The 72,089-nt window shown below is 34.2% G+C and overlaps 1 protein-coding gene across 1 annotated transcript; it reads right to left on the bottom strand.

Annotated features, from left to right (window-relative positions):
* Positions 1 to 27,031: 27,031 nt before the first annotated feature.
* On the bottom strand, positions 27,032 to 45,432 carry LOC133334895 (N-acylneuraminate cytidylyltransferase A). Its single transcript, XM_061543212.1, has 3 exons — positions 45,429 to 45,432; positions 42,960 to 43,164; positions 27,032 to 27,203 (listed from the first exon to the last, which is right to left on the bottom strand). The coding sequence occupies exons 1-3, from the start codon at positions 45,430 to 45,432 to the stop codon at positions 27,032 to 27,034; spliced, it is 381 nt and encodes a 126-aa protein (XP_061399196.1).
* Between the last annotated feature and the right edge of the window lie 26,657 nt (positions 45,433 to 72,089).

Below are 72,089 nucleotides of genomic sequence, written 5' to 3' on the forward strand. Positions count from 1 at the left end.
CATTTTATAGAAAATTTTAAATTTTGGACCAAGTAAAGGATCTCAAGGGGCATAACCAATTTGATCCAATACGATCAATATGCCTATGTTTCCTTTTCAACTTCGGGGATATGGGCCTAACAAATCAATATATATTCGCTGAAATTGGGCGCTCAGAAGTTATTTGTTTACCCATATCAGGTCTCATAATTTGGTTTGTAGTTTTTGATGTCTTACAAACTTCACAAATTCGTATATATTCTTTGACATCTTTCACCAAAACAGGCCAGAAAAAATTTCTCCTGATTAGGTCAAGAGTTTTTTTTGTATTCCACCATGGCAGGCTGTTGAGAAGTTGTGGTGTCTTGCTATTAATCCTGTCGAAGGTTTACGGGGATCCAGATTTTCCAAGATTTGTCTTGCTCTGGATCTCCGGTGTAGTGTTCGGTTCTTATATAGACGAAATTGCCAACCATTTTAATTTCCGGGTATTTTGCTTTATTAGAGCGAATTTTTTCCTTAAGATTCCAATCTTGGTCATTGAAATGAACTGAGTTCAGGTCAATTTCTGGTTCAGTTGTAGTAATTTCTGAAATTTCCTCGCAATAAATCCGTGACAGAGCATCGGGCACTACATTTTCGTTTACCTTTCGATGACTAAAGCTGAATTTAACACCTGTAGTTTAAACACCCAGCGGGTCAGTCTTACGTTGAGGTCATGTTGCCTCATCAACTATAATAAACTTGAATGGTCGGTTATGTCCTCAAATTCTTGGAGCTCAACGTAGCATCTGAACTTTTTATAGCTTCTGAAAGGGAATGTTTCGCAGTCGTCAAACATTCTCTTTCAGTGACGCTGTAATTCCTTTGGGCTAAGTTAAGTTTTTTGGACATATAAACAATGGGCTTTTCATCCCCATTTTCATCTAATTGAACGAGAACAGCACCAATGCCAAAATCACTATCGTCACAATGAATAAAGAAGTTTTTGGAAAAGTCGGGATTAATGAGGACAGGAGCAGATGTCAGATGTCGTTTTATCACAGAATGCTATGTCAGCTTCGTCAGTCCAAGTAAACTTTTTTTGATTGACAGAAGTTTGGTTATAGGAAACACTTTCGTATCAATGAATCTACGATACCAGCCACATAGTCCTAAGAAACCTAGAACTTGTTTTAAGTTCCTAGGGATTGGTCATGATAAAATAGATTCAATTTTCTCCGATCTGTTTTTAGGCCTCCGTATTCTATAACAAAACCTAAATATTTTACCTCTGACACAAAATTGGCTTTTCGAAACGTTAATTGTGAGGTTTGGTCTTCTAAATTGGAAAATCTTCTGCACACAATGTCTCAGGTCAGGGTTATCAATTCGTCCATGAGGCGACACATTGTCTGAGGAGCATTACATTGACCGAATGGCATGACCACGAACTGGTAAAGGGCCTATTAGGGACTGTAAATGCTGTCAGATGCTTGGACTGATCGGATAAACCGATCTGCCAAAAGGCGTCCTTCAAGACAAGCTTTGATATTACGTTTGCCTTAGGCAATGGAGCAATAATTTCCTCAATACTGGAAGAGGGATAAGCGTCTTTTTTAGTAACTGCATTCAGCTTCCTCGCATCTAGACACAGACGGACTTTATTTGGTTTTACAACTAATCACATTGGAGAACTCCATGGCAATCTTGACGGTTCAATGACTCCTATAGATAGCATTCTATCTATCTCGTTATACATAAGTTTCTCCACAGCTGGAGAAACTGGATAAAATCTTTGTTTGACCGGTTTGGCATCGCCAACGTCGATCTTATGTTTTATAAGACCGGTTTTACCTAAACCGTGTTTTTCAAAGTTAGGAAATAAAGCGTCAAAGAATATTGTTGGAAATTGTCATTACTTGCGCACAAATCGGACTTTTGAACAGGCGATAAATCAGAATTTAAAGCAAATATCGGACAATTGGTTACATTCAGACGGACATGATATCACTACGGACTCAAATAGCAAGATTGAATTCCTTCCAGAAACGCTGACTTAAAGTTGTGACGATTAATATTCTAAGCCTTTTAACCTGATTTCAAAGCAAACATCTGCATCAACAAAACCCAAAACTTTTAGGAGTTTTTCATCTGCGGTTTTTACGTTGGATTTACAATTTTCAAATTCACTAAATTATGAGAAATTGTGTAAAGCTACGTCTGAGCCAATGCATGTAACATAAGCTCCCGTGTCTATGAGGCCATGTTCCTCAAAATTCAAAAATGAAACTTTTGCATATAGTCGTTTCTCAATAGGATTGCTGAAATGAGATATTTTGAAGTTATTTTACGCCGCTTGTGGTATAATCTAAGTCTAAGTGTAGATCTTTTAGGTGTACTTTTCCGTAAATATTCCGATAACCGTTGATGGTACGATCGAAGGGGAAGTAGGTTGACAGGTGTAGAAAAGTTCTGAGTTGAGACGGATTTCTTTAGAATTTTTATTGGACATTGGGGATGTATTTTGGATTGATGAGCAGTAGTTATGACACTACTGTCGTCGCTTATTGGTTTTTTGAAATATTTGTTGGGGTTTGATTATACATTCCATGAAGTTTTTTTGTGTTGCATTTCAGACAGTTAGGTTAGGAGTTACGATATCACCCCACCGCGTCCTGTTTTTCTTGCACTTGCTTCTTTAGCAATTATATACCAACCGCGTCCTAATTTAAAAAATGATTACTTTTCATAAATAACACACTTTTCATTGCACTTGCTTCTTTAGCATTTTTTAAATTATTAAGAAATATCATATTTGTCAAAACGCTTCTGTCGTTGACCTAAAATTTGCAAAATCATTAATTTTCTTCCCAACCGAAATCAATCAATAATTATTTTTCGGGTGCAAAGAAAACAAGAAACGCTTAGCCAACACTTTTTAACTTTTAATATACCAAAATTGTATTATTGTAATTTAGTCAAAGAATTGAACTCGAATAAAGCGGTAGCAGAAGCTACAAAAGAAAAAAACCAAAATAATTTTGTTTTTTTTACGGTTATTAATACCAAAACCTTTATTGGCGAGGAGGATGGGATATCTCAGATAGGATATTTATTAAAGAATTAACAAAATCCTAATTAAACATATTAATGTTTTTTATGAGATCCCATAACGGAAGTAAAGAAAATTATTCTTTAAAAACTAAGAAGAAAAATCCTAATTCGAAGGATATTCCAAAGTTGGAAAGTGATAGTGAACAGTGAAAAAAATCCTTTAAAAACAATTAGGAATAATCCTAGTTTGAAGGATATCCCAAAGTAGGAAAGTGTTCAGTGAAGAAAGAAAAGAACCCTTTAAAACTTATAGGAAGAATCCTAATATTTAAAGGATATTCCAAAGTGGGAATGCGAAAGTGAACAATGAAGAAAGAAAATAATCCTTAAAAAAATTAATAAGAAGTATCCAAAGTTTGAAGGATATATATATAGTATTCCGTGCAAATAAAAATAAATAAAAAAAGAGAAACATATAAAAACTTAGAAAATAAAATATTCTTATTTTTGAAAAAATATCATTATTAAAATACAATAAAAAAAACATTGTTAAAATACAATAAAAGAAAAAAAAACTGTGAATCCGTGCAAGTAAAAATAAATAAAACAAACAAAAGCATTACATATTTTTTTAACTGAAAGATATTGTGGAACAGTGCCAAAAAGAAGGAAGAAATCATCTGCCGAATTATCTGTCCATAACAGCATCATCTACCGAATTATCTATCCAAGAGAGCAAGCCAAGAAACCAAAAGGAACTGAGATCTGTCAAATTGCTGAGTAAAACTGAAATTTAAAATTATTTTTCTACTACTCACTTTAATGGTGAACAATATCCAAAGCCAACTAATGGAAATACAAGACCTAAAGGATAACGAAGGATACATTCCAATTAAAGACGGCGACATAAAGATCATTGATAATTACCGCAGAATAACACTAACATAACACTGTTGAAATTATAGATACAAATATTAAATCGTTACACGGCTCAATATCAGAATTGATTCCATTACTTGATACAACAATAAATAATTTTAATCTTTTGAAAATTAAATTGAACAACCTATCACCAAATTTTAGAATTAGACGAGATTTAATAAATGGCTTGGGTAAAGGATTGAAATTTATTACAGGAAATATGGACAGTGATGACGAGAAAGAAATCAGATCATATCTTACAAATCTAACGACAATTACTAACTCTAACTCAAATGAAATAGGAAACATGGCACGAATAAGTAACATATTTTCGATGCAGATTCAAAACGTAACTAATCATATTAATAGACAACAATATATAGTTAAGAAATATATCAATAAATTTCGCAACAAAATCGAAAATAAGATATCTTCCTTAGAGGATGAAGTATCTTTTCTAACACATATTTATCAGATTGACAATGATATAAGCTTACTTAAGAATCACATTGATGACATCGCCGGAGTAATATTTACTAGTAAATTAGGCATAATACCAACAGACCTACTTGACGAACAAGAAATTGAAATAATAGATGACTTTGAAAAATATACAAGGACAAAAGTTGCCGTTTCCGTTCAAAAAGACCAAATTATTATCATCCTCTCCATACCCCAATTTTCCCTTTTATCATTTACAAAAATAATCCTTGAGCCAATACCTAACAAAATGAAAAAATCAATTTTTGTAAAAGAAAATAAAATTTTAATAGATAATAAGCAAAATGTATATTACCCAAATACATCTGATTTATATAATAACCTTAAGAAGATTGACGATCAATGTATATTAAGCATTTTTAAAAACAAAACAGCAAGTTGTACTCTTAAAGACAACAAAAATACAGAAATAAAAGAATTAAAAGAAGGAGTTATTATATTTAAAAATTTCATTAAACATTTTACAAATACTTGCAATTGTGAAAAATAATGTATTAATGTATAAGCCAAAATTTTATAATTAAATTCTAGAATTGTATAATTAATGTCGGTAATTTAACTTTCAAGAATGAAAAATTAATTGTTAAAGAAAAAATAATACACACTTCTCCCCTAAAACAAGTAAAAGAAAACGGAACATAAAATGAATTAAATTTGGAAGATCTATATATAAAACAAATAAAGTACGAAGATGATTATAGCAAAACTCAACAGATAAATAAAATATATAATATAGCATCAAATAGCACTACATTATTAATTTTAATAATCTTATTAATTGTAATACCTATATTTTGTAAAAGAAAGGCAACCATTCTCCAAATTTCGTCGGAGCCTCAATCTAACCGAGGGGGAGTTACGATATCACCCCACCGCGTCCTAATTTAAAAAATGGTTACCTTTCATAAATAACACGCGTTTCCTGTTTTTCTTGCACTTGCTTCTTTAGAAATTATATACCAACCGCGTCCTAATTTAAAAAATGATTACTTTTCATAAATAACACACTTTTCATAGCACTTGCTTCTTTAGCATTTTTTAAATTGTTAAGAAATATCATATTTGTCAACACGCTTCAGTCGTTCTTCCCAACCGAAATCAATCAATAATTATTTTTCGGGTGCAAAGGAAACAAGAAACGCTTAGCCAACACTTTTTAACTTTTAATATACCAAAATTGTATTATTGTAATTTAGTCAAAGAATTAAACTCGAATAAAGCGGTAGCAGAAGCTACAAAAGAAAAAAACAAAAATAATTTTGTTTTTTTTACGGTTATTAATACCAAAACCTTTATTGTTAGGTTCAGACAGTTAGGTTTGTTTCTGGCATCGGAGCCATAACAAAACACAGACCTGTCCTTTAAACAGTTCTGACCTGGTTCATGACAGTTCCAGCACTCTACATTAAGGGGCCATGCATAACGGCATCAACAGAAAAACTTTCCCTTTCCGATTCCATATTTTCAATAGTTGTTTCGTCCTGTTCTAACTCTGCTACATATCTTTTGGAAAATGTATTACTAGCAGGTTTATTTGCCAGATGTTAATGACAGGTTTCATCATTGAGCAGATTCCCTCTCATCTGAATAAACTTCATTAAATGGGCCATGGACAATATCGGAAAATAAAGCAGCTTTGTTTTTCTTTTAATAATCTCAATTAATTCCGTCTCAGGAATCTGAGAACTTAACCGATCTAGAAAGGTAGATATTGAATAGTAGAATGATTCGAAATTTTCTCCGGGCTTCTGTTTTCTATTGCGAAGTTCTTCGCGAATATCAGCATCGGAGCGAAAATCTTTATATTGATACCTAATACAAATACAAAAATCTTCCCAAACAACAGAAGGTACTTGTTTGGGATAACGCCAAAACCATTCTCTTGCTTTGCCGGTCAATAATATATTTAAATTCTTACAAGTAACAGTGTAGTCTTCATCAAATTTGTCGGCTATTGGGGATTTAACCCTGTAAAGAAATTCATCAACATCAAGACCTTGTGCTCAACCATCAAATTGAAGGTTCCAGTTTCTGATAATAGATGTAATTTTATCCGACGCTTACGATGAATTGTAACTTGGAGTATGCTTTTTGAAGTTTGAGGAAGGTCGTTTATAATTGGTTAATTATTGGGTGGTGGCTGTTGCACTGAAACAAAATTATTAGGATTTGAAGCATTTCGATTAAGGTCAAGATTCTGCAAAAGTTTGTTTATGCTGTTTTCAATCATGCGGTTTATAATACCATAATCAATATTGTTATTATTATTGGGTGGTTTGAAGTGGGGACAGTTACCCTATTATTATTAACAGCAGTAGCACTTTCTTCTGTCGGTATTGTAAAATTATCGTATACGTCAGGAAGTAATAATTCATTGGAATCATAAGGTGTATTACGGGCTGAACTTCTTGTGTTATACTGTTTGGCTAAAGCGCCACGCTTCTTGCCTCTATAAGAGTTCGTTTTCTGTCTTTGCGATTCTTGAGAAGTATTATGTGTATCGTAAGATTCATTTTGGAGAAGTTGCAATGGTTCATTTTGAGGATTCATAGAGCGCAACTCCGACAATTCGCGTGAGCTTTTGCAAGTGGGGCATTCGGTGGCATTGAAAGGAAATTCTGAATGCCATCTCAATTTCGGTGAAATGAGTGATGGCATTGTGCAATATACATACACTCATGACTATCTAACAAATTTTCATTGCAAACCGAACAGGTAAACCTGGTTCATTACATCCTGAAGTGGATTGAGGAGGAGTTCTTGTCAGGCCATATTTATTTATTAGGGTCGTACCTACTTTATTGCGCCCCGTACAAAAACACTCACCTCTATAGGGTTTGTTAGACGTCCGTATTACCCAAATACGCAAGGCCTTTATCTGTGTCAATTGAAAATGTCGAAAATTGATGAAAACATTTTTTAATTGATCGAATGATTATTACTTTTATATAAACACAAATTTTTCAATGACTGAAATTTCATTTGAAAAAACCAAAAATCCAAAAAATATATTTTCAATTTTGAAAATTTTCAACTTTATATTTTGATACGCATTGCCTATTTGGGTAACATTCATTAAAATACATGTATTTAACTTTTGAGGTGAATAAATTCGTACGCATACGCATGAATTTAGGTACGACCCTTATTATGGTATAATTATATCAGAAGGTTCTATAGCAGAGTTCAAGAATAAAAGGATATAACAAATTCAAAGTGTTAGTTTTCGTATCAGTGGGTGTAGGCCAGATAATTTTGGGGTATTATTGAATGCATATATAATAGAATTAGGCTATGGGTGTTCAAAAATAGAAAAATAATCCTATACATTAGGAGCAAACTGAATTATACCTTTTGTTTTCATTTACTGAATTTTATCGGACATGACAATGCACTCACCAATTGATCCAAATAAAATCAGTATTCAATGAATAAGCTCATTAAAATATAAGTATAAATTTTATAATGAACAGTAGAATCGTTATAATGGAATATATTAAGCCAATTATAAACCTTGAAAAATCACCAATGGTATTTAATGGTCATTATACTCTAGTAATACTCAAGAATACGAGATTCCTTAAAAATCTAATAGATGTATTCCAAGATCTACTCTCATCTAATATACCCAATTTTGGTTATTGTATTGAAATGAAGTTAATTATGGATGGTTTGGTATTTTTCGGGCTTAAAAGCACAATCAAATGCACTTTTTCGCCCCACGTTGGGCGCCATTTCTGTAACAAACCTTTAGATAAATTTTGCGAGTGACAGTGGTGACACCTACATTGATGGTATATGTTGAATTTATAGTTTGACATCGCTTTTGTTTAGGTGTTTTCCAAAGACTGTTCTGTGGGCAAAGGACTGCGGTAGCCATTGAAATCTAGCTTCAGTCGGAATTTGGGGGGTTTGCCCTTTGTTTAACAGAAGATGGGGTTTTAAACAGAAAATTTTATAGACTCCCTATTTTTCGCAAATGTAGAAATGGAAGATATGAGATATGATTATGCCAAAATAAAATCCCCTTAATAATCATAGTTTATGATACGACACATTCAATATACCTAGATCTCAGATGTTATGCGCTATCTGACCCTCCCTAGCCAAAGTCCTGAGTGCGCTTATTTTCAGGACCCCTGAAGTATATTACCTGAGCACACACTACCACATTTCTACGAAAACAATATTTAGATTTAGCACTTCATAATGGTATATATTTCAGTATTTCAGATGATTTTTCAAAATTTCTTATAAAATATTCTTATTAACCATTTTATGTACTTTATAATTTTTCTTTTGGTAATATATTCCACAAATTCAATTGGCTATAATTTGACAGTATAAATAAACATAACAAACGATTTTTTTTAAACGTTACGAAATGTATAGCTAAATCTTATAAAAATTGTTTGTAACAAATATCAAAGTTTTTTGTTAAGTATCAAGAAAAAGATGAATAAGAATTAACAATGATCTCAATTATGTAATTTTGCTTTAAGCAGAGAAACGACAATGAAATGTGCAGATTGTTGAAGACAACAACAACAGTGAAAAAAATTACAACAACAAAATAGATCATCAATGCTTTGCAATGACACAAAGCAAACGAAAAAATTACAATTATTCTTTCTTCATACCAATTATTCATATGAGTAGCAACTAATGATCATTTCACCTTCCAGGTTATACGAAGTTCGGGAAGGCCTTCTGAAGTTCGATGCTGGATGTGTTCAAACTAATGATGTTTTATCGTAATATGCGAGTAATAATGATAATAAAATATTCGATGATCAATTTGGTTTCTGTAATTATATGTTTAGGGTTATGGAATATGATAATAACTAAAATTAAAAATCGAATTTAGTGACTCATCATTTTTACCAACATTTTAACATTCGGGCTTTAGTTACGTAATTTCTATGGATATTTTAATAAATATTATTCTAATTTTATTAACATTATTGGTTATTTAATTTAAGAAAATAGGGATAAATTTGGCATTTTGGCAATAATAATGTGGTGATTCCAATAAAATGTTTGAAGAAGTCATAGAATAATAGTACGTTTACATTTAACGGGATTTCGTTAACTCAGTGGGTTTCAATTGTCAATTCCTTTGCATATATGCAGTGTTGCCAATTTAGCACTTTTAGTGCTAGATTTAGCACTTTTTGAACTCGTTTAGCACCAAAAAAATTGATCTAGCACCTAGCATTTATTTTAGCATTTTTTAATTTCTTAGGATTTTTTTTTACAAAATTTTGGTTTCAATCCAAAAAATCCCGTTTTTCGATTTCATATTGACGCATTGAATTTTCGCTATGTTTCACGCGATGAATTTGAATTTCCAATGGTCGGATACCTCATGTGGTGACTATGACATTGTTGGTAGATTGTTTATTTGGGATAATGAAAAACCAAATTAAGTTGTACATTTTATGAGAGCGATGTAAAAATAATAAACATGAATTATGTTGGAACTTTCTGAAAACAAGTATATTATTCAGCGGGAAAGTTATAACCACTTTATATTACCGAAAAGGCGTGCGTACCCCTTTATATTGGAATTGTGCCAGAATAAGGACCAACATAGAAAGACTCCGGCAAACATATTTTTATACCCTCCACCATAGTATGGAGCTTTATCGGTCTACGTTTAGGCATAGCTCCAAAATAAGGGTTCCCCCCAATGCTGTAATTTGGTATTTTGTAGTCGCATATGGTAACAAATCTCCCTTCCAAAAATTATTAATATTCGCCCCCTTTTTGGGGTAGTCCCCATATAACCCCCTTTTTATATCCGTAACCACACTGTGGTACAGGTATTATGTCTTTGTGCAAATGTTTTATATTAAAATAGTAATCTGATTTGTTCCGCGTTTTGAATTTGGTTCTGAGACTCTATTGTAATCATTTCACCTGCGGAGGAAAGCGAGATAAAAAATTAGATCGTATGGTTCGATAATGAACTATATCCGCATTTAGACCTAGTCCCTGTGTGGAGGTTCCAGAGGTAGTGGACTGATATTAACCATCTTCAAATTTTAACTCAGTTTGGAAGAAATAATAAGATGACCAACGTTTGGATGAAATCTAAATTTTCGGAAACGGATTTGGTTCAAAGAAACATGGGGTCTAGAACCAATATTTCGATGAGGCACATTTTCACCGTGTTAAAGTGTATACACCCTCATTAGCCATTAGGCTGAGGGTACAATTATCCATTAAAAAATTCTGAAATTTGTGGTTTACATAATCCGTTTTTAGAAATGTCAGTATAGGTCCACTTTTTGGTATGTTCCCTATATTTTCATTTATAGTACCTGTCAGTATATCTATGGTGGAGGGTATCCAAAGTTCGGCCCGGCCGAACTTAACGCCTTTTTCACTTGATTTACATTAAAGTCGCTGTTGGAAATGAGATTATACACCCTTAAAAGTACGCAAATGGGACGGAAATTGATAATTGTCTTCATATTTGTACGCAATGTGAAATTACAGTTATTTACCTTATTCAAATTTGGACATTATTAGTATTTATATTTTAGTAGGTAGATTTCAAACACCATCAAAAAAAAAATAGAAAAAATATATTGATAAGTTCTAGTAAGACATATAGTCTGTCAGGTAGAACACAATATACAAATATACAGCAATTTAAATTGAAAATGTGTCTAAAAGATTAAAAAACTAATATTGGGGGATGGTGTACCCTAAAACGACCGATGGTGTACCCTAATCGACCAATATCAAATTTCATAGGAGTAGTACCAACGTATGTGCAAAATTCCAAAGCTCTGTCTTCAATATTGCGACCTCAATCGGACGGACATGGCTAAATCGACAACGAATTGCCGATAAGAATAAATGGGGTTTCTGATTAATATTTCATTGTTAAATATTAAAAATTTTGTTCTAGAAATTTTTAGCACTTTTTTCTGGCACTTTTTTAAATTTTTTAGCACTTTCTAGCATTTTTTTCAACAAAATCTAGCATTTTTCCTCAACAAAGTTTTGGCAACACTGCATATATGTCAAATAAATCCTCATAATTTGGGTTAACACTGTAAAAAGTTCTAATGTATATGCCGTTTAATGCGTATATTGAATATGGATGGGTTTTTAGGCAATTCTTACTTCACGAGGTTTAAACGTTACTCTACGTTTATTCTTCCGCACAGCGTTTCGCAATAGAACCAGTGAATTATTTGGTAGTTTCAGCCGAAAGCTCCAACTAAAGATTTACCAAATTTGGAAGGAAGAATTTTAGGTATTTGGTACAAATCGTCAGCAAAATCTCCTCTTCTCCGCAATGTAGATCTCCGCTCCTTACGTTGCGGTGTGCTTTCTTCCGAATGTGGAGCACACCAAAAGGTTTCAGTATCGGAGGGAGGAATAAAGAGGCAGATTTTTGAATACTGTTAGGGTGGTTTACGGCCTTTGTATAACCAATTTAGTTTCAGATAATCCGGAAAAAACACTTTTTGTATATTCAGATTTTTTGGGATAGTTTTTAGTTGCAACACAAAAATTCAATTTTAGTTTCAACACAAAAATTTAAATAACTTTTAGTAAATTTCACTTTTGGATTTTTTAGAAAAATGTATTTTTTTTGATGTTTTATAATTGCTTATCTCTCTTGTTTATTTTTTCCGTGTTCTTTGAAGTGTAGTAAAAGGAAGTTTCAATATTTCATTAGTTTTACCTACACCTAATTTCAATTTGTTTTTTGTTAAAATTAAATGATTGAGAGAGTGACTACCGATAACAGAGCTCATGATCAGCAACAAATTGAAATAGAAGCAATTTCATTTTAGGGTTGCCAACGAGCAAAATAAAATTGGTATTTTTTTGGTCGGTTCTGAATTTAGATGTTTCAAGTACAAATCATATATTACAACTCCCAAGTAAAATAAAAGAGTTGAGAGTATAATCCTTAAAAAACAAGTAGTCTTCACGTACACCCACTCGACAGCATTTTTCACTTGCGAGTAAAATCGAGCAAATCGGAGCTCTGAATGCGATATGTACATCGGTATTATTTGCATATTTCGCTCCGATGTCGAGTAGAACCTGAGCAAGTTTTTTTAAAAACACTACCACATACATCAGAAAATGGATGACTAGCATTTACAACCTACTGGGAGCATGCATAAACAAAATCGTCTATATCAGAACTACAGATATTCATTAATTCATTATAAGGTTTTTGCAGAAGGTAACATTTATGTCTAACCAAATTTGATGCTTGTCATTATATTTAAATAAATTGAAAGACTAGATACAAACCAATAATGCTTTTTTATTTCGTAATTTTTATTTGTGCACAAGAACAAATAGTAATCGCACGAAAAACACCACTTTTTATTTTTTGCAATGCACTATAGGTCAAATGACCACTTTTTCTGTGCAAAATTAATAGCGGACACAAACTCATAGTATTCATCATGAAATTTTGCCCAACTGATTTTTTTGTTACTAGAATTGTTGTTGTTGAATTTGGAAAAAATCGGTTCAGATTTGGATATAGCTCCCATATATATTTTCATCCGATTTCAGGTTTAAAATGCACCAAATCGGTAATATACAACGGATGGTTTGTACGATTTTTTTTTTGAGCCTGCAAATAAGTTTGTCGAATTTGGTTCAAAGCGGTTCAGATTTAGATATTGCTCCAATATATATGTTCTATCCGACTTCATGTCTAAGTAACTCAAAACCCACCAATCCGATCATCGTAAAATTTAGTTTGCATGTTTTTATAGGCTAAAAACAACTCAGAAAAATTTGGTTCAGATCGGGTCATATTTAGATATAACATCCATATGTATGTTCCATCCGATATCACGTTTAAACCACGCCAAAATCACAATATACACCAGATCATAACGAAAATCAGAAATTGGATTCAAATCGGATCTGAATAATATATAGCTAGCATATATATGTTCTATCCGATTTCAACTTAAATCACACGTTTGCATTATACCATTCTTTTGAAAAGTTATATTCTAGAAGGAAAGCTAGAACTTCATCCGCAGAAAGTGGAATAGGCTTTTGGGGTTCTTGGGGTGTCACGTTTCTCAGTTGAAAGGTCAGTAGCTTATTTTCTTTTACCAACTTCAAAGTTTTTATTAGGTGCCGTTTTTTCTGAACAATTCTTAAGCAAAAAATTTAAATCCGAACATAGCCACTCATGATTTTTGTCTTTGAAAACATTAATGTTTCTGTGGCATTTCTACTAACTTTGCGCTAATTTTTACCAAAATAAATGAACTGTTTGCTTTAAATATTTCTCTTTTTCATCCGAAATGTTGTCGACATCAATTTTGGTCACTTAATGTTTGAAAACAGCAACAGTTTTTTTCTTTTTGTTACCTTATTTTCGCCATATTTCAAAAAGATCGATTTTTTATACGTAGGCTGCCTAGAAAAAGAGGCATTATTCGCAAAAAATCGCAACATGAAATAAATTGAAAATAACTCATTAGTTATCACTTAATTTATGTGCAAAATTTCAAAAAGGGTCATTTTTTAAAGTTTACTGAAAGTCAATATATCAAATTACTTTAACTCTTTAAAGCCTTCATAGGCTAAAGGGTTATTTTCAAGTATAGTGCCGCAAACATAAAAATGTTTTGATTTAATATAAATATGCTCACTTGTATCTATATTTTCCATTTACACTAATTAATTATTGTAAACACAATCAAAATAATACGCACTCAAAGTTGACTAAGCACCACAGAAATACATATAAGCATATTTATAGAATAAATTATATTGAGTGATTTTCACGGCCAGATGTGTAACGGTACTTAATATTTAGCACTAATAAATATCACGTCTCTCTATTTTGGAGTGTTCTAAATAAAAAACCAACAAGAACTCGTGAAAAGTGACATTTTGATTTTTTTTTCATTTTTGCACAGAAAAACCGGTCATTTGACCTATAGTGCAATGTCTCAATCTTAATTTTTTACACTTCACTAATTTGATGCTTCTTGATGCTTAAAACAGGCGGAAAACAAATAATAATTAACTATTCGTCAAAAAGCGCTAGCATAATGTTGCAATAAATTGTAGCGCATATATTTTAACGAATAAATAAGGACCAAAGAATGGGTCAATAAAAATTAGGTTTTTATGCAATTCTAAATCAATGAACTTTCAAATATCCAAAAGGACGCTTGCGAGGGAGCTCGAAGAATTGTGTGGTGTTTAAGTCTGTCACGCATCACGCGAGAATATCCTTACTATCTGCAGCAAACTGAATATTGGGTCGAAGTTAAGAAATCAAAATTATATTATATTATCTTGTTTTGTATGGCTTAGAATGGGAATGAACAATAGTGAATTTTATTGTACGAAAATTCGGTGGAGAATTTGTAAGCGAATCTTACCAAGAACAGTGATATTTGCTGGTTAGTACAGAAGTGATTTTATTGACAATTTAGAAAAGAGGAACAACCAGTAGAAAAAAGAAACATTTGCATTTAGTACAGAGAGAGATGCATATTTAGGAGAAAAGATGAAAAACTTTCAAATAGAAAATAGGGTGACCAGCGTGGTTAACCTTGGCGTTAACATTACCGGCCCCTTGCAGTAACTGCAACTAAAGAAATGAAAATAAAACTAGTTCATGCACTCTCTCTTGTTTACAAGAAATCGAATGAATCTTAATATCCAATTGAAGCGTAAACAGATTGGTTCCAGAATGCTGTCTTCCTCCAACGTGACCACCGCAGGCATATACCTCGCTATGTCCGTAGTCACTGGATACTATATCTGCTGAAAAGGAAAGTTTGTGCTTTTTGGGAAGGATGAAAAACAATAGTGCATTAATTTGTGGAATATAATCGACATGAATAGCGACTAATGTGTTCACTGGAGCAACTCTTATCTTGGAATACACCAGGTGAGTGAATGCGGACGTACCTATAGCTATTCGCACGTAAAAAACGGCTGTGTATGCCTTTCTGGATGCATCGTAAAAGCCATGGAACTGAATGCCAGCCGAAGGAGTAAAATTTATCCACATCGGAATTCGAACTCGATCAAGAACGGAGTAGTTTAGTTTGTCCGAATGGAATATTTCCCATTCGGACAATGTGGAGGGACTTATATATCGGATCATATCTTCTGCATAATCGGACCATATCTTCGGAATAATAACTTTCGCTACAACTATGCATGGCGAAAACCAACCGGCAGGATCAAATAATTTGGAGATCATGACAAGGCTACATGAAATAACTGATCATTGGGAAGATCTGGAAGAATGTCCATCGAATTAGTTGTGCATTTTCGAAGGCAAAAACCAGCGGAATATAGTACAGAGTTGAGTACGGCTGTGGATTGAATGGCGATCGGAACGGAATGGCATCCGGAAATCACATCATCCACGTGCATGAAATTACGAAAAATCTCGCTTGCAATAGGATATAAATCTTGAACATCGTCTGCTAGTTGGAGAAGAGTGCGAATAGCCAAGTACGGAGCACAATTGACACCGAAAGTGACAGTTTGTAACTAGAAATCATGAATGTTTTCACCTGGGTGGTTGCGGATTATGATACATTGGAATGGAGTATGATCTGGATGAACAATAATCTGGCGGTATATTTGATCGATTTCCACATTGGATACATATCGGAAGAAACGTCATTTGAGAAGTAATATGGTCAAGTCAGATTGGAACACCAGGCCAGAGTTCAAAACATCGTTGAGTCTGCGACCAGTGTACGTATCGGAAGATTCATTAAAGACCACCCGAACCTTGGAGATCAAGCTCTCCGCCTTAATAACCGTGTGATGTGCTAAATCATAATGGCGTGAATCACTATTTAAACATGGAGCAGGAACTGGGACTATGTGTTTCAAGTGAACGTACTCATTAAGTACCTGATCATACTCCTTTTTAAAATCTGAATTCTGTAGAAGTCGGCTCTCACTGCGAAGGAATTGTGTTACAGCTCATGAACGGGATTGACCAAGGTCCATTTTCTCTGGGAAACCTTGTTTGACAGGAAGACACACGACACACCGACCATCTTTATTCCTTTTTGTAGTGGAAACGCAGAGCTCCTCACAATATTCATCGGAGTCAGAGGGAAATTTTTTCTATGAAGGTTCTCGTAGTAACTACAAATCTCTTTGACCAATGAGACCCCGCAGAAATTGGAAATAAGTGTGGCTGGTGGAGAGAAATCCGGAACGGGGGCAGTTAAAATCCATCCGAAGATGGTTTCTTGTCCCATTAAGGAATCGCAAATATCTCGCATTACCCCAGCACGCATGATGTTAGGAAGAAAGTCACCGCCTATAAGAATATCGATGCTTGAACTTTTGAAGAAGTGTGGGTCAGCCAGATTAATTGAAGGAAGTCGAGAGGACAAAGATGATGGTAATGTGTGGGGAGGAAGATTTCCAGACAAATGTGGAACCAAGAATGCTTGCACGGAAAGCCGAACGGAATCATGAAATCGAGAGGACAGCACAACAGAATATAATTTTCGAACGGAGGCAACTGTCGAATTATTAAGAACAGAAACTTGAACGTTGGTACGCTGATACGGAAGTTTGAGTTTGTGAAGGAATCGTTCTGATATGAATGTTCCCTGAGAACCCGAATCTAGGAATAGCAGTCTTGTCAGCCAAACCTTGTTCCCAAAGCGTCAGAATTGAGTCAGGAAGACGATTCGAACAAAGAAATACAAATATTGGGTCCCAACTTCTGACATCGATATCGTACAGAGATAACGCAGCAATACAAGAATTTATGTCGCGTTGCAATGACTTAATTGCACTCGCTGACTCGGAATTAATTACAGGAAGATTGAATAGAACTTTTAACTGACCATTAACAAGAATTCGCTTATTTTCGAAACGATCGCACAAAGCAAGTTCCAAGCAAGTTGAAAACCTTGATTTGTCAAAGGTGCACGTTGAACAATATCTCGAGCTTCGCCTTTAGTCTTCTGGGTCAAATGAAACTATAGCTCGACTGGACTGAGCCTAGAATTATTTATGTACACGGCTGTGAACATATCTCGGAAAGCAGGCCATGACATATAATCCCCGTTGAAGACTTCGGCATCGCATGGAGGCAGATTGAAGGAATAATTTGAACCATGATCATTATGGATTGTAGCATTAGGACTCTGGATCGGAGGGTTTGGAGGTAAAACAGAAGGCTCTTTAGGAACTGTTTGCCTTTGGAGATCCTCAGACAACTGTGTGAGGCGAGCCAAGCATTCACAATAAGTGATATAGGCACTATTGTATTTGGCCTGAAATGTCTCGAGCTCCGAAGCGGCATCTGCATCTTCTTCGTGTTCATCGTCCTCCTCGTTCTGTTCTTCTGGCTCGATCGGACATAAATTGGTCATACGCTGATTTGATGTCTGCCCATAAGAATTTAACTTCCGAAATATGGATTTTTACGAATTCGACAGACGTCAAAGGAACATTACCACCAACTACTTCGGCATTGAAGGTGACCAGACGATCAGCTTGACGAATGAAGGCTTCCAAGGACATGATTAATCAGTGAAAATGAATGAAAATTGAGTTAGAAAAAGAAACTGGTACAGAATAAACGAAGAACTGTAAGAACGAGAGGAAGTTCCCAAGCAAATTTGGTCAAAATATCTAAGAAGTTGTTGAAAAATACGTTCTCCTTCGTATTTTCTTTTCTGTACAGCACCACCTAGTGGTAATAGAATGTACAATTGGTGAAACGATGGAAGAAAATAAATGCAGTAGGTAATATCTACGAAAAACCAAAGAATATACGAAAATATACTGAAAATATTATGATTTTCGATGTATTTTCATCTATGTAAAGTGCCCCCTTGTGACAATGGAGCAAACTACGAACGATTACACCGTCTGAACAAATGTGAAGTTGAGTGATGTCCAAATGATCGAAGTAAATCCAGAAAGTATTGATCAATAATCGAGGAAATTAAAGTTTTCTAAATGGTTTTGTATTTACAGGACGTCCTCTAGTGGTGAGAGTATGTACTACAAATAAGCACATGCGAAGGAACGAATCACAGGATGTAAATGTCCAAGAAAAACAAAAAGATTTGAATAAGATTTGAGTAAGTTTTTGTCAGAATTTCCTTATATGGACAGCGCCCCCTAGCGGCCGCAATGTGAACTAAAAATTAACAAGAAAAAAGTACAGCACCAACTATCTTTATATATGTTCGAGCTTCGCCTTTAGTCTTCTGGGTCAAATGAAACTATAGCTCGACTGGACTGAGCCTAGAATTATTTATGTACACGGCTGTGAACATATCTCGGAAAGCAGGCCATGACATATAATCCCCGTTGAAGACTTCGGTATCGCATGGAGGCAGATTGAAGGAATAATTTGAACCATGATCATTATGGATTGTAGCATTAGGACTCTGGATCGGAGGGTTCGGAGGTAAAACAGAAGGCTCTTTAGGAACTGTTTGCCTTTGGAGATCCTCAGACAACTGTGTGAGGCGAGCCAAGCATTCACAATAAGTGATATAGGCACTATTGTATTTGGACTGAAATGTCTCGAGCTCCGAAGCGGCATCTGCATCTTCTTCGTGTTCATCGTCCTCCTCGTTCTGTTCTTCTGGCTCGATCGGACATAAATTGGTCATACGCTGATTTGATGTCTGCCCATAAGAATTTAACTTCCGAAATATGGATTTTTACGAATTGGACAGACGTCAAAGGAACATTACCACCAACTACTTCGGCATTGAAGGTGACCAGACGATCAGCTTGACGAATGAAGGCTTCCAAGGACATGATTAATCAGTGAAAATGAATGAAAATTGAGTTAGAAAAAGAAACTGGTACAGAATAAACGAAGAACTGTAAGAACGAGAGGAAGTTCCCAAGCAAATTTGGTCAAAATATCTAAGAAGTTGTTGAAAAATACGTTCTCCTTCGTATTTTCTTTTCTGTACAGCACCACCTAGTGGTAATAGAATGTACAATTGGTGAAACGATGGAAGAAAATAAATGCAGTAGGTAATATCTACGAAAAACCAAAGAATATACGAAAATATACTGAAAATATTATGATTTTCGATGTATTTTCATCTATGTAAAGTGCCCCCTGGTGACAATGGAGCAAACTACGAACGATTACACCGTCTGAACAAATGTGAAGTTGAGTGATGTCCAAATGATCGAAGTAAATCCAGAAAGTATTGATCAATAATCGAGGAAATTAAAGTTTTCTAAATGGTTTTGTATTTACAGGACGTCCTCTAGTGGTGAGAGTATGTACTACAAATAAGCACATGCGAAGGAACGAATCACAGGATGTAAATGTCCAAGAAAAACAATAAGATTTGAGTAAGTTTTTCTCAGAATTTCCTTATATGGACAGCGCCCCCTAGCTGCCGCAATGTGAACTAAAAATTAACAAGAACAAAGTACAGCACCAACTATCTTTATATATGTTCGAATAATATATTTATGTATGAATGTCGCAAACAAGTTACAGTGCGACCATATGAAAGGAAAGCTTTACTACTGTTGAGTGGAAACACACGTAAGAGAACTCTGATGGTTGGCTGAACGCACGAACAAACCAACAGCGGCCACCAAACAGCAGAAGAAATAATGTAAGTATGAATGTGTGTTGAATGAGAACGAGCAGTGCGGTAATGAACGCTGGTCGTTGGATGACCGAACAAACGAACAGCCCAACAAGAAAAAATAAAAGAAATATACGTATGACGGTGTGTTATATTTGAACGAGTAATTGTTCTAATGAGACGAATGTAGGCAGATCTCTAACAACAACAACTACTGTGTTAAGGAGATGTAATGATCGTAAAGAAGAAAATAACACACCAACAAACACGTATAAAAAGAATTAGTACCAATTCTCGCGATAGAAAAGAAAAGAATAATTGTAGCAAACACACTGTCGCGAATAGGAAAACAATTAAATTATGTTTGTTTTGTAAGCACTTTAGAAATGATTATAAATAGGACAATAATATGAATTAGAATAAATAATGAAAATAATAATTCGAAAATATAATAATTGAATATTCCACCAAAATTTTAATTAAATTAAAAATAGTGTGGTGTTCTTTGAAAAACAGAAAATGAAAGTAGTTAACACTGAAGCTGGAAACACTGTGCGTCGGCAAAACGCACTTGAACATCACACAGAAGAATGCACTATTGTTCACTTTGAATATAAAGCACAAACTTACCTTGTTTGACGAAGAAATGGAATATTTTTGAAATTTTTCGGAACAGCTATCCAAATATCCGGCTCGAAGGACCAACATGAAAATGCCAAACTGGATTTTCTGCAAAAGCTGGGATGGTTAACTACTGCCGAAATGAGAAAAGAATAGTCTCTTGAGCACGAAAAATTTCTCCTCGGAAATGTTATGAGAAAAACCAAAGAAATAAAAACAAGGGGTTTTAGAATGGGAATGAACAATAATGAATTTTATTGTACGAAAATTCGGTGGAGAATTTGTAAGCGAATCTTACCAAGAACAGTGATATTTGCTGGTTAGTACAGAAGTGTTTTTATTGACAATTTAGAAAAGAGGAACAACCAGTAGGAACAAACCTTCTGATGCAGCTTGACTTAGATGACATCGCTACTGTACCTTGCTTCTTGCTTGACCATGATGGTGGATTTTCTGTCTTTTATGTTGGATGCCCAGTCAGCATCTGTATATTCAATAAGATCCGACTCGCCTTCATTTCTGGTATAAACCAGGTATGTTTCTTTAGACCCTTTGAGGTAACGGAGAACTTTCTTTAATGCAATCCAATGAATTTCGCCAGTGTTTTGTTGGAATCTTCCTAAATACCCCACAGAAAAACAAATATCCGGACGGACACTCAGCATGATATACATAAGACTCCCCAATAATTCACGATATGGTTTGGTACACTCTCAATCTTTATTGTTGGTTAGCTGCAGTCCTTTTTTCCATGGGTATTCGTGTTGGATTGTAATCTGACATTCCAAATTTTTCAAGCACGTGAGTAATTATAGATTCTTGAGGCAATATAAGAACACCATCATTCGCATTGTAGTCAAATTTTATTCCAAGATAATGCCTTAATTTTCCACAATTTGATAATTCAAATTTCCTGGATAAAATTTCCTTTAGTTCTGAAATTTCATTCTCACTATTTCCAATAATTAAAAGATAATCAACATATAGTAGTATGTAAATTCAATTGGTAGAACACATCCGTGTATATAAACAGTAATCGTGTTGAGAACGTAAAAATCCCAGAGCCAACAGTTCATCATTAATTTTCGTATTCCAGCATCTTGGTGATTGCTTTAATCCATATATAGATGTTCCCAATTTCAAAACAGTTCCAGATTCAGCTTCCATTCCTTCTGGGTATTTCATATATATTTCCTCATTAAGTGTTCCATGTACGAATGCTGTCTTGATATCCAACTGGTGGAAGTGAAGTTTCATCCTAACGCCGTCTGCTAAAACTATTGGAATTTGCAACAGGAGAATAAATTTCGTTGTAATCCCTACCAAATTTTTGTAGGAATCATGTGGCAACCAGTCTCGCTTTGTATCTGGTGGGATTGCCATCTTCATCTTTCTTTATTGCAAACACCCATTTGCATTGTAAGGGTTTCACACCTTCTGGACACTTCACGATTCTTCAAACTTTGTTGATTTCCATAGCTTTTATTTCTTGTTCAACCGCCGATAACTATTCCTCTTTGTTTGGACTTCTTTCAATTTCGTTATAGGTTTCAGGTATTTTTGGATCAGCTGTTACGGTCTCAAACAATGACAGGTAGTAATCTGAAAATCTGCTGTTTGGTTTTCATACCCTTTCGCTTTGTCTCGGTATATTAGCGATTTCCTCTGTAGTAGGAGACTCTCCTGCTCTCTCATCATTCTCATTTGTGTTCTCATCCACACTTGATTCTCCATCAGTTGATTCAGCTTCACATCACAAAAATTTTGGATCGCCAAAGATGATTGGTTAATATGATTACATATGTATGTTTAAATAGGAATAGTCAAAGCATAACAAAGAGAGAGTAAATGAAGAATAAGAAAAGGATTACCACCAAGCTATACAAACAAAATATCAACATTTACAATATATTATAACGATGGAACAAGAAGAGTATGGCACAAGCCTTTGAGGCAGATCATCATTCCAACGCTCAAATTTGGAAAAATGTCAATAATGATTTGGGGCGCATATCAAGCAATAGCGTGGAAGGCAATGCTTTAATAGAAACAATGATGGACGACCAACAACAATTAGGCCAGTGTTATGAACTTTGGCTCCATCGTGGATATCAAACCACATTTTAAATTTTAGCAGGATAATGATCCTAAGCATAAGTCACATATAGTGTTGATGTGGCTTCTTTATAACCCGTGGCCAAGTTTTGTATGCGCCAACTCAAAGTCCCCAACATAACCCTATGGACAATTATTTGGTTCATTTGAAAACAAATTTTTAAAAGGCAACCAAAAAATATGAAAGTGTCCAAGTGAAAGCAGCTGTTAATATCTGTTGGATGAAACCCCTTTAAACTAACCAAAACATCAGCTGCTTCGGTCTCTGCCACCTGACGGTAGTCTTAACCATCACACAATAATACAAAGTATGCAACTTACAAATTTAGTTACGTCAAATTCATATACAAAATGAGTGAATATTTATGTAATGTTTTAAAATATATTCAAAAAAATTTCCAAAGAACAAATTTATAATTTCTGGAATAATTTCTAAGTTATTGGAAAAAGGCATGGGAAACTTAGCTTTAATAGAAACAATGAACATCGTGTTCTTCCGGAACACATTCTAAATTTTATCAGGATAATGATCCTAAGCATAAGTTACATATAGTGCGGATGTCGCTTCTTTATAACTGTAAGCTAGTTGTCCCGATCTTAACCCTATAATAAATTTTGTAATGGGTCTTGAAAAATGTACACTTTTGGCCTATAAAATCATTAAATATTCAATGAAAATTGGTGTAGGTCTATAAAGCAAGTCGCTAAAACTAGTTATATGGAACCAAATTTGGGATACTTCTCATGTAATGGGCTCTTGAATATTTTACTCTTTTGGTATATAAAATCACTAATATTCAACCAAATTCGATGAACATTTGCAGATTACTTCGAAGACAATAACAAGTGTTATAATTTAGTTCTTGGTTAAGGATTTAGAATACCTCCCATAGAAAGGACACTGCTTAATATTTTCTGCATCCGCTATTCTTCTTCCTAATTGGTCCTCAATAACTTCTTTAATTTTGTATAAGTTAGATATGTTGACCTCCAATTTCCCGAGCCCAGTCAATTACGTCTACGGGTTGACACAACTCAGCAAGTTCCCCCAGCGGAGACCGCAGAGGTGGTTGTTGTTGGTTTATCTCACCTTGGTACATGGAGTAGTTTAGTAGTAGTACGATAACGACCCTCAGCGACCCCCGCTATCTTCTGCGATTGCACTGAGCTCCAGTAATCTTGTATTTTTTATTTATTTTTTCCTTATTTTGTTTTTCATGTTCGCATAGAATATGTTTTCACCAAACATATGTTAGCATTGGTCATTTGGAAAAAATACTTAACAAAAACAATATTGTTTTATTGTGAACTTTAAAAAAATATACCTAAAGTGAAAAAGTGTCGTTGTTTAATTATTTCGCGGTACTTGTCGCATTTTTTACACGATATTTTTCGATATTGAATATTTTACAATCCACTCAAATTAAATATTACCGAGAAAGTGAAAAAATCAGTTCTAATTTTTATTTCCGTCACCTTATCATTAATTTAATGCGACAAAAATATAAATCTCATTATCTATTCGGCCATATTTAAATAATATGTAGAAACGAAATTTTCGAAATAATTTGACATTGTAGCGTACTTCTGCTGTGTTCGCTTGTTTAAATTAATAACCTCTTATATTGCCTTGTTGACAGATATTTTCTTTTTCTATTTCGCAAATATTTTAATAGTTCTGACCAATTTCTTTAAAATTATTAATGTCGTGCCTCGAGGTATTTTCCCTTTGCCACCTCCTCACGTTTTGCCGACTACCGTACTGCCCATTACGCGATCTATGTATTTGGCCACCGCTTTGTTGATATGAATTTGCCTGCCATATTCTACGGTACCGGTCCGTACGTTGCTTGACCCATGTTGTCAAGTTTGTCTCTAGTCCAACAACTGCGATAGCCAAGCACCAAGGTAAATGAGTTAGAATATGAAGATTGTCTCTGTTTTGATAGTAGGATCTAGTGGGATTCAATTCGCAGTTTGCTTCGACTCAACGACAATTTGTTACGGCCAGTCTAGTCAATATCACCCGTGGTGTTATCGCTCCCATGTCGGCTCCACCTTCCGTGCGCGAATCAATTGTAGGACTGGAACTAGCCGATCCTAATTTCGATAAAGCCGGACCTTTTACGAAATTTACGCCAAAATTATTTCCCCACGCGTAATATTCCAACCAGTTACCAAAACACATTGAGATTGCGTAAGATATTGCTGTTATGGAAAATACAAAGTTTTAACAACATATCCACAACATTTTAAATATAAATAATTTAAAAAAGGATCATACAAACTAGCACACATACAAAAATTAAGTTTTGTAGATATATATGGGAAATTACAAAATTCTTTTAAAATTCCATTAAAAAAAATTTTTTTTGCGAGCACATTTATGATTTTTGGTACATAGGTTAAGAAAAATGTGCTGATTCGAAATCAGTTCGCGTTCACTAATTCGGATGCTGCGCACAAAAGTTATACCGATTTTAAATCTCGTATTTCAAATATAAATTAAATGAATTCCTATTTGTTGTAATTCGCAAAATTCTTCACAAATGGATAAACACATTTGTTTTCGTAGCATACTTGTCAAATCACATTGAAATACGGTATAATGGTCGCGAAAAACAAATAGAAGCATGAAGATATCGGAAAATAAAATAAATTATTTTTTGAATTAAAATAAAAAGGTTTTTTGAATTTTCGATTTTTTTAGTATGTTTAAGTATGGTTAATGGTTATGGTTAATATTCTAAAATATACCACGCTTTCTTCTGCAAATTCTTTTAAATGATTGTTAAATATCGGTAGATTCTATTGTTAAGAGTTTTGACTTTAAAAACGACCAAATATATTGCAATTACAGTATATGAAAATGATCAACATTAAAAAGGATGCAATTCGCGTATTCGTTGAAATCAGTTGATGCGCATGCGTTTTTCGGATAAACCGAATCAATCTCTTCCAATAATTATGAATTTTTCGAGGTTTCGTTTAGCGGCCGAAGTGTGCCGCTCGATTTACTATGCAAAAACCCTAAAAATGACTAAAAATCACGCAACGTGCATACGATTTTTATGCGCATCCGATTTCAGTAATCTCCTATGAAAATACACAAAAGGACACCTATTTTAAAAGGATCGGTTAAGAACCGCGGATGTGCCACCACAATCGATTTTAGATCAAATACGCATATTATTCGCGTATCGATATATTTTTGACCTATTTCCACACAGATTCGCGAATATGATAACACAAGAATGAATGTATGTGAAACCATTTCGAAGAAAAAACGCGATTATGTACGCGAATTTGTCCAAATAAGTTTTTGCAGTTTTTCCCACATTCAAGGTACCTATATCCGCCGTTTTATTGGGCAGAATTGAACATGGATGGGCTCATTAGATCCGGCACGTAAAAAAACGCGGGGTTCCACGGAATTTGAATGGACTTTCTTAATTTTAGACTCAAAAAATATGTTTTTTATAAAAATTTACGCATCAAATTTTCGTCTTTGGGACCCAATTGCAACGAAGCTATGGTGAGCACATTCACGAGATATACACTAAACGAAGCAAAATCACGAGTTCTACAATCCTATAATCAGTTTAGTCCATTATATGAAAAATCCGGCTTCAAAATGTTAGCATCCATTTTGGGTGGATCCATTGATTATATCGAAAAATCATATATTAGAACAATATTGTCCATGGGGTATTCTGCAACTTAATCACGGATAACATGTGCGAGCGTTGTGTAGTTTATCCACAAATCAGGAAGGAACACAAAAAACTCGTTGGCTTCAACACATTTTCACCCATTTTTTACATTAGCACCATCACATCTTCCACCAAACTTATTATTTATTACCAATATTTTAAGATTTTGACAAGAACACTTCATTTTATAGAAATGAATTTAAATTATATGCAATATGTTCATATTTCGCGAGTTATAACCTTGCAAACCTCAGCTTCAAGGAATTTAAAAGATTTTTTTAATTTCTCATATGTGTTAAAAAATGTTATATTAAAATTGTAAAATATATTTACAGGAATCGACGAAATCGTCGAAATAACGTTTCATATCCTTCAAAAAACCGATATAACCAATCTGCAGTCGAATATGGTTTAATTTCTTGTTGTTTGGCAATGCAAACATTTTGCGGATTACGTAGCTCTCGAACTCACAATATTTTCGTGTTGGTTGCAATGATAATATGCATGTACGAATGTACACTCTTATGAATATAGTTATGTATATTACCTTTCGTTTTGAAGTAAGTTTCGACTGACTAGAAGCCTATTTGAGAAGTAAAACATTCCAGTTTCTTCAAGTTCGCCAGTCCAATCTTGTCGCCGCGGTCGTCTTCTTGGATCAAAATTCAATGGTTTTATTGAACGGTTATGCTCTATCCATTTTAATTTGTGAGACCTGGAATATAACTATTTATTATAAATACATATTCATTAAATATTTAATATTGTTTTTAATTTTGGTTATATTTTTTGTGACACCGGTACCCTATAAGCTAGTATAAGTTTCAATCAAAATTTTGTATAAACTGTTTCTAAGATTTTGCTTACCACTAAAAGTTATTAATATTGATCTAAGCCGGTGTTTTGAGAATTTAGGATATTTTTTTCAACCCAATTGTCTATAATTTGGTATTATGCATTCTCATTGGCTGTTAAATCTCCCCATATAGGCCCATATAATAATTTTTCATGTTCATCTTAACGTGAGTTTTCTCCTAGGAGCCCCCATTATTTTTAAATAGTTTGATTGTCATCCTCATGGTGGAGGGTATAAAAAGTTCGACCGGGCCGAACTTAAGAACATTTTAACTTGTTGTTGTGGATTTATTTGACGTATATGCAAAGAAACTGACACTGGGTTAACGAAATCCGGTTAAATGTTAACGTACTATATCTTGTTGTACCCTCCATCTTAATGAGCGCTGTATAATAATTTTGCATTATTCTTCATCATGATAAAAAAAAACTATGTCGATTTAGTCACGCCGCTATTTTCGATAGCGTTCGAATTTTTCATCGCAATTCCCATATACAGTGAAGTACGAACTTGTAGGAACCATGCAAATGAAAGGCAAAAAATAGGCTTAGCAAATAAAATATATTAAAAAAATTAGAAACTATCAGATTTTGTGTCCTTTTTGACTGTCCTTCAGCCTCTTCTCTTTTCCTTTGGTTAACAAGACGTGATTTTTCGCAGAAAGAAACAATTTTTGAGGGAATAATTGAATAGCTGCTGTGTGTGAATGCTTGTGGTAGTTTATAATTTACTTTTAGATAGTTTATAATATTTTAATCTTTAAATTGTAATTGCGTATATGAAGTAGTAGTGTTAAAATTACAAAACAGTTTTTCACAATCTCATGATTTAAAAATAATAATAACATGTGAGTGTATTGTATTAATATTTAAAATGTCATAAATTCGCTAAAAAATATTTTTTCAGAGTTTGTTGTGATGTGCGTTATTTGGACTCTGCCTAAACCATATTATTTTACGTTCATACCTGTCCATTGTAACTCAAGGTAAATATTTGTGCTAGATAACGGGATTTATGATTTGTAATCATAAAGGTAATTGGCTTTTAATGGGCCAACAGAGTAGTTGGAATTGCCTATAGAAGTGCCACGTAGGAAGGGAAGGTCACGAATTCTATGGAAAGATAAAGTGGGAGACAACATTTCAACGCACCAGCGTACAAGAGTGTTTTAACAATGGCTAAAATCAGCGAATTAAAGTACGAGTTGTGCATACATGCACACACAAATTTATTTATAGGACTGATTACATATTAGTACTAATACTTAAATATTATTTATGAAATTTAAAAAAAAATCCTAAACTAAAACCACAAATCTCATGTTCATATTTTGATGAACATTCTCCCGGGCGGTAAATAACCTATTTTTATATCGTGGCCTCTTCTTATAAATAGAATAACTAAAATTATTATTACTAAAATTACTAATGGTTACGATTAATCAGCATATTTCCCAGGGCTTTGATAGCTTCTATTTCGGCTTTACTCAGGATGTCATCGTCACTTTCGCTTATTCTCCTCGTACTTTTTCTCAGGTGGTGTCTCTCCGCTGTGTTGGTTGCTGTTTGTCTTTCTTCAGCTTTCCAACAATCTCCCAACTTTCGGTTTATCATCTGTGGTTTGTCCAGGTCGAGCGTCTCCTGAAGCTTGTCCTAAAATACTTATTTTGTTTATTGATGACTTTATTACTATGGCTTTTTTATGCACCTACGGCTTTTTTAATGCAGCCCCTATGGCTTTTTTTAATGCTGCCCCTAAGGCTTTTTTAATGCTGCCCCTATGGCTTTATTGTTTTTTTTTTTTAATATTTTATTTATAAAAATGTTTTTATACTAATGACTTTTTGAGAAAAAATATTTTTTACACAAATAAATATTTTTTTAATATATTTGTGACAAATATATCGAAATATTTGAACCGGCTCGATTGACCAAATGTAGCCGGAGAATCAAAACAACTATCTTGGTTGAATGCTGATTCGATTCTAATTTTATTATTTAATATTCTTCCTTAAGAACTGCCTAAACTAATACAACTTAGCCTAATATTATACACATAAGAGATAACAATTGAGATAAGTGTGTTCATTTGTTTGCGTTACAAAATGAGCGCACCAATATATTTTTGTGTTGGCTGCTATTAATTAATTATTTTATTATTATTAATTCTTCATTATCAGCTCATACACACATTAAACCACATTGTAGTGATCTCTATTGACTCACCCGCTGAGCGCATATTTATGGAGATATCATTTATTAGCTATGCGTCTTCAGCAGCATGGAGCGTTATCATCCCTTATGTGTATACATGCACACACAGATATATTTATAAGACTGATTACATATTAGTTCTGATACTAAAATATTATTTATGACATGTTTAAGAAATCCTAAACTAATGTTCATATTTTTATGAACAAGGTCTTCCCATGTTTCAATAGGGTTTCCCAAAAAATGCTATGTGTCATTCTGTTTGAAAAAATCAAGCTTAACTATTTTGTTCATTCCTTATTCGTTAAACTATCCACAATATGAAGAAATATTGGGTAGAACCATGGAGGGAAACAGAAAACGGAATACTGAAATTCGTAATTTTTTATAATAATAATTATTTTAATATAATAATAATATTAAAATTACCTACAAAACAAAATGTTATTGCAAAACTAAATGAATACCTTTTTTTTGTTTTTGCAAAACAGTCAGGCTGAATCTCAGTTTGTTGTCTTTATAAAAAAAAAACAACTATTTATTAGTGGGGAATGTATGGCATTGTTTGCCGAGGGGTATGGCAGGGAAGACTATAGTTTCGGATCACGCCACTGATCCTCATCAGTTCCCTTAGTTTTTTGTTGGGATATTCTCCACAGAAGCTATTGCTTCTATACAAAAAACCTTTCAAACCCTTTGCTTTTCCACTGTTGTGTGTTGTCACATCGCGACAAATGCACACAACGACTTTGTTGGTGTTGCTAGTATACAGCAACAAACCAAACAGTTTAACCGTGCCTGTGTCTACAACTTCAGTAGTGTTGGCGGTTTATTTGGGGTACCATTTGTATTTTGTTTTTGCAAAATAGTCAGGGTGAATCGCAGTTTGTTGATGTAAGAGAATCTTTACCACGTAGCCGATTTGAGCGAATCAAGGAGTATTTGATTTTCAATGACAACAGCAAACAACATAACAAAAATGATGCAAAATATGATAAACTTTACAAATGTCGCCCTCTCTTAGACTGCCTTAAAAAATTAATATTTACAGGTCGTTCAGTATATAAACAGTACAATCCGTCCAAACCTCATAAATGGGGCTTTAAAATGTTTACACGAGCCGTATCTTCAAGGATAATATATGATTTTGCCATGTATGCCAAAACAAAAGAATTATAAGTTATATTTTGACAATTGGTTCACATCTATAAGCCTTCTCATAGCTCTAAAAGAGGACGGAATACTGGCTGTTGGTACCATACGGAAGAACCGTTTAGGAAACTGTAAGTTGACTGCAGATGATGAACTTCGGAGAAGAAGTTCAGTTGGCATCTTCATATATTGGAGCAGAACCTCTTGGATTATGCAAAAGCTGGAGTGGAAAAGAAAAAAATATGTTGACATCCCAAGACCAGCTATTGTACATGATTACAACAAGTACTTGGGAGGTGTTGACCTAGCCGATATACTTGCAGAACTGTATAAAGTGAACCGTCGTTCTAGAAATTGGTATATGCGCATGTTTTACTGGTGTTTGAGTTCGTGTGTCACAAATGTGTGGCTTCTTTATCGAAAAGATTTCGTAACAGCTAACGAAACGGGATCTCATATGAGATTAATAAACTTTCAACTGGAAATAGCAAAGGAATTATTAACGTCAAATGCTTCGGCATCAAATGTTCCACGAAAAAGAGGACGGCTTTCGAAAGACGCTGACAATCAGGTTTCAAATAATGGTGGAATCGAAGTGACTAACGCCCCTCGTTACAAAAGTTCGGAAAATTGGAGGTATACACCATATCCCAGTAACACATCATCATTGGGTTGTATATGGTGAAAAATGACGTTTGCAGATTATGTAAGATTGCAACTCCCATGACTACATGTAGTAAATGTGGAGTACATTATAAACTGTTTATAATGTACTCCACTGCTATGTTATTTTTAGCATCTTCATTATCATTTGATCCTTCTCCGATTTCATAATTTTCTTTGACTACAGTTTCCGTAAATTCAACGTTTGACTTAAAAAAAAACATCTCTGCTCATGATATTTTTATTATTGCTGAGACATAATAAACGATACCCCTTTGTTTCATCACAATATCCCACGAAGATATATTCTCTTGAAAGAGCATCATGTTTGGCTTTTTGTAATACCACTCCTCATAAGGTGTTAAATAAGTTGCTGCCGACGGTAGTCCATTTTGTAAGTAATTTGCTGCGTTAACCGCTTCTGCCCATTATTTTAAAGCTTCTGCCATTCGCGTCAAAAGCATGCATCTTGCCATTTCCATCAGGCTTCTGTTTTTCTTTCAGCTACACCATTCTGCTCTGGTGTATCCATATCACGACCCATATAACGATTTATAAATCGACGGTGCCAGGTATGAATGCACGACGTCAACATCACCAATGACTCTCATCCATAACAAATAGGCCTCCGTTTAGAATTGCACTTGCATACAACTCATCTTTGATAGTTATAAAACACTGTTGGCCTCCGAATTTTACTGTGAAGCCTTGCATTATCCATTTCGGGACTGATAATATGCTTCCCTCCAATTCCGGTATAAACAGGACATTTTTCATCTTAATTTCTTTATGTATACCAAAGAAAATTCCATCGCCCACTCCATTGGACTTCAAATTCGTGCCTTCAGCCAGATACCCACCACTAGCACAATTTTTATTAAGTTCCGTGAAAAAACTTTCATTAGATGTCATGTGGCTGTAGCAGTACAATCAATGAACCAGTTATTTTTGTTTTGAGACGAAGCACGCATTTGAGTCCAATTTTGAAACATATGATGCATTTTCTTTCTGCTTATTTTGACGTCGCTTGCATTTTTTTTATGTGGCCATTTTTATCACACAGATAACATTTGGGGTTATAACCTGGTTTATTGTTTCTCGTTTTTAACACAGCTTCTTGTTAAACCAATAATTTCTCATTAACAATTTCCAGTGTTAAATCATTTTCCGATCGAACTTCCAAGGCTGACACTAATATATTATAATCTTCCGGCAATTTATTAATTTTCGACCTCTTTTAGGGGTAGTTCCCATATAACCCCATTCTCATATTTAAATAGTTTGCTGAATAGTTCCGTGTGTAGGGGTTGTCTCCATATAGGCGAAATAGTCAGTTTTACCCTATGCAATTCTAAGATAATTTAGCCATCGGTTGTAATCATTCCGCTTTCTTAGGAAATCGTGATAAAAAAATTGAACCTAACAATAATGAAATATATCGGCCAGCATTTAGGCATCTCCCCAATATAATTATACCTCCTGAAGAAAAGAATTGAGACACTAAACAAAAATATTGGGTTCGAAATTAACATATGTCAGTAGTTTGATGATTGTATATTCTACCATGCGTTATTAGTATCAGTCCACGCTTTGGGGTTTTCATTAAAAATTGATGAAGTTTGTATTTGGTGTACATCAAACGGTTTGTTGAATTATCGGTACAAGTTCAATTTTTGGTATGTTCCCTACATTTTAGTTTCAAGTATCTGTCAGTATGCCTATGGTGGAGGATATCCAAAGTTCGGCCCGAGCGAACGTAATGCTTTTTCACTTGTTTTTATTTCACTTTGATTTTAGCATAGACCCATATCCTACTAAACGATGGTTAAGAAAATCTGCTTTATCAATTCACTCTCTTTTACTCGACTGTTTACCCAAAAGTCCACTTTTGTAATAATTCGTAAAAATTATTGTGTACACGAACCTACGATATATCCTTAAAGCAGCTTGAGCACCGTTCATAGCGAAGACGTAGTTGGTGATGATATTTTCTTATGAAGAAATACCTAATAAGGCCTTTCCATGCCAATTAAAGGAAAAAATAAAGGTATAATGTAAGACCCTCCAGACTTCGACATGTCATTGAACATTCTTTTCAAATTTAGAATTTTCTTGTCCCCAATTCAAATAAGATCAGAAAATTTATAAAATCAACCATATGTTAACTTTTTATTTCAAAACGATGAAATATATAAACCAAGTTAGTGTCCGCTTAAACATATTAAAAATGTGGTAAGCGTATACAATCCAAGAAGAGGTGAAGGGGAATTTATACGTCAAAATTTTATGGGGCATTTCAACAATGAAGGGAAGCAGAATTGATTATAATGGCACTGAAAATTGGATCCAAGTTCAATGATATGATACATTAATGCGATTTAATTACTTAAAAAGATAAAAATATTGAATGTAGGGTATATACATTTAATATTTTTTTAACTTTTTATATATAATATAAATTGTAATTTTTAAGTTTTTGTTTTTGAAAGAGTTTGTTTTTTAATGTATATTATTGTAGTTTATCATTATAATAAAATATGTTTATACGTAAATATTATTTTTACGTAATTTAGTAAATAAAAAAGAGTAAGTCGACTATGACATATGCAGAATGCACTTTTGTATACAGTATTTTTCGGTTAATTGCACATCAAAATGTGCACAAATTTTTGTTCAATTAACTGAGGAACCAATTATCCGAACCCGCTTAATTGAATAGTTTGTTCAATTACAGTAATCACGTATAATTGGAACTACTAATGATTTAAAAAATCCAATGTCAAATACAAATTACGCTTTCTCGCAGTTTTTCCTTAGCAATAAACTTATGTTTTGAATTAAATTATGTCAAATATGTATGTAAAAAATGACAGATTATTTGCAGTTATTATTATGCAATTAACAGGTGAAAAGTAAAAGGAAATTTATTTTTGATGACATGAATTTTGAACCAATTAAGCGGGAAAATCAATTAGAAGGGTTTAATTATCCGAGAAAATTTACATGTATTTTCCTACGACATATTTTTTGCCCCATCATGTGGTTCAATTAAGCGTGGACACCAATTAACCGTAGGGTCAATTAACCGAAAAATACTGAACTACAATCATATCTATGCACATTAATGTTTGTATTCCCCTATGAGTCTTCTAAGACGATGATCGCGATATATTTTTAATGCTTTACTCACACAGATTTTATGTCAATATTGTCTTACGTTCAAGCTAATACAAACAACAATCGAATCCCAATGAACTGTGGTTACGTCACGAACTTACATTACATCAAGACGACTATTTCTTCCACGCTAGATAGTTTTCAAACTAGAAATATTTTGTAGGATACATATGCCAATAAGATATGCTTATTGGCATATGTATCCTACAAAGCATTTCAAGCTTAAGGGAAACTGATATTAATGGGGATTAAATTTGGAAACGATTTGCCTAGCTTTGCCGGTGGTATTCTGTTTTAGGCGACAAATATTAACAATTAATATGGGACAAAAATCAGAAAGGTGATGAAAATTTATACCACAAAGTTGTACAGTACTTTTCGTTTATAGTCCATTACGCTTAAAGGTCAAAAACGGATGCAAGCGAAAACATTACTATTTACTGACAATATTTTTCCAAATTCATATAAATTATTTGTTCTATAGTCCACTTCGCCTATACTCCATTTTCTTTTAAAGGCCATATTTTCTTTGCATGCAAAACTAACATTGCATAGAAAAAAATTTCATGTAGTCCATATTTCAAACTTGCATGGCATTTAGATTTCATGCAACATTTAAAAAAGTCAAAAATTGACGCGTAGACGCGTTATATAAAGTATGGAGAAAAAATTGAAATTATTCAAAGACTATGAAGAAAATGGATTGAAATGCGGACAATTGAGCGCCAAATACAAAGTAGACGAATCAACAGTTTATAAATTAATATGAAATGGTTCTAAAATTAAAAAACTTCAAATTCGTGTAATCTAAAAACATTGCACCAAAGAAAAGGCAATCACCAGAATGCAGTAGTGACTGGCCGTTTTCCTCAGAATATCATCATTGTGATGGCGAACTGATTTGGTATGGAATGTAAAATAATATTTTCGACGATGTGGTTTCGGAAAAATCTGTTGAAGAATGTCACAATAATATTCATGATGAGGAAACCACTGCTGAAGTTTTTCAATGCGAACAACCCAAAGTTAGTTTAAAAGAAGTTGAAGATTCCATTGAAATAAAAAGAGCATTTTGTATAGACAACGAAATTGAACTCATTCTATGTAAAAATAGATTCGTTTGTTGTAAATTCCATAAAAAAGAAGCGTACTAAGATTACAGAATTCTTTTAAAAATTGTAAACAATTCGCATTTGATTTAATCCTCCAAAGTCTTTAAATTGAACATTTTTCAATACAATATGCTTTCAAAGCATTTGAATTAAAATAAATAATATGTTATTGCTTAGACTATTGATTTAATTTTTAATAAATATATGAATTTGTTTTAATAAACTTTAGTTTTATTTTAAAAAAGTAGATACGTTATTATTTTATGCCAAGTTTTTCTACATGTCAACAGAAAACAATTGAAACAACTTGAAATATGTTAATTTTATGGAATTATGTCAATTCTTGGGAATGATTATTTGTTATCGAATATTTTGCACATACTGCGTATTTTAAGCCCACTAAAGGGCTTAAAATGATATTCGGATATAGTCCTAATTCGCTTATAGTCCACAAGCGAAAACTACTGTAGCATAATTAAAACTCAAAATACCAAATTAATGCCTAAACTCGCAAACAATCCCTAGGACCTTGAATATACTGAAACGGACGTAAGAAAAAAATAATTACTTAATAAGGGGACTGTACCAAAGCGGGAATATATATTGAATATTTTGGGTACATATACTTAACTACCAAAATACCCGCCATTTGAGTTTCCAAAGTTGTCTCCATAGCTCAATACTACACGTTAACTAATCTAAATTCCAAATCTAAATTGTTCCAAATTTTGTACCATTTAGTACTTTTCATACTCATAAGTACAAATTTCTAAAACTACATCAATCCTACACTTTAACAGTAATCTTAATTCCACCAAAGTTCAAATTGTACCAAATTTAGTACTTTTCGTACAAATTTCCAAATGTACCCCAATTTTGCTATCAAATAGTAATCGTAAGTCCACATTTATGAACTCCAGCTCTTTCTGTCCACTAAATTGTACCAGATTTAGTCTACTCTCTCTGTAACCCAAATGAAAACTGTTCAAAATTAGTGCATTTAGTACTATTCGTACACATAAATCGAATTTCCATAGCTCAATCCTACACTTAAATAATAATCTACATTTCAAATCTCAGGATTCCAGCTCTATCTATTCACCCAAATTGTACAAAATTTAGTACTTTTCATACTCATAAGTAAGAATTTTTTTAAACAACATCAATCCTACACTCTAACAGTGATCTTAATTCCACCAGTCTAAATTGCACAAAATTTAGTTTCTTTCTAACTCATTATTTCCGAATTTCGAAAACTACCTCAGGCATGCACTCCAATAATACCATTAAGTCCCCATTTAAATATTCCAACTCTATCCGTTCACCAACATCAAAATTGTACCAAATTTAGTACCATTTATTACTTTTCGTATTACTTTTCGAGTTTCTAAAACTTCCTCAATTCCACACTGCAAAAGTAATTTTAATCATAGGTTGCAGGATCACAGGTCTATCCATTCACATAGACCAAAATTGTACCATATTTAGTACCATTTAATACTTTTCATACTTTTGAGTTCGAATTTTCAACACTGTCTCAATCCTGTGCTACAACAGTATTTGTTTAAAATATAAGTTTTCCATCTCTATCCTTTCAATCAAATCTAAATTGTATTAAACTTAGTACGATTTAGTACACATAATTACGCATTTTAAAAAATACCTCTATTGGTCATCCTACACTCCAAACTTAATTTTAATTCAAAATTTTAAGATTCCCTCTTACACAAAACGAATTGTACCATATTTAGTACCCTTTAGTGCTTCTCGTATCCATAAGTACGCAATTCCAATACTACTTTAATTTTGTAATTTTCATTCCAAGTTTAAGTTTTCCATCTCTTTCCGTTTACTCAACTCTAAATTGTACTAAATTTTGTACCATATAGTACACAAGCTACCGACATATCTCAATCCTGCACTCCAACTGTAATATTAATTCAAAATTTTAGTATCTCAGTCCTATCCGTTCACACATATACAATTTGTAAACTATTTGGTACCATTTAGTACTTTTTGTTTCTATAATTAAGAATTTCCTAAACTATGTCAATCCTATACTCCAACAGTAATTTTAATTCCAAAATTCTCGAGTCCAGCTCTATCCGTTCACACATAATCAAGTTGTACCAAATATAGTACCATTTAGTACACATAGTACTATGCTTCCATATCTCAATTCTATATTCCAACAGCAACAGTAGCCAACCTGAGGGGGTGTGTGTGTCCGTTGAATGGGCGGGAGGGAAGATGTTGCTGGCTAGCATCTACTGCCAATTCAGCTCACCTCTGGAGCCATATTTAAGGTATATGGATACGGTACTACTCCTCGAGAGTAGTTGTCCGCTAATCCTAGGGCTAGACGCGAACGCAACCTCCTCGCTGTGATTCTCCAAGATGACCAGGTCAACATCTGGTCATCGGAATCGCATCCGAGGAGAAGCGCTTAGTGAATGGGTGTTAGCGAGGGGCGTCGATATCTTAAATGAGCCCTCGGATCTGTATACCTTTGATGGTCCCTCCGGGGTGAGTGACCATAACCTCATTGAGATTTTGGCCACTCCGAGGGGACGTACGCAGGGAACTGAGCGTTTCAGGGGTTGGACGGAACGAGATGTGAACTGGGACCATTATGCGAACTGTGTCAGGGAGTTGGCTTTGCCACTTGTGGACTTTAGGGCACGGACCATAGATGACTAGGTTAGCTTGTTGAACGAGTGGATGAGCAGCGTCAATGACGTACTCCTCGGTAGACGCCGTCAGGCTAAGCCGAGTAAGGTCAAATGGTGGACCCGCGAGCTAACTACCAGGCGGCGGCAAGTCAGGCGTCTTAGGCGGCGCTTCCAAAGAGCCAGGCGTGTCAATGCGGAAGATTTAGCGCAGCAAAAATCCGAGTTCCTTGCTGTTCTTAGTACGTACAAAGACGAGCTGTCTAGGAGTAAAGAAGACAATTGGAGGAGATTCGTACGGGACAATGGAGATGATCCATGGGGTATAGTATACCGTGTGTGCCGGCATGGAGGGTCTAAGAGACAGGTTGACCTACAGGGGTTGCGTAGCAGCTCTGCGACAACCACCTCGGGGTGGGGGGAGAGCGTAGGGCTTTTGTTGCGAACATTCTTTTCAGATTCGGAGACTCCATCATTTCCTCCTTTTGTTGATGAAATGAGGGAGCCTCCGGGTTTGGATCGTATAGAAGTTGTGGACAGTATCTGCCGAGTTAGAAGTAGAAAATCGCCAGGTATGGATGGTATGACTGGAAGGATGGTGAAAGCCATCTGGAAGGTTATGCCGGAATATATCGAGTCCGTTTTCTCCAGCTGCATTCGTCATGGATACTTCCCGCGTACTTGGAAGTGTGCCCGAGTTGTGGTCTTACTTAAGTCGCCTGATCGGGTTAGGAGTGATCCTCGCTCGTATCGGGGCATAAGCCTTCTCCCAGTGCTTGGAAAGGTACTGGAGAGGATTATGGTGGCACGGCTTAAGGACAGCTACAGCGAAGGTACGTCCTTGAATCAGATCGGTTTTACCGAGGAAGAAGTTGTGGCATGTGCAAGATGCCTGAGCGGGTCAAATTCCAAATATGTCCTTGGCATATTTGTGGATTCTAAAGGCGCATTTGAATTCCTTTTATGGGATAGCGTGCTCACAAGGATGTCAGAGGTTGGGTGTAGGGATATCGTTCTTTGGGCAAGTTATTTCCGGGATAGGAAGGCTTGTGTCGTGGGAGCCAGTGCTTCGGTCTGGAGGGATGTGCAGCGGGGTTGCCCACAGGGTTCCATTTGTGGTCCATGTATATGCAACATTATGATGGATCCCCTGCTGCGGTAGTTAACTGCTTCCTTCAAGGTCTGTGCATATGCGGATGACTTGCTCATCATGATTGAAGGGGATAGTCGCCTTGAACTGGAAAATCGTGGTGAGCAGGCTATGGAGATTGTGCAGGCTTGGAGTGACCGAGTTGGAGTGGAGGTGGCTACCGAGAAGACGGTGCTGATGCTGCTGAAAGGCAGGTTGGCACGCAGCCGTCCTCCCTGCATTCGAGCTGGTGAACGCGGCATAAGGTATTCGTGTACTGTTAAATATCTCGGAATAACAGTGTCAGAGCGTTTGAATTTTCTTCCACACTTCGATCGGTTGAAAGAGAAGCTGACAACGGTCGTTGGGACCATCAGGCGTGTTTTGGGGACTGATTGGGGCTTGAGTTCTGTGCGAATCAGAACTTTTTGTTGCCTGCGCAACTTATGGTGCACCTATATGGTACAGAACTGCCTCTTCTGTCTTTGGGCAGAAGAAGTTCCTTTCAGCGGGTCGTCATGTTAGCGTGCTTGCCAGTGTGTCGTACTGTTTCAAAAGAGGCGTTGCAGGTGCTGCTTGGCGCCGCGCCGCTTGATCTTGAAGTGAGATGTAGGGCTATTATGTACAAGCTTAAGCGTGGTTTGCAGTTGGATGAGGATGATTGGCTCAAGCCTTCTGATTTGGTGGATGGGGAGAGTAGGCGGTACAGCACAATCCTCCGGGTTTGTGTTGTTGATAGGTGGAGTTGATAGGAGGAACAGTGACAAAGGGAGGGTGTGTTACGAATTTATTCGTGACGCCACGTTCGTAGTGGACCGACAAGACTTTCGCTTCGGCTTAAGTACTGACGGGACATGGCTCTCTCAATGCTTTTCTGCATAAGAGAAGCCTTGCCCAGACGGATTTATGTGGGTGCGGGATGACTGAGGACTGGAAGCATATTCTGACGGAATGCTGTTACTATTATGACATTAGAGATTTAGCAAGTATGGGTATATCAGATGGAGGGGCGGGGTGGGATTTCAGTAGGGCACTTGTAGACGATCGGATCATTAGTTGTTTAAGTAGTTTTGCTCGTGAAGCATTTAGGAGAAGGACAGTACTTAGCAGAGGTGGTCCTCGTGCATAGCCCCCTTGCAGTTGGGTTTGGTCGGTCGCACCGGGTGGTGGTGGGTTTGTGCGCCAATTGGCGTTGGTGCGGTTGTTGGTGGAGAGATGTGGCTGCTGTGCTCTGCTGTAGTTCCGCATCGCGGGAGGTTCGCGGAAGTCACTTCTGCGGTTGTGGATGTCGTGTAGGCTGCCCGTGAGGGCAGTTTCGTTGATTGTTTGTCTTGTGATGTCCGTTGTCGCGGTCCTTGGGCCCTTTGTGCAGTCCGTGAGGACACTGCCTGTGGCAAGGTCTTCCTTGTCACTAGCGGTTATTTGCTGCCGTTGCCGTTGTTATTTTTGTTTTGGGATACCAGCCCGGACTTGTGTCGAACTGGGAGAGGCTTCGGTCTCGAGCCTGAGCGGAGGTTTTCCGTACCGCGGTTGTCAGGTGCCCCTTGATCTGTCGATCCAGCCTGACAGTTTGTGTGGCCCCCTGGGGAGTTTCGCGGGGGTTGTGGTTTCGCCCCTCACCACGGGGCAGATTATGCCTTCTGCATGCTCTCCAATTGGTACAGCACTTTGGTGCTGGTGCGCTGGTGGTCTGGTGGGCGCATATCCGCCTGTGGCCCAGCCACTGCGAGGTAGGCCTATGGGCAGGTACTCGCATAAAACACTTTCAGATTCCAACAGCAATCATTATTCCAAATTTTGGGTTTCCAGTTTACTCCCTTCACCCACATCCAAATTGTACCAAATCTAGTGCCGTTTAGTACTTTTTGTACACATAAATATGAATTCTCAAAGATGTCTCTATAGGCCAATCTTCAACAGTAATCTTAATTCTAAATTTCACGTTTTTAGTTCTAACCTTTCAAGCAAAATCCAAATTGTACTTAAGTTAGTACCATATATTACTTTTCGTACCAATAAGTACGAATTTTCTAAACTACTTCGATCCTACACTCCAACAATCATTTAATACCCAATTTGAAGACTTCAGCTCTAGCTGTTCACCTAAATCCAACTTGCACCAAATTTAGTACTATTTAGTACTTTTCGTACACTTAAATACACATTTTTAAAGCTACCTCAATCTTTTACTCCAATAGTATTCCTAATCCCTATTTTGAGAATTCCATATTTTTACGCTCAACAAAATGCAAATAGTACCAAATTTAGTACCATTTAGTATTTTTTATACACATAAGTAAGAATATATTAATCCATTTCCATACATCAACACCACTTCCATACATCAACACCACTGTATTCCATAAAAAATTTCAAGATTCTAGTTTTATATGTGCAATATATATACAATTAGAACTAAATTTAGTAAAGTTTAGTACTTTTAGTACACTTATAGGTCGAATTTCCAAAAACCCTTTTGTACATCTTTCAAACTTTCCATCAGTGACCCACATTCCAAATATCAAATCAAATTCTAGCTCTTCCCGTCCGCATAATACAAAGGGTACCATATTTGATACAGTTTAGTACTTTTCGTACCGTTTCGAATTTCCAAAAACCCAGCCTTATCTCACGCTTACACACCAACAACAACCCACACTCAAAATTTCAAGCTTCTAGCTTTATATATATATATATATTATGGGGGTACCGATATAGTGGGCTACAATTAAACTTGGTTCAATAATAATTTTTAGTACAAGTATGTGCTTTACAATGAAAACCCTAAATACAAAATTAGAGCCAAAATACCGAATATTGGGAGGTACCGTATATATGAAACATGGGTCAATATTAATAATGTTCAGTATGGAGATATGCTATATAATAAAAACAAACACTTCACCCATCAAGAATCGCCTAAACATATATATATATATATATAATTTTTGGTGCGGACATGTGCTATTGAATGAGAACCCAAAATACAAAATTACAGTCAATTCGGTTGCAAACGTCTCCAAAATTCCCAAAACACCGAATATTAAGAGTACCGTTATATTGGGACTAACGTGGACCGATATATCCCATTTCCAGTACCAAACATCCTAGGAGAACTAGCAACGTCTGTGCAAAATTTCAGAGCTCTTTTTTTTTAAAAATGTACACTCCGATTTTTGGGTGGAGGGTATAAAAAAGGCATATGTGTGCATAATATGTTGTTGCATCATACCAGCAATACGCAAGGGGAACAAGGGCAACAGAGTAATAAACATACGTATGTAACTGAAAACAGTAAGTGACACTGTGACCATACTAAAAAAGCGGATTACTTCCTAGAATCATGCTTGAAAGCTTGATGTTAATGTTGTCTGTACATTATAAATTACAATACTTTAAATTCGTTAAATGAAACCAGTCGCAGTAAGAATAAAAAAATTTAGTCCAATGCAAAAGTTAAAATTTACAAGTTATTAAGAATAATTTAAAGCTCTATTTACCTTTTTACTGCGAAGACACATGAACTGCTTCGAAACTTGCTAACAGCCTCATCAATATAATGTCTGTTAAGGAAAATTGATGTACACTGAAATAAAGCAAATCTATTTACAAAAGAATTTTTGTACAAAAATTCTTTAATTGCTTCCAAAGAAGATGAATGGTCCTGTGCAAAGTATGACATTCTTCTGTACACCAATGCCCCATCTGAAAAAATATATATTTCATTATGGCCAATGACATTATAAAATACATAGACTACACAAATTGAGAACAGTTTGTGTTTCCACTTAGTATAAAGAGTAGTGTTCTAACAAAAATGTAGTATACTAGCTGAGTCAGCAAACGTTGTTTTGCCTTATCAATATTGCATCAATATATGGTTGGTAAAAAACATTTGCCACTAATTTTATGTCAATAAAAAGTATTAACTGGTATCCCAATGCAGGCCCAAGCACATAACAAATGTTTTTTAATAGAAGATCATGTTTTGTTATTGCTCCAACGTTTTTTCATTATCTTATCTGTCCCTTCATGAAGGATTCTTAATTACAATGACATTTTGTTCATGTCCAACTGTTCTTTTGATTTTTATATTGAAATCAGTATATAACTCGAACAATTTTGGATTTGGCATAGAAATTTAGTGGTTTTCGCTCAGTTATAGGTATATTTCATTTTTAAATACATTGTTAATTAGTTTTCAGATTGCCGTTTTAGATTTGTATATGTTTGCTATATACAGTATTTTTCGGTTAATTGCAAATCAAAATTTGCACAAATTTTTATTCAATTAAGCGAGGAACCAATTATCCGAACCCGCTTAATTGAATAGTTTGTTCAATTACAGTAAGCACGTATAATTGGAACTAGCAATAAACATATATTTTGAATTAGTAGAGAGGCCACCTAGTATTTTTCAGAAATTATGTCAAATATGTATGTAAAAAATGCCAGATTATTTTTCAATTATTATTTTGCAATTAACTGGGGAAAATTAAAAGGAAATTTATTTTTGATGACATGAATTTTAAACCAAAAAAGCGGGAAAGTCAATTAACAGGGTTTAATTATCCGAGAAAATTTACATTTATTTTCCTATGAAATATTTTTTGCCCCATCATGTTGTTCAATTAAGCGTCGAAACCAATAAACCGTAGGATCAATTAACCGAAAAATACTGTATTTTATAAATAGTTTTTGACAGTTATGGGGGAAGAGTTTGGCCAATGTTGACGACGTAGACCGTCTTTTAATTGTAAATGCCTATTTTATATCTTAACTCTAAATCGTGAAATGTTGTAATCGGATTTGCTATATCCTCAAATTTTTAACAACTTGATTTTAATTTAACATTTGAGTAAGTTGTTAATTCCTTTATGGCCCAATGTTGCCCACAGGCAACAAAATGTTCTAGAGCTTTTATTTAATACGCAGCAAGTAAATGTATATTTTTGGATTACATATTTTAAGAGCTGTTACATTAAATCTGTGCATATGTACCCTTACAATTGCAGGCCAATGTTCAATTCCAAACTTAGTTATTTCTTCCAAACTTAGTTCAAGTTCGAAGATGGAGAATATCGGTCTTCTCCTTCTGGTACCTCCCACACAGGGGCTAGGTCTAAATGGTTATAGTTCATTATCAAACCTTACGTTCTATCTTTTTATCTTGGTATCCTCCGCAGGTGAAATGATTACGACAGAGTCTAAAAACCAAACCATAAACGCGGAACAAATTAGATAACTATTTTAATATAAATAGATTATGGGGACTACCCCAAAAACGGGGCGAATATGAATAATTTTTGGTGTGGAGATTTGTTACCTGATTCGACTACAAAATACCAAATTGAAGCTAATTCAGTTGAAAAGCGCGCTCAACAACCCCAAAATACCCTTATATGGGGTATATCCGAAAAAATTGACCTATATTTATAATTTGGGAGCGAATATGAACCATATTATAGGATTATTTTTAAAGACAAACTAAAAACATTTTATAATATTCCACAAACTGTATATGGCCGAACTTCTCCCACTTTAAAATGCCGAATCTTCAAACTTTGCGATAGTTATTCGTTTTGATATTCGATACTTATCAAAGCTAGTTACGTGCATTGAGAGCTTCATAACGAAAACGCACTTACCGAATGTGACCTGATGCCGAAGGTAAAACCTCAAAACCTTATATATAAAAGAATACCTCCAGGTCTTCTATTCCAACACTTATTGGTCTATAAAGACCACCTTAAACTGGTCTATAATTAAAAAATATCGCTCGGCCTTTAATTAAAAGAACTCCACATCTCCTATGTAAGACGAATTCCATGTTCTCTACATGATCACTTCCAGCAATTCTATAGGAGACTATTATTGTAAATATTTGAGAATAGACAAATAATTTGTTTCAAGAAGAAACATTTGTTTACAATTTGTGATTGATAAATGGGAATGTATTTTTTACAAACCCATTTTGACAATGAAGGGTTGTCATGAAGGCATTCCTGGCAGCACTGTGAAGATTATTTGCATAACGGAACGAACTTCGTAGGGTCGTCATAGCAGTTGGGCAAAGAAGAAGAAACATTTGTTTACAATTTGTTATTGATAAATGGGTATGTATTTTTTACAAACCCATTTTGACAATGAAGGGTTGTCATGAAGGCATTCCTGGCAGCACTGTGAAGATTATTTGCATAACGGAACGAACTTCGTAGGGTCGTCATAGCAGTTGGGCAAAGATTATGCCGAGTCTATCAGAAATAACACCAAATTAGCACCAATTTTGCAAAATGAACAAATAAAGAGGCACTTTATTCCGCTGACAGCTCCTGACTTCGGAGGAATTTGGGAGGCAGCAGTTAAGTCAACCATCACCTTAACGTATGAAGAAAGATCTATCTCAAGTTGAAGCAAGTATACATAAGGGCAAAGATGGAGTAGTAAGAGCTGTGACAGTAAACACAGAGAACGGAGAATTGAAGATACATGTCCATAAATGATGTCCTTTAGAGCACGTATTCGAATTCTACAGAAGATAAAAAAACACGTAAACGCGACACGGAGATTACCAAGATTATTGAGAAATCCCTGGATGATGATGATTATTAGTCTATAATTAATGTATTTGGTCCTACATCCCGAATTCATATGGCCTCATCTTCATAGAGCTTGGCCATACATTTCGAAATTAAACCCTATTTAGATAGGTTGGAGTACACCTTATACCGAAGAAAAAACTTTGCTAAACGGATTTTCTCGATTTTCCAGTGACAATGGGGAGTCTGTGTAGAAAACGCCATGTTGTGGAAAAAAGTGGGGACTCTGTGTAGAAAACGCCATATTGCGCAAAAACTAAAATGGATGCAGTATGGAGACCCACATCAATTGAAAGGTCTCAAAATGTACTGTCAGAATATACACACCATATTCCGAAAAACAAACCTTCGCCTAACGGATTTTCTGATTTTCATTGCAAGTCTCAATTTATTTATTATTTGAAAAAACTAAAATTCTTTTGTTTTATTTTCTTTTGGTTTCATTTCTTTTTATTGCCTCCGCAAACATTGGTTCATTCGAGCCGAATCGAATTGGGGCCCTCAACAACAACAAAGAAGAAAAACTAATTGTTTTTTTTTTGCATTTTTTCAAAGGCGTTCTGACTCCGTCAGCATCACATCAACGAGAAGATATCAACAATCCAATCATCATCCCTCCCCAATTACTAAATTACACATAAGATTGTTTAAGATGAGTACCGTCAATATTAGTGAGCATACGCGAGTGTTTTTTTTTTCTTTGTTTACAAAATATAAACAAGTGATATTCCAAAAACATACAGACGTCCGTCTTACAACACCGTCACGCGTTGTTGTTGTTATTCTCTTCAAGAATAACTTCAGTGCATATTCTCATTTAGCGAGAATACGGCAAAAAAAAAAAAAAAATAAACGAAACAAAAAGTGCAGTGAACCTCTCAGTGATAGTTGTTGGTGTCATAATTTCGTTTCAAATAATATTCCTATTGTTGTTAGTGTTTTTATCCAAATTACAACAGTCCAAAGTTTAAAAAGAATAGAGAAAAGAAGGAATAAAAACACTAACAAATTTCCTAGTCACCAACTGTTGAGTGGTTGTAACAACAACTATCACTGCTTGGCTGTTTATCGTTGAACGATTATTCACACACACGCACGCACACTTATATCGTAATTTCGAGGGCCGGTTACTAAGTCAACGTACGAAGACCGCTGAAAAAGTTTGGTAAATTAAAATAAAAATTTTTTATTGAATTTTTTTTTCGCGATTTATGGTAAAAATTTTTGAACAGTTTGAAAATCAATTTATAAGGTCGACCTACGGTGCACCCTACATATAACGGAAAATAAAATTTTGAACATTTTCTTATTGCCTACATATTACAATATACCATTTGAATATAATTTGTTCTACTTAATATTTTCTGGGAAAATTTGTTGTTGTTGGACCTCGAAGTGCATTTTACAGTCTATGCACCCTACATTCGGTCAACATTTTTGATTAATTTGAATTTTCTTTATTTTCTTTGAAATATTTTTGGAAATTTATTTATAAATTGTTGGTTTTTCTTACGGAATACAGTAATTAGTGTATTATTCAATACACTTAACGAAATTTAGTACTCATAGAAAAATTTAGTGATTTTTCATACACTGGGAAAAATACGTTTGATTATTTTTTGCATATTTTTTGAGTTTATTGTATTTTTTCAATACAATATTTTGGTATTTGGTATTTTTTATAAAATCTTAAGAATATTTCGGATTTCTTGAAAACATTTTCATATTTTTTTATTGGTTTTCTTCGAAACCTTTTGTTTGCAAGTTGAGATTTTGGATTCTAATATAGAATTTCGTGAAGTTTATTGAGTTTTTTCAAGTTTTATTCAATTTAAATTTGGGTTTTTCTCAATTTTTGATATTTGCTATTGTTTGAAGTTGAAAGTTTCATATATAATTTTCCTACAATGTCGCTTACTCCACTAGATTTCTTCATTCGAGCTGCTGATGCTCTGATCAAATTCGATGCTAACCTCGATTCTCTCCAAGATGAAGATTTTGATATTTATGCATAAGAAATACAAGCTGCTGAAGTTATTGAAATGTGGTCTAAGGCGAAAGAAATGTTTGATAAATGCCTTACTCATTTGCAAACTCGTGACGAGGGTGATCCAGATGACTTCACATCAGCAGAAGCGAAAAACCGGACTGTTTTTAGAGCCTATATTCGTAGCCTTGCCTTAATTAATAGAAAGCTAGATGAATTACGTCCTCAACCAAAGACATCTGCTGTTTCAAATGTGCCAAATATGGCAAGTTCTCCTCGCCAGGGTGTAAAGGAAGTTCTGTCTATTTCTCAAATTTCTTTTCCAGCTGAAGCAGCAGCTGACGTTTCTGGTATCATTAATGATAATAGTTCGCATTCCATGAATTTGCCGCCCTGTGATATCGATGTGTTCAATGGCGATTTTCTTCCGTGGCCAACTTTCCGGGACTTATTTTCCGCCGTATTTATTAATAATAGGTTAAGTGACATTGAAAAATTATGTCATTTACTAAAGAAAACAAGTGGTGAATCTAGATATATAGTTTCAAAGTTCCCATTGACCCATAAAAGTTTCAACTTAGCATGGAAGGCTCTTAAGGAAACCTATGATAATGTTCGAATACTTGTCAATAACCAATTAAAGTTGTTATTTGATATTCCGGTGATTGATAGTGATTCAAAGAGCAATAAATGGGTGTATTGCTGCTATGGCGATCTATGAAGTTTCTACGAGCGATTGGGATCCCATACTTGTATTTATTTGTATACAAAGGTTGCCTAAAATTACAGTCACGTTATGGGAACAAACGGTTAAAAGTAAGTCGGCATTGTCATCTTGGAAAGATTTAGATTGCTTTCTTTCAGAGAGAATTCAGACACTTACGTGTCTAAAAGATATTCGTGGTATTGACTCCTCTGCAAAGGTTGAAAAGAAGGTTCGGGCACATTTCTCCAAATCGGTCCCTTCCAATCCAGCACGTACTTCTACGGGCAATTACTGTGTATTATGTCCTAACGTTATACATCCATTGCGTTTGTGCCAAGATTTTCTAAAATTAGCAGTTGAGGGTCGTTATTCTGTTCATCGACGATACAATTGTTGCTTGAATTGTTTAGCTGTCGGTCATGAAGTAAGAAATTGTGTAAGCAAGCATAGTTGTGGGAAGTGTAATAAGCGGCATCACACACTTCTTCATCGTGAAATATCCAGTCCTTCCAGACCAGTGACTCCGTCACAACCTCTTTCACATTTAGCTTCAGCCCCACATTCATCTCCCACTTCTAGTTCAAATAACCCAACAACTTCGCCTGTTTTAACTTCTGGTGCTACCAGTAGGCAGGTATTCCATGTTTCCCATAATAGGAGTGTCTTATTAGGAACAGCTATCGTTCACATTATACACAATGTTGTCACATATCCCGTTCGTGCCCTTATTGATCCTGCGTCTGAAGCTTCCTTCATCACAGAAAAACTACAGCGTCAAATAGGCATAGCAACTCAGTCCACAATAGCTAGGATTTCAGGTGTAAATCAGACTGTTTTCACTACTTCTAGGAAGATGTGTTTTATTACCATTGGTTCCCCAATTGACAAATCGCTGTTATTGCCCTCAACGGCGTTTGTTGTTCCAAGTATTTCAGGAAATTTGCCTTCGTTTTCTGTAACTTCAGAATTTGCTTCTCGGATGCCAAATATTCGTTTGACAGATACGCAGTTATTCGACTGCAGACCTGTAGATATGTTGATAGATGCAGATCTTTATCCAAAGATACTACTACCAGGCACTCATATCAATATCTCAGGTACATTATTTGCACAGGATACGATTTTCGGGTGGATTATTACAGGCCCAGTTCCTAGTTCTCATGTCAGGGTATATTCTACAACTATTTCGGGCACAGTTTACGAAGCAAGGCACAAATCCACCTCTACATCAAAATATTATCCAAATTATTGGCGACAATTTCAGCGAAAAAAAGCTCCAACTTTTAAGAAACATTATTAATAATTATCAATATTCAAAAAAATGAGGTCGAATCAATGGAGGCCACTCCTATCCGGGAGATTGCACTAAGTCCTCCAGTAGTTAGTCCAAGTGCCCTTCAAAAATGAATTGGAAAATATGCTCATATTGACGGTGCTACCCTTGATCTTATACATGTAACTAGATAATAAGTATTTTAACTTGTAACATCGCTAGATGTTCCAAGGTGGCGGAGAATGTTTAATTAAGAATTATTTTCCAATATTTAAAATTATCTTCAAATTTCCTGCCGTTAGAATTTGCACATCAATAGCAAAAATACAACTTTGTGTTTTCGCACAAAGTGACTGATGTCAAATTCTAACTGGTAAACAAAGAAGAGCGCCACTTTGCAACAACAAGCGGTCACTTGTTTTTGAATATTCGTCCACATCACATCTTGTTCTTTGGATTTTCGTCCACCACCGTTCATATTCGCGAACATTATTAAGGTAAAATATTGTTTATCCGAACAATATTTAATAAAGGATTTAATTTATTTATTATTTGAAAAAACTAAAATTCTTTTGTTTTATTTTCTTTTGGTTTCATTTCTTTTTATTGCCTCCGCAAACAATTACAAAAGGTAGTCTCATTTAGGAAATTGATAATGGCAACCTTTTTTTTAATTTGGAACTCATATATCAATTTCAAATTGTTTAGAAATTAAATTCCATAAAATTTTATGCATGTCGATTTGCATATTTAAAATAAAAATTTATATTTTCTAAAGATTTTAAGTATTTTAAGATGAAAAATTCTATTCATATTTTTTGATCCACATTGTCCATACGCTATATCTACAGATGATACAACTTATATTTATAGGTTATAGAGGCTTCAAAATATTAAAAATTTTGTAATAATTGCCATTGAACACGTGTTGTGCGTACATTTCGAGTATAATGAGGATATTTTCATTTAAATTTTGAAAGGTGAATATGGTCAAAAGGAATATTATGAAAAAATTGGTATTATTTACCTTGTGTGATTACTGGTGATTGTAATAAATCCAATTGACTCGTAAATCCGGTACAATGTAAATGTACTATTATATTGTACCGGATTTATTAATCCAGTTTATCTAAATTGTCAATTTCATTACATACACGTCAAATAAATATGTATTATATATATAAATATATATTATAAATATTTGACATAAGAATTTGAATAAATTAATTATTTATGTGAATTACATCTTTAAATTGGACCTCTATATACCTTTGTGAGAGTCATATTGATCTCGAGTTTACAATAGATAAATTTTATGTTACTGTAAACAAACTTATTTCTGAATGTGTCCTTACTGTTAGAACTAGAAACTCCGATAGACATCCATGGAATACACGCGAATTGTCATGTATAAAAAACCCAAAAAAAAAATTTTTTAGAAAATATATAATACTAGCGGGCCCGGCAAACGTTGTCTTGCCTTAGCAATATTATTTTACAATTTTTGTTCCTGATTTATAAGCGGTGCAATTGTCGAAACGCAAACGTTGTTTTCCCTTCTAAATTTTTCGTGGATATAATTTTAGTAATAATTTAGATATCAAGAGCCGAAATTGTCATTCAGTATTCGGATTTAATTGGATTATTTTCCCAATATGTTTATACGACTTCCACATAACGGTAGCCCAATGCTATGTAAGCTTTTTGTAGCTTTCACCATAAGGTAAAATGTATATTAAATTTGTCATTCCCTTTGCAACACTGGGGACCCCCGAATTATATGTATATAATATTGATCACAATAAAAATCTATGTTGAAATCACGATAGTGATCAAAATATTTAAGATATGGTTGTTTGTTAATTTGGAGCTTTCATTGTATAGTAAATCTCCCTACCAAAAAGGACGGCATCGGCCCACTTTTTATGATAGCGCCCATATACCGTACTCCCCATTATTCATTATTTTGGGGAGTTTGGTACGGCTATAATTTATTATTTCGAATTCTCATATGGTAGCAAATCTTTCTACCAAAAATTATGAATATTGGTTCACTTTTTAAGATATTCCCTATATAACGGTACCACCATTAGTTTTTAGTGTTTTAGGCACGTTTTTAACCAATTTGTTTTTTTTTTCGTTCGGTCCCACGCCATTCACACCCGCCCCAACCGACCGTGGGGGCGACCTCCCTATATCGAAGGGAACGCGAAACCCCATAGTCCGGACTATGGAGGGGTTAGTAAATGGTGAGATGACCGGCTACATATTTTATCGGCCGGCATAGAGTACTAAAAATAAACACATTTATAATTAAAGTAAATACAGAATCACTCTAATATTTAAAAACTACACATCTGGCACTCTGCTACATACGCAATAGTAATTTTTTTATTATATCTAATGGTTCAGTCAGTGATAAGCTACTATATATATTGTTAAATATTTCACACAAAGTTCGCATTGGACTACTAGCTTCATAATTAGATCTTACGAGCGGTAAATTTATTGGGATAAAGTTACGGGTAGTACGGGATGGAATATTGAAATTTATTTCACTTAATAAATTAGGGGAATCGATTAAGCCACGTATCAATTTTATTATAAAAATCGCCCTTAGCATAAAACGTCTACTTTCAAGGGTAGGCAAATCTATTAACATTAAGCGACTTTCATATGGGGCGAGCCTTACAGATGGGTCCCATTGTAGACCCCGCAAAGCAAACAAAAGAAATTGAGTTTGGACAGAATAACACTTGTAGGAGGGGCTCCATAAAATACGAACTAAAGTAATAAATAGGCGTTTTGTAACGTAAGGATCATCAAATTCTTTTGCTTTATTAATACAAGACTCTATATGGAGATTAAACTTCAGTTTAGGGTCTAATATTACTCCTAGATCTACGAAAGACGAAATATTTTCCAACTTATAAGAACCAATGTGATAATCAATGCAGATTTGTTGCATTCTGAATAATGATAGCTTCTTACATTTTTTAAGATTTAAAAACATTCCATTGGCGCTACACCAGTTAGCCAAAGAATGCAAATCGAACTGTAAAAGATTGGGATGACTTTAAGATTCGATATGCCGGAAAAGCTTAACATCATCAGCATACATTAGTATTTTTGAAAAGCGGATAACGGAAGGAAGGTCATTAATGTAGAGAATAAAAAGAAGAAGTCCTAAGTGACTACCTTGTGGAACCCCCGATAAGACAGTGATATTCCTGGATAATGAGTCATTAAGTAACACTTTCTGCGAACGACCTTCTACGTAGGTAGATATCCAATTTAAGAATGTATTAGGAAATCCCTTAGTCTTAGTCTTAAGTTTATAAAGCAACAGTTTATGAACTACCGTATCAAATGCTTTTCTGAAATCAGTGTATATAACATCTGTCTGCAATTTTTTACTAAAACCCTTGTGAACTTCATTAATGAATTCCAAAAGGTTTGTAGTTGTAGATCTGCCTTGAATAAGACCATGTTGAAAAGGCGATATTATAGATTTTGTGAAATGTTTTAATCTGCGACAAATCAATAGCTCAAAAAGTTTAGGTATAGCGCTTAGTTTTGCAATACATCTGTAATTTTCTACCAAACTTCTATTTCCAGATTTGTGAAGAGGGATAATATAACTAAATCGCCAGAATACCCTGACGTAGAGATTCATTAAAGATCACAGTCAGAGGTAAATAAATTTCATTTGCACAGGATTTAAGAATAAGAGTTGGAACACCATCAGGCCCTGATAGGTTAGATGTACGTAAAGATTTAAGGCCTGCCAAAACTTCATTATCTGTTAGTATAATGCAAGGGAAGTTATTAAGTTTTTCGATAGAAAAGTCATATTGACTACTTAATGCGATAGAGGAATAGGATGATTCGAAGAAATCTGCGAACATATTGGAAATTTCTGAGTTATCAAATGACTCTCTACTTCCATATCTCATACTACTTGGGAATTTATTAACCTTTCTTTTAGAGTTTACGAACTTATAGAAACTTTTGGGATTATTTTTTAAATTATATTTAATTTTTGAAAGATAAAGTGAATACGATTTTGAATTCTCAGTATTGTACTGATTTCGAGTAACAACATATTTCGAAAAATTTTGTAAAGTATTTCCTTTTTTTAAACCTCTTAAAGAGCCTACTTTTAATATTACGCAGTCGCCTTAAAGAAGGTGTAAACCAGGCAGGACCTTGGCCAACAAACCCTTTAGTCAAAGGAACACATTTGGAAAAAACACTGTTGAGTTCATTGTAGAAATTTGCAACACATGTATCAATATCATTATTGAAGCACCAATTAGTATTAGCCAGGATACATTTCAGTTCAGAAAGGTTTGCCTTAGCGAAATTGTATGAGGGATTCGTGTTTTTAAGTGGTTTAGATTTATTTGAAACATGTTTTAGTTCAATGTTAATTGAAAACGTAGGGTGATACTTGTCTTCAGGTTCTACAAGGGGTGAAACTCTATTTAGAGAAATATTTAACGTGGATGAAAATACTAAATCCAAAATCCGATCCTTAACATTTAAGATATAATTAACTTGGTACAAACATTTATCATATATTTTGTCCCAAAAAGTATCTAGTCCAGTATTATTTACCGCCGGAATCTACCGAAATCTAAATTGTTATCACCTGCCACCCAAGAAACATTTGGAAGATTAAAATCACTCATGCAAATTAACACAGATGTTTCAGAGAGTAAATCCGAGACGTAGATTATTAAATCGGCATGTCTGTTATATATCTCAATATCTGAATTAGGAGGAATATATGAACAAGATATATAAGTAATAGTACCAAGATACGATAGCTTTACGCAAATTAATTCAACATTAAGGTTCTAAATATACTAGTTCAGATGAAATTGAGTTGTGGACAGCAATCAAAACACCACCACCAATTTTGTCTAACCTGTCTTTTCTATAGACATGAAAACTATCAGAAAAAATTTCAGTGTCTTTAATATCAGGCTTAAGCCATGTTTCTGTGAACACAATCACCTTATAATCACAATAAAAACTATTAATGTATAGGCTTCTGAGCTTAGTATTTAAGCCCCTGACGTTTTGATATAAAAAAGACAAGCTATTAACAAGTTTTAGTTTTTGGTTTCCGAAGAAATAACTATTGGGTTAGCAAGAGGTCTTTCTCTAAATACAAACTCTTTACCCGTCAGGCCAGAATGATTTATCAAATAGTTTACTAGATTTTATAGATTTTTATTTCATTCTGAGAAATATCCGGAATTTTGGTTATTAAATAAGACAGAATGTTGTCAGTCGAGGTATCAGCATGAAGCCTGGATATAAATATACTTTTACGCGGCGCGACAACAATTAGTTGATTCGAAGGGGGTCCGTTATTAACCGAAGGTTCATTAACGACAGAAGGTAGATTAGCACTAACCGGGGAAGCTTCATTTACAACCACTGATGACCTAGGGGACTCATCAATTACTATGGAAGGTACATTACGAGTAATGACCGGAGAAGAACCAGGCGATAAGTGATTTCCCATAAGAGGTTTGGAAGGGATTACTAGTTGAAGACTCTTCGAAGAATTCGATTTATCGACAACTACTGGGGAAGTTAAGGTATTTGGAGAATTTAAACTAATTAAGTTCTCCGAAGCTACACTAGAACTTCCTACAACAACAGCCGATAATTTCTGCCTCTTCGGAGAATCATCAGAAAAGTCAAAATTATGTACTAAGTTCTCAATTTTTTCAAACGGAATTAAAACCTTTTTTCAAATTGAAAAACTCCGATTTTGTTTCTTTAAATAGACGATAAAAATTTATTTCAAGGTCTCTACATTCCGGACAGGACCAGCGAAGACCTTTTGACCTGTCTGTAATGTAATCAAAATGCCTACCATTAAAACCAGCACATTTTAAATGAGCATGGTTATCGCATAACCAGTAAGTAATTAATCGTTCATTTATATTTTTAATATTGCAATCTTTCTATAAACATGCCATTGTTAAAAATAAAACTGAAACAAAAAACGCCTGAAAATATGCTTTAAACTACAAAGGTTAGTTCAAAATAAAAGGTGATAATAAAGAGTTGGGAATAGTATAATATAGTGTTGCCAATGAATATAATTAGAGCCTAAAAGTATGCTTTATATTGCTTTTAGGAATGGATGTAAGTGATAAAATTAAGAGATATAAAGAATTACAACAAACGTCAAACACAATGAAATACACGAAAATCTCACAATTAAAGAAATGGAAAGTCACCAACTTACTTTAAGCAAAAATACACTTAAAATATGTTATTTCGACGAAATTTCACACACTACTAATATATTTTTTTATGAAATAATTTATCAAAACAAATTTACACTGAAAAACCACTAATTTTCACGTTAAAATTGAAATTTATTTTTGTTATTGCGGAGCACAAAATTAATACACTTCTAAACAAACAGAGTTGCCAGATGATAATAATTGATTAGATACTTTGTTCTCATTAAGCAACAAATCTACTTACCAAAATTTGATATCGGTCTACTGTTTTTATATAGCTTCCACATAGTGGTACCCTCAGTCCCGAACGACTACTGGTATAAAATTTTGGCCCGGTCGAACATAACGATGTCCTTTTTATACCCTTCACCACACTGTGGTACAGGGTATTATGTCTTTGTGCATATGTTTGTAACAGGCAAAAGGAATCGAGATAGACCCATGGTTCCTTTTGAGAATATGCATAGAATCACTTTCTGAGTCGATTTATGCATGTCCGTCCGTCTGTTGATGTTAAATTGTAAACAAAGTACAGGTCGCATTTATAATCCGATTTGGCTGAAATTTGGCACAGCTCATTTATTTGGCCCAAGGACGAACCCTATTGAAATCGGTTCAGATTTAGATATAGCTCCCATATATATTTTTGTCCGATTTACGGACTTTAGTCCCTTATAATCATTCGATTTGCACGAATTTCGGTATAGCGTACTATATATATATACGCTTATAATTGATTTTCATAATTTTGTCCCTGGTCCTTTAAAAATTCGACGTCTTTTAGGTTTCATTTTTTGGATATACCGAAAGTGGTGAAGGGTATCATATAGTCGGCCTCGTCCGACTTTACTGCTTTCCTTACTGGTTATATATCGGTAATTGATATGTTGAGGTATTCATAAAACGAATTGGTAACGTTGTGAGACTCTATGTTATAATATATTTTTTTGACGAAGGTTTTGGTATATCCTTCACATTAGATATTATGACTACCGATGGTATCGGATATATGCGAGGTTTTGTGTTTATAAGTTCAAACATACTGACCACCGATTAGGCAATTAACCACGATATAATGGTACCACCAGATTTGATATTCGTTGCATAGCAAAATTTTAGGAACTTTAAGGAATAACTTGTTCCTATTGAACTATTTTTATTATGTATATTCAAACAAAAAAATCTAGGGCATGGATCTTAGAATCAAAATTCTATGAATGGATATAAACTCGATTCAGAATGTCTTCTAAATTGCATTTGTCCCAAAATGTATATGCATTCTATGGAAAACGTGTACATACAATGATCGAGTGTGCATTACTCGACATATTTCTCATTTTTTTTTTTTTTTTTTTTTTTGTATTTCCACAAAAAAATACTTTCAATATTCGTACAATGTCAATCCAATCGAAAAATATAAAATATTTTGAAAATTTTCAATAATTGGCAAATGAAGTCTTAAAGGAATGAAACCCCACCAATTTTTGACCAAAATATATCCAAATAAAACAACGACATGGTGCAATCAAAATGCCTCGATACTAAATTTGCGGAAATGTAAATATGCTTTATAATATATTTTGCAAATTTTTCGCGGTTTTCGACTTTTTCTCACCTTTTAAACCATCCCTGGAGCTCCAGGAACATTTCAAGACTACCATAAGAAAAATCCGTTCAGCCGTGCTCGAGTTTTAGCGAGACTAACGACTAACTTCAATTTGATAAGTTTTTTTTTCATTTGACTCCCACGCGCTTTTCACGAAAAGAAGTTATGTACACTTAACGTCGGCATACGCCGATTAAGCACCATTTTTAATCGGGCGAAACACAATGAAGCTATATATCGCGCCATCTGTCGGACGAACTAAAAATTAAACACAAAGACACTACTGACGCCCCATAGAGCATATACGTAATGTTTGGTCAAAATCGGCGCAGTAGTTTTTGAATTATGGTGAAAAACCACAAAAAAACTAAATATTGCGCCATCTGTCGGATGAACTTCAAACTACAGAGAAACACTCCTCACGCCCCATAGAACATGTACATACAATTTTGTCAAAATTGGTACAGTAGGATTTGAGTTTAGCGATCACGAACATACATGTAATTTTTATATATATAGAGAAGAGATGTGGCTCTTCTAAAGAATCTTTATATCCAATCCAAAGTAATTTTATGAATTCGTTAATCTAAAAAGAAAAGTTTCTTCTAAGCCTACAATTTTAATAACTAAGAATTTTCGAACAACTCCGAAATTTCAGAATGTTTTGCAAATTTGTTTGCCGCTACTTTTTCAAACACTACTTATTAGTTTAAAGATCCATATCCTTATGAACTATTCCCTTCTTACAAAGTCGTGAGGTCTCTAAAAATCTACGTAGTTTAGACCCTATTAAATGCCCAGGCCCTGATGGTATACTCAGCATAATTCTTAAGAAATGTGCAGATACGTTAGCTCGATTCTATTTCTATTGTTTGTAAATGATTTGCCAAATTCTGTATCGCATTCCTAATCGATAAGGTATGTAGACGAACAAGTTGTTCATTGCCCATCTTTCTGAAAAGCAAGCTGATTTACTCCAGCATGATTTAAATAGCCTATTTCAATGGTGCAGTTTGAATTGTACGGATTTGAATTTAAACAAATGTAAACATATGTGTTTTTCTAGAAATTCTTCTTTGATAAGACAATACCATAATACAATAAATAAGGTAATCTCATGCATACATATAATCAATTTTTTTTTATTTTGACAACCTTTCATTGTCAAAGTACTTTTGACAAATGTTATGTGTATGTAAAAGAATATATACACACATTTGTCAGTTTCAAAAATATAAACAAAACCTAAATTGGAAACAAATTAAAAAACAAAAGGTTATACCGATTTGGAATTTTGACACATCTTCGTAATTGGGTTTGTTTCATGGATTTAGAAAATTTTCGGAAATTTCGTCTATTAATTTTATTTTTATAACCTGAAAGGTGTTGTAGGTATTGAAAAACGGATTTGGAAACTAATATGAAGTACAGCTAGCTTCACCCTAATGTCCCCATATGTGGCTTTGAAATATCTCTGTTCCCGTATGCGGATTCATCTGATGATATCCCATCTAAATCTAAAGGATCTTTCAAGAACACATTTGGTACAACCAGTGTTGGCTGTTCTAGGTATTGGTTCATAGACTTCCGATTTCCTACTGATAAATCGGTTCATGGTGACGAAAGTTTCGAAAAATGGCGGAACTTATCAAACTGGGGACAATGAACATTAATAATTGAAGTCCATCTGTAGCACATTGGTATATATTTGTTTCGAAATAAACGAACGATTCTTGTTCATCAAAAAACATAAGCTCAATGTTGATCAATTCAATGAGAGTGGATGTTTAACAGTGTTAATAAGAAACATAAAATTCAATCCCTGATGATTATCAGGACGATGATCGAAATATTGAAAAAATAAAAATGAATTAAAAAAGAAAGCAAAAATCTTTTTAATTTTCAATGACCTCAAGTCGGAAAAAACTAATAAATAAAAACAAGTTCTGGTCTTATTCTGAAAAAGCTAAACTCTTCTCACTGTTAGCGGATTTTTGTTTTAACAGCGGATTTTTTTAATTCTGTGTAGAAACCCCGGAAATCTTATAATCAATCAAAAATCTTTATTGTATACAAATTAAATTGCCTTCTTATTTAATAAATGAAGGTCTTCTGAATGAAGCGCTGTAAGCGTTCTTCTTATGTTTTCTTATATGAGTTGTGTATGTATTCTTAAAGAAGAGCTAAAATTGTTCATATAAAATACTACCAGACGGTATGGTTATCGAAGAACTAATGTTTTTATTAAAAAACAGAAAAGCTGAAGATTGGCTGGTTTTCCTCGCTTTTGGAAACCTGCATTTTCGCATTAGTTTTTATACCAATAACTATCTGAGAAAGTTGTTTTGGATGGGACTTTCGTTCGAGTATAAATTATTTTTGCCAAGAATTTCTATGTAAATAAAACACTAACTTAATTTATAATATAATAACTCATCAAAATGATGTACATATTGCCATAAGCAATATACATACATTGGCCTCAACGGAGTTTAATGTCCATATATAAGGTAGTAAAGGCTTCCGGCGGAAAATAATTATATCGTTGTTATCAGGGACTCTAGCTCTACTTATATTGATAATTGATCTGCGACCGTCCCATAAACTGGAATTGGAAGCCGCTTATTCTACGTTCCGTGAACGAACTTACGAAAACAAAAAGTAAACAAACAAAATATTTTTTTTTATTATTGACATTTAACAACAGCAACATTTTTTTAGCATTTAGAAACATGGTTGTATTTGACGGGCTCAAGTACAAATAACGCATAGTTGTATTTTAATTTTGGAAATGAGACTACCTTTATTATTTTGCCATGGACAATACTAATGGTTCGGTTTTATCAACTGTAGATTCTTTCGTTGATCTTGGTATTTTAATGGATCCAAAATTAAATTTTAACAATCATGTTATATCTATGGTAAATAAAATCTATGGTGTCTTAAGACTTATAAAACGGTGTCCCAAAGAATTCTCGGATCCACGTATAACGAGACAACCATTTACGTCTTTTGTTAGACCTGCAGTGGCGTGCAGAAGCGAGTACATATTTGTACTTTGGACACTTTTTACGTCATAAAAATAAAAGTAGTATTTTATTAGGTATTTTGTACTTTACAAAATAACCTACATTTAAAAATGTAATTCTTAAATTTCTAAGAAAAACATAAAGAAAAAATCAACTCCAATGTACTCACTTTCAGTGTTCGCAAAAAACGGTACACTATCGTAGTGTACCGTAGCAGGAACACAAACACTAAAAAATTTTTAGCGTTAGTGTTCCGGTACACAAACATTAAATAATATTTTAGTGTTACTGTTCCGGAGCACAACGAAATTCGTAGTGTACCGCAGTCGGAGCACTAAAAATCGTAATGTACCGCGGTCGGAACACTAAAAAATCGTAGCGTACCGCGGTCGGAACACTAAAAATCGTAGTGTTCCACTTGCCGGAACACTAAAATTCGTAGTGTTCGACTGGCCGGAACACTGAAAATCGCAGTGTTCCATTTGGCGGAACACTAAAAATGGTTGTGATCCACTTGGCGGAACACTTAAAAACGTAGTGTTTTATTTGTCGGGAAACAAAAACATGTATTTATCTTTTATTTTTTGTATGAATAAAATTTATATTTGTATTGTTTTTCAATAGATTTAATAAATATAATTTTTATTTGTTTATATAATATTAAAAATTAGTAATATTATATTAGCATCAACAGTTTAACATCATAAATATTTTATAACTAAAAATGGGCGTCTAGTGACGGCCAACTCGTAACTGAAAATTCCATTGGATTTCATTTTGGCTTATAATCGATTGCGCTGATCGGAAAAATATATTGCATAAGATTACCTGTACAAAAATCATAAAAAGGAAGAATATTCCAATAATAAATATATGCAATTCGTTTTTTATATGATACCTGTATGTGGTTTTGTAATATTTATCCCAAAATCATAAAACTACTTTTTTCATATCCGAGTAATTTGTACACTTCTGTTCGTGAATATGCAGGTAATAATTATGTTGTTTGAGTGACAATCATCAAATTTTGAATATATTTGCTAAAATTTTCTAAAAGTATGAATCATAGATGGATTCAGATATAATTTTTTTTAAGAATAAAAATTTCATACTAACATTTTACAAGGAGATCTCCAAATATTATGAAAGAAATCATATTCGGTGTGTAAATTAATGAAAATTATACCCAAAGCTGTATAATTTTGTCACAAAAACTGGCTATATATTGTAATTGCAAATAAAGTTATATTCATTTTTATTATTTGATCTCATTTTACCTCAAAAAACAAAACAGACGTGTATGGTACACTACCAGTACAGTTGAAGTAAGTGGAACACTACGATTTTTAATGTTCCGAACAGTGGAACACTAACATTTTTAGTGTTCCGACCAGTGGAACACAACGGTTTTTAATGTACCGCAGTCGGTACACTACGATTTTTAGTGTACCACTGCCGGTACACTACGATTTTTTAGTGTACCGCTGTCGGTACACTACGATTTTTTAGTGTACCGCTGTCGGTACACTACGATTTTTTAGTGTACCGCTGTCGGTACACTACGATTTTTTAGTGTACCGCTGCCGGTACACTACGATTTTTTAGTGTACCGCTGTCGGTACACTACGATTTTTTAGTGTACCGCTGTCGGTACACTACGATTTTTTAGTGTACTTTTGTACTTTTGTATGAAAACATCAAATCTGTCATAAACGTAGCTTTTCTTAACCCTTTGAGCCCCTTATTTTTTTTGCAATATTAGAACAAATTTCTGTTCACAGATTTAATTCAACTATCCTAAATAGGATATGCACAAAATTTGACATCGCTACATTCTTGCATTCGGGAGATACAGTACATTCTTTTGGAAAAATTAAAGTCTAATATCAAGAAAACCAAATGCAAAATCGACAGAAAAATTATTTTAAACTAGCTGACCCCGGCAAACGTTGTCTTGCCTTAGCTATATTGTTGATGTATAATTTTCGACATTTTAGATTGTTTTTTACTCATAAGGTGTAGAGATGGGCAGTGGGTAAATACCCAAAGGGTAAATACCCGGCAAATTGGGTAAATACCCATTTGTGGGTATTTATTTGGGTATTTACTATATTGAATCGGTAATACATCTTACACCCTATTTCCAGGTTTCTGTTATCAAACGATTTAGAATAGATACTTTTACGATACTTTAAAGAAATGGTTAAAAACTTGGGTAAATACCCGAGTTTTTACCCAAAAATTGGGTATAAACTCATTAACTGCCGAACCACTTGACATAGGCGGCCAACATTTTGCACACATGTTTCTAATGTCAAAGCAAATTTAGAAATCCAACATGGGGTCCCTGGGTCCAACTTTTGATATAGCCCCCATATAAAGGTATCTCCCGATTTAAGGTATTTTTTGCCTATTAGACACATTTTAAGGCTAAATTGTCTGTAATTTGGCACAGAGTGTTCTTTTTGGGTACCCAATGTCCATGCAAAATTTTATGTATGTAGGTCCACCTTTACTGGTAGCCCCCATACAATAGTACTCCTATTTTGAGTATTTACCCAAAAATTGGGTATAAACTCATTAACTGCCGAACCACTTGACATAGGCGGCCAAAATTTTGCACACATGTTTCTAATGTCAAAGCAAATATAGAAATCCGATATGGGGCCCCTGGGTCCAAGTTATGATATAGCCCTCATATAACCGTAGCTCCCGATTTTAGGTAATTTTTATCTATTAACCAATTTGATTGGCTGGAATTTGGCTCAGAGAGTTCTCTATTAGTACCAATTGTTTACGCTGGTCCTCGTTGTCTGTCCTATATAACGGTCCTGATTTTGGGTATTTATATATATTTATAAACTTTTTAACAGCCGAACTATTTAATGTGTGTTTTGAAGACCCCATTTTCCCATACAGGAAATAATGTTGATATTAAACCATTTGTGTCAGAAACCACATTTTGCATGAATATTTTTTGCAAAAAGAAATCTCACTATGCCAAATTTTAACCAATTTGATCGTAAAAGTACCTTAAATCGGTAGGTACGGTTATATGGGGGCTATATCAGAACTTGGCCCCGGGGGCCCCATGTCGGATTTCTGTATTTGCTTTGACATTAGAAACATGTGTGCAAAATTCTGGCCGCCTATGTCAAGTGGTTCGGCAGTTAATGAGTTTATACCCAATTTTTGGGTAAATACTCTAAATAGGGGTACCTTTGTATGGGGGCTACCAGTAAACGTGGACCTACATACATAGAATTTTGCATGGACATTTGGTACCCAAAAAGAACACTATGTGCCAAATAACAGCCAATTTGGTTGTAAAATGTGTCTAATAGACAAAAAATACCTTAAATCGGGAAATATGGTTATATGGGGGCTATATCAAAACTTGAACCCAGGGACCCCATATTGGATTTCTATATTTGCTTTGACATTAGAAACATATGTGCAAAATTTTGGCCGCCTATGTCAAGTGGTACGGCAGTTAATGAGTTTATACCCAATTTTTGGGTAAAACTCGGGTATTTACCCAAGTTTTTACCCACGTCTTTAAAGCATCGTAAAACTATCCATTCTAAATCGATTTGATAACAGAAACTTTAATCCTGTTCACAAATCCTGTGGTATATTCGATGTATACCCTATGCAATTGATATTTGAGATCGAGTGGATTTCGTAAATCAAAACTAAGTTTAATCCCCGTTTTCCCACCTGAGTGTCTGTAATTTTTATTTTTTTTCAAAATCTACTTATTGGAAGTTAAAAAGTTCGATCCTAACGACGTTTTTACTTGATGTCCTCATTTAATATATCGGAATAGGTACGGTTATATGGGGGCTATATCAGAACTTGGCCCCGGGGGCCCCATGTCGGATTTCTGTATTTGCTTTGACATTAGAAACATGTGTGCAAAATTCTGGCCGCCTATGTCAAGTGGTTCGGCAGTTAATGAGTTTATACCCAATTTTTGGGTAAATACTCTAAATAGGGGTACCTTTGTATGGGGGCTACCAGTAAACGTGGACCTAAATACATAGAATTTTGCATGGACATTTGGTACCCAAAAAGAACACTCTGTGCCAAATTACAGCCAATTTAGCCTTAAAATGTGTCTAATAGGCAAAAAATACCTTAAATCGGGAGATACCTTTATATGGGGGCTATATCAAAATTTGGACCCAGGGACCCCATGTCGGATTTCTATATTTGCTTTGACATTAGAAACATGTGTGCAAAATTCTGGCCGCCTATGTTATTTGCTTTGACATTAGAAACATGTGTGCAAAATTCTGGCCGCCTATGTCAAGTGGTTCGGCAATTAATGAGTTTATACCCAATTTTTGGGTAAATACTCTAAATAGGGGTACCTTTGTATGGGGGCTACCAGTAAACGTGGACCTACATACATAAAATTTTGCATGGACATTTGGTACCAAAAAAGAACACTCTGTGCCAAATTACAGCCAATTTGGTTGTAAAATGTGTCTAATAGACAAAAAATACCTTAAATCGGGAAATATGGTTATATGGGGGCTATATCAAAACTTGAACCCAGGGACCCCATATTGGATTTCTATATTTGCTTTGACATTAGAAACATATGTGCAAAATTTTGGCCGTCTATGTCAAGTGGTACGGCAGTTAATGAGTTTATACCCAATTTTTGGGTAAAAACTCGGGTATTTACCCACGTCTTTAAAGCATCGTAAAACTATCCATTCTAAATCGATTTGATAACAGAAACCCGGAAATAGGGTGTAAGATGTTGTATTACCGAGTCAATATAGTAAATATCCAAATAAATACCCGCAAATGCGTATTTACCCACCCCTTGGGTATTTACCCGGTAAATACCATCTCTAATAAGGTGGATTGGACAGATCGTTTGTAATACCTTGGTATTTATCAAAGCTCACTTAAAGTAACATTACTGAACTGAATATCTACAATTTTAGGTATTAATAATTGAATTCGTGGAAAATATATTTAAATCTAACAAATTTTAATGGACATTTAAGTTTGAATTTCAGATTTAACGATATTCCGACTTCGACATAACGATATTCCAAAATTAAGTAAGCTTTTTTACCCTCCACGATTTAAGATAGAGCTTTGAAATTTGCACATACATTGTTACTACTCCTAGGGTATTTCGTATTGAAAATGCTCAATAGTGGTTCGATTATAGAACAGAAAATCTCACTTCTCAAAATTATCAATATTGACCCAAGCCCCCATAACTGTTTCCCTTACTATTCGGTATTTGGCTGTAATCTTATATCTACCCGTGTATACGAATAGCCACATTATTCCACGCTCACCAAAAATTGCCTATATTTGTCCTTCATTGTTAGGTATTTTCTAATGTGGTGTCAAATCGTCCTACCAAATATTAATATATCTCCATACCCAGTAATATGTCATTCCGGGATATTGGAGATCAAAGTTTTGATATAGCTCCTACATACATGTCGCGTCCTGTTTTCGATATTATAAAGACTTTGCCCGATTTTTCTCATATAATTTGTCATAACGGATTACTATGAATAAAAAACGTATTCCCAACTAAAACATATAGCTTTAATAAGATGCGATACACATTTCTCGTTTAATTTTCGTTATGTTGAAGTTCTTAAAGCGAGCTTAGACTCTAAATCCAAACGTCAATTCCATACCGTATACGTGACTTTAATCCTGTTCACAAATCCTGTGGTATATTCGATGTATACGCTATGCAATTGATATTTGAGATCGAGTGGATTTCGTAAATCAAAACTAAGTTTAATCCCCGTTTTCCCACCAGAGTGTCTGTAATTTTTACTCATTTAATATATTAGATATAATGATACAGGTAACATCAGGAAATTCTTAAAATAAATAGTTGTGACGGAGGATTTGGAATAACCGTCACATTGATAGCTTTGATAGCTATTCCCTTTCCAGCTTAGCTTAATGATAGAATATTCTCGTATCTTAGTTTCCTCTATGATACAAAATTTCGGTACCGTATATATGCGAAGTGTTATTTTTATATGCTTAAAGATATTGATATTGGAATATAACCACCAAATATATATAATGGTACCACTTGATTTAATAGTAACATTTTAGGTACTTTGAGGAACAATATGTTCCTACGGAACTATTATTATCAAACAAAATAATCTAGGACATGTTTCATATAATAAGAATTCCCTGAATGGAAACGAACTCGATTCAAAATGTCTTCTGATTTTTCATCCTTGCATTTGCCCCAAAATGTAGGTGCATTCCATGGAAAACGTATACATTCAATGATCGCGAGTAGATTCAATGGTATACTTCTCAATTATTTTTTGTATTCTCACATAAAATGGTTTCAATACAATGTCAGTCCAATTAAAAAAAGTAAAATACATTGAAATTTTTCAATAATTGACAAATAACGTCTTAAAGGAATGATACGCTACCAATTCTATCTCAAAATAACAATTACTACGTGCCAAAATCAAAATAGCTCGATACTAAATTCGTGGAAATGCAAATATGCTTCATAATATATTTATGCAAATTTTTCGCGGTTTTAGATTTTTTCTCACTTTTTAAACCTTCCCTGGAGCTCCATGAACTTTTCAAGACTAAGTTAAGAAAAATCCGTCTTTTGTGGGTAACCTTTAGCCACCAAGCGAGCTTTGTACTTCTCAATGGACCCTTCTGAATTTATTTTAATTTTGAAACACCACTTACTTTGAATTGGCTTTTTGTTCATTGGCAGACAACAAACTTCCCATTCTTCTGTATCCTGGTCTGATTTGGCATCGCATGGTTGATCTGAATTTGTTTCATAAGGAATTATATATATACTAGCGGACCCGGCAAACGTTGTATTGCCTTAGCAATATTGTTAAGGAATAATTTTGAATATTTTGGATTTGTTTTTCAATTTCTATTCATACTTGCATAAACAATTTTTTTGTGTATGAAATATCCATGAAAATTTTTGGTATAGATAAACATTTAATATTTGTCTCCAATATACCGATATTGATCGTTACATCGGAAGCTACAGAATATCGAGTTTCAGTTGGGTTGGGTCTAAAACACATTGACATTCACATAGAGTAACATTACAGTTCCGAGTATATACTTTTTGGTGTTTATGACCGAGTGTTGTTGCTATAGAAAATAAATAAACTTATAATTGAAAAATGTACGAGGATAATTTACAATTTTTGTTCCTGATTTATAAGCGGTGCAATTGTCGAAACGGCAAACGTTGTTTTCCCTTCTAAATTTTTCGTGGATATAATTTTAGTAATAATTTAGATATCAAGAGCCGAAATTGTCATTCAGTATTCGGATTTAATTAGATTATTTCCCCAATATGTTTATACGACTTCCACCAAAAAGGACGGCATCGGCCCACTTTTTATGATAGCGCCCATATACCGTATTCCCCATTATTCTTTATTTTGGGGTGTTTGGTACGGCTATAATTTATTATTTCGAATTCTCATATGGTAGCAAATCTTTCTACCAAAAATTATGAATATTGAATCACTTTTTAAGATATTCCCTATATAACGGTACCACCATTAGTTTTTAGTGTTTTAGGCACGTTTTTAACCAATTGATTAGATACTTTGAGTTCTCATTGGGCAACAAATCTCCTTACCAAAATTTATTGATATCGGTCTACTGTTTTTATATAGCTTCCACGTAGTGGTACCCTCAGTCCCGAACGACTACTGGTATAAAAGTTTGGCCCGGTAGAACATAACGATGTCCTTTTTATATATCGGTAATTGATATGTTGAGGTATTCATAAAACGAATTGGTAACGTTGTGAGACTCTATGTTATAATATATTTTTTTGACGAAGGTTTTGGTATATCCTTCACATTAGATATTATGTCTACCGATGGTATCGGATATATGCGAGGTTTTGTGTTTATAAGTTCAAACATATTGACCACCGATTAGGCAATTAACCACGATATAATGGTACCACCAGATTTGATATTCGTTGCATAGCAAAATTTTAGGAACTTTAAGGAATAACTTGTTCCTATTGAACTATTTTTATTATGTATATTCAAACAAAAAAATCTAGGGCATGGATCTTAGAATCAAAATTCTATGAATGGATATAAACTCGATTCAGAATGTCTTCTAAATTGCATTTGTCCCAAAATGTATATGCATTCTATGGAAAACGTGTACATACAATGATCGAGTGTGCATTCCATGACATATTTCTCAATTATTTTTTTGTATTTCCACAAAAAAATACTTTCAATATTCGTACAATGTCAATCCAATTGAAAAAATAAAATATTTTGAAAATTTTCAATAATTGGCAAATGAAGTCTTAAAGGAATGAAACCCCACCAATTTTTGACCAAAATATATCCAAATAAAACAACGACATGGTGCAATCAAAATGCCTCGATACTAAATTTGCGGAAATGTAAATATGCTTTATAATATATTTTGCAAATTTTTCGCGGTTTTCGACTTTTTCTCACCTTTTAAACCATCCCTGGAGCTCCAGGAACATTTCAAGACTACCATAAGAAAAATCCGTTCAGCCGTGCTCGAGTTTTAGCGAGACTAACGACTAACTTCAATTTGATAAGTTTTTTTTTTTCATTTGACTCCCACGCGCTTTTCACGAAAAGAAGTTATGTACACTTAACGTCGGCATACGCCGATTAAGCACCATCTTTAATCGGGCGAAACACAATGAAGCTATATATCGCGCCATCTGTCGGACGAACTAAAAATTAAATACAAAGACACTACTGACGCCCCATAGAGCATATACGTAATGTTTGGTCAAAATCGGTGCAGTAAATATGTTCCTACGGAACTATTATTATCAAACAAAATAATCTAGGACATGTTTCATATAATAAGAATTCCCTGAATGGAAACGAACTCGATTCAAAATGTCTTCTGATTTTTCATCCTTGCATTTGCCCCAAAATGTAGGTGCATTCCATGGAAAACGTATACATTCAATGATCGCGAGTAGATTCAATGGTATACTTCTCAATTATTTTTTGTATTCTCACATAAAATGGTTTCAATACAATGTCAGTCCAATTAAAAAAAGTAAAATACATTGAAATTTTTCAATAATACCTTGAAATTTTTCAATAATTTCAATAACGTCTTAAAGGAATGATACGCTACCAATTCTATCTCAAAATAACAATTACTACGTGCCACAATCAAAATAGCTCGATACTAAATTCGTGGAAATGCAAATATGCTTCATAATATATTTATGCAAATTTTTCGCGGTTTTAGATTTTTTCTCACTTTTTAAACCTTCCCTGGAGCTCCATGAACTTTTCAAGACTAAGTTAAGAAAAATCCGTCTTTTGTGGGTAACCTTTAGCCACCAAGCGAGCTTTGTACTTCTCAATGGACCCTTCTGAATTTATTTTAATTTTGAAACACCACTTACTTTGAATTGGCTTTTTGTTCATTGGCAGACAACAAACTTCCCATTCTTCTGTATCCTGGTCTGATTTGGCATCGCATGGTTGATCTGAATTTGTTTCATAAGGAATTATATGTATATACTAGCGGACCCGGCAAACGTTGTATTGCCTTAGCAATATTGTTAAGGAATAATTTTGAATATTTTGGATTTGTTTTTCAATTTCTATTCATACTTGCATAAACAATTTTTTTGTGTATGAAATATCCATGAAAATTTTTGGTATAGATAAACATTTAATATTTGTCTCCAATATACCGATATTGATCGTTACATCGGAAGCTACAGAATATCGAGTTTCAGTTGGGTTGGGTCTAAAACACATTGACATTCACATAGAGTAACATTACAGTTCCGAGTATATACTTTTTGGTGTTTATGACCGAGTGTTGTTGCTATAGAAAATAAATAAACTTATAATTGAAAAATGTACGAGGATAATTTACAATTTTTGTTCCTGATTTATAAGCGGTGCAATTGTCGAAACGGCAAACGTTGTTTTCCCTTCTAAATTTTTCGTGGATATAATTTTAGTAATAATTTAGATATCAAGAGCCGAAATTGTCATTCAGTATTCGGATTTAATTAGATTATTTCCCCAATATGTTTATACGACTTCCACCAAAAAGGACGGCATCGGCCCACTTTTTATGATAGCGCCCATATACCGTATTCCCCATTATTCTTTATTTTGGGGTGTTTGGTACGGCTATAATTTATTATTTCGAATTCTCATATGGTAGCAAATCTTTCTACCAAAAATTATGAATATTGAATCACTTTTTAAGATATTCCCTATATAACGGTACCACCATTAGTTTTTAGTGTTTTAGGCACGTTTTTAACCAATTGATTAGATACTTTGAGTTCTCATTGGGCAACAAATCTCCTTACCAAAATTTATTGATATCGGTCTACTGTTTTTATATAGCTTCCACGTAGTGGTACCCTCAGTCCCGAACGACTACTGGTATAAAAGTTTGGCCCGGTAGAACATAACGATGTCCTTTTTATATATCGGTAATTGATATGTTGAGGTATTCATAAAACGAATTGGTAACGTTGTGAGACTCTATGTTATAATATATTTTTTTGACGAAGGTTTTGGTATATCCTTCACATTAGATATTATGTCTACCGATGGTATCGGATATATGCGAGGTTTTGTGTTTATAAGTTCAAACATATTGACCACCGATTAGGCAATTAACCACGATATAATGGTACCACCAGATTTGATATTCGTTGCATAGCAAAATTTTAGGAACTTTAAGGAATAACTTGTTCCTATTGAACTATTTTTATTATGTATATTCAAACAAAAAAATCTAGGGCATGGATCTTAGAATCAAAATTCTATGAATGGATATAAACTCGATTCAGAATGTCTTCTAAATTGCATTTGTCCCAAAATGTATATGCATTCTATGGAAAACGTGTACATACAATGATCGAGTGTGCATTCCATGACATATTTCTCAATTATTTTTTTGTATTTCCACAAAAAAATACTTTCAATATTCGTACAATGTCAATCCAATTGAAAAAATAAAATATTTTGAAAATTTTCAATAATTGGCAAATGAAGTCTTAAAGGAATGAAACCCCACCAATTTTTGACCAAAATATATCCAAATAAAACAACGACATGGTGCA

Source organism: Musca vetustissima, unplaced genomic scaffold, assembly GCF_032173495.1.
Source record: "Musca vetustissima isolate MV318-11 ecotype Yass unplaced genomic scaffold, APGP_CSIRO_Mvet_v1 utg66252, whole genome shotgun sequence".
NCBI classification, from domain to species: domain Eukaryota; kingdom Metazoa; phylum Arthropoda; class Insecta; order Diptera; family Muscidae; genus Musca; species Musca vetustissima.

Bases quoted from the DNA above. Each gene is read 5' to 3' on its own strand.
- LOC133334895 (XM_061543212.1), bottom strand. The intron at 27,204-42,959 runs GTAAATAGAGCT...GTTATATTCCAG, and splicing joins TGTGTCTTCGCAGTAAAAAG to GTCTCACAAATTAAAATGGA.